Consider the following 60948-nt stretch of genomic DNA (forward strand, 5'->3'; position numbering starts at 1 on the left):
TATTATTATTTTACAAAACTGTTGTTATTCATTGGTTTTGATTTATCTAAAAATAATAGTTTTGTACAATATTTAATAAATAGTAAAATAATTAAAAAATATATATAAAATTTGATCTCTAAGTACATTTAAATATAGAGATTTTGTTGAACGGTTTAAATTAACTATTTGAACTTTAAAAGTCATAAAACTAACTAGATGTTGTAACTTACAAATATTGTAAGTGATCAAATAGTGTTAGTTACAATAAAAATGTGTCTTTTTTTTTACGATCTCTCTGTTCAGAGACAGTGACACGTTGCTAGAGAACGACAATTGCTAGTCCCGGATATAATAAATTAAAAAAAAAGTATCTATTTCTACTCTTCTCATAATTAAATTACAAACACTTAAAATTCAAAATAATTATAAAGTAAAAAATAGTAAAAAGAATTCCCAAAAAGAAATATAAAATTTCATCTCCAAGCACATTATAATATAATGGAGAATATGTTAAGTTGTTTGGATTAATTGTTTGGACTTTAAAAAAAAAAATGAGATACAATAATACATAAAAAACACGAACTCTTCTCATCTTTTAATTATCTCTTAGAAGTAATAGACAGGGGTGTCAATGGGTACGATACGGGTAGAGTCAGGGGCGGAACCAGGATGCAAATTTGGGGGGTGCCGCGGCAGTCTCCATTTCTCTCTCTCCCACGACAGCTTTAGAAAATACCTTTTAATGATATTGGGCCATGGGCTATTGGGCTTTCTAACAAGCAAATTATTTTTCTTAATGGAGCTAAACGGGTACTTAACATTTAATTGTGAACTTGGGGGGTGCCACGGGTCCTAATTCTTCCATATATCTACTGTAACTTCTGATTTTATAGGGGGTGCCTGCCCCCCCCCCCCCCCCCCCCCCCCCCCCCCCCAGTTCCGCCACTGGGTAGAGTGGAAGAATTTTTATATCCATAGCCGCTGAGAATTGACTTTACCCATACTCTGCCCGTACCCATTAAGAATTGGTCTTACCCTATCTTACTCATACCCGTTAAAATTAGTGTGTAACAAAACGGTAGCGGATGAATAACGAATAATACTAATAATCTATTATATCAAATAAAATAAAAAATGTCAGCCTCAAGTGTTTTACAAATTCTATTTCACTAAATAGAAAAATTACTTACGATATTTGAAGGAGGAAGTCAAATTTTGAAGAGACTTGAAGGAGAAAGCTACAAGCCTACAACTACTAATACTCAAGACTGGTTCAAGAGGAAGGAGGAAGATGATTGAATTAAAAAGCCAGGTTGACAATACAGAGAAAATGAGAGTCACATTGTACTATAGATTATTTTTATTTTCACAATTGAGGAACAAGACGACAACAACAAAGAAGGAAGAAAATTTTATTATCAGATTCGGCATGAATACAAAGATGGAAAAGGAAAGAATTGAATATATGTTTATATATCTATATATAATTATCTGTTATCCAACCGGTACAAAACAACCTTTATCCATACTAATATTTATTTAGTTAACGAAAAAAAATCTTTATCTATATCCATATCTAATAAGCTAAAGAAAAAAAAAATTACCCATATTCACTTTATTGAATATGATACAGGTAGGATAAACGATTAAAAAGGGTGCCATTGACAACCCTAATAATAGACTTCAAATTTTGGATGGATGATGCGAGTGATTTGTGTTCCACAATAGAAAAGATTGAATCATTATTTGAAAAGTCTAAAAATTCTAAGATTCTCATAGTTGGTTTGATCGATTAGAGATGTCAACACTTTAATTTTTTTTGCAAGAATTTCGATTTTTAGTATACTTAGATTTTAGCAATTAATTCTGAAAATTAATTTTAAAAATTATAGAGTTAAAAATATCATTTGAGTAGTATTTTAGGACTATCAAAATGAGTTAACAAACAATTGATACTTTGATAGCATATATACATCAGAGTAAAGCTAGGGTGTGATGTGCTCACCAAGAGAGTTTGGTGAGCACAACTTCAAAAGTATATCGTATCGACTTCAAATGTCAAATCCAAACCGTTGAAATCCTTATACTTCATGAGTGATGCATGTACATATAAAATTTTGAAAGTTTCGAGTTTATTTGCTACACGGTCAAGCGGTCAAAGAAAGAAACTTTTTATAACTTAATTTATAAGTTGTTTTATATATTCAATTTTTATCATTTCTTTGACCGCTTGACCGTGTAGCAAATAAACTCAAAACTTTTAAAATTATATATGTACATGCATCACTCATGAAGTACAAGGATTTCAACGGTTTGGATTTGGCATTTGAAGTCGATCCGATATACTTTTGGAGTTGTGCTCACCAAACCCTCTTAGTGAGCACATCACACCCTAGCTTTACTCTATACATCAACATAAAAGCAAAATCAAAATCACAGTAAAAGATGATGAGGGTTCAAATGCCTTCATTTTTTGTGTCTCCGCCATATTTCTATATTTAAAACGTTAATAACTCAAAATATAAATCATAAACGTCAAAATAAAATCGTTAGATGTAATCTATGTTATTTTCTTTATGTGCTCATAAAAAAATCATCACATTTTTATTTTGTTTATTTGTGAATCAATAAGTTGAAAAATCAACGTCTAGAAATTATCCATATTAGTACGTTTTTACAAGCTCTTGATGACAACCAAAACAAAATTGAAATGTCGTATTTTTTTACACGTGGATAGATAAAATGATGTAGATCATATCTAACGATTTTATTTTGACTTTTAATTTTTAAATTTTGAGTTATTAAAGTATTTTAAAAATGAAGGCATAATGAAAATACGAAAAATGGATGCATTTGAACCCTCCTCGTAAGTCATAAAAGATACAGTAAGATTTAAGAATTAATTTTTAATTTAGTGATTAAAGTAATGTTGTTTGTATTAGAGGTCATAATTTTGACCTAATTGTCATATGTTACTTGGAAAAAAGAGATGTATATGTATATACTTTTTGTCCGAAACAATTGCTCTAGGTCTAATTGGGTTGACCATTGACTTTTTTCTCCATGAATAATTGCAATTTGTCATTTTCTTTTATATGAATATGAACAATAATACTTTGTCTAATTTCGTCCTTCCTATTTTTCATGGATACTTGATTCAATCAATCTTCAAACAACTACACTTATTTCAATCCATGAATTATTTGTTTAAACGATATGATTATTGGTACAAGTCAAATGTTAAAATACAAATATAGCACTGTTATGTGTCACATCATTAATTAGTGCAATAATTCAAATAAAGGCATCTCCAAAATAATATTCTATGCATGAATACAAATCAGATGCTATTAGCGCAAGGCATATATTAAAAGAAATTGAATTCCAAACAGCAGGAGAAACAATTGACATCCATAATTTTTTAAGAGCAGGCAAATTTCTTTCAGATTGATATTTGTTATTGCCAAAGAGCAGATGGGTTCAGATTCAAGGGCCGATCTAAGGCTTATTCAAAGGTGGCTAAGCCACCTCTGTGATTTTAAAAGTTTTAATTATACGTATAGAAATTTAATTGATTTTTTCTTAAACTCTTTATATAATCTAGCCACTCTTAAGAAATGACAAATGTTTAGTTGTAGTTTAGTGATTAAAGTTTTATTTTGTGGTTGGGAAATTTTGAATTCAAATCCCACTTATTACATCTGTGTATTTTAATTTTCAGCCATTTTTATTATAATTTTCTTGTTCTGTCCTTGTTCGGATTCTAAAGTAACTCAAATTTTGAGTTCCAATTTTACAGTGGAGTTAGGTGTGTAATCATTTCCAACATCTACAATTTTTCTTTGTAGACGGCGACTAATCTCACTTTTTGAAAACGCTAGTTGTTGAATTGTCGAAGCAAGACTGCATCTCTAGGTATTTTCTAAAGACCTGATAGATGATGGAAAAGCGAAGTTTCAGGCCATAAAAGCCTTTGGAAGCATCGAATTGAACTGGTAAGCTCTCTCTGTTCATTATAGAGACTAGACGGTGGCAATTTTTTATGTGACCCAAGTTATCCAAAAATGATTTTATCTGACGAGTCCCCAGACCTGACTCGGCTAATTATATTAATCGGATGTGCAACTTTTTAATTTCTTTACTGAAAATTGTATAATTAAAATTAACCAAGCCAGCAGATATTATTTCCATCCGTAGGTGTGGCTAGTGTTTTTAAATGCGGTTGCATATGCTTATGCAGTGATCTTCTACATATATAATATCAAGCAATCAAGTTCATGCTGTTTTGAATATATAGATTTGAAAAAAACCTAAAAATTATTGGGATCGACTAACTATCCCACAGTCAATTTCCCCCATTCATCCCCCCAGCCAATAACTACTTGTGGAGACCATTAACTAACTGTACTTCATTAATTACTTGGGGGACCACTTAATATTTGATATATTTTATAACTCACGCGTGCAAGTATGAATACCTATGCGCGTAAGTGTTAATATATAATATATCAAGTATTCATACCTAAGATACCAAGTATTTTAAAAAAAAAAACTGGACACATCATACACGCATCTTCTACATGTTTTTAGAGTTGGATTTTTTTCTCCGTTTAATCTCAGCAATATTTTCTGACGATCTGTGAGAAAATTTGCAAATCTAAAACCATGGACGTTTTTTTACGTAATTTTTTCTTTCAAATGAGATCCATGATGACATACTTTCAAGTTGTCCGTCGTGCAAGTATTCATATCTTGTCGAGCAATTACTCATACCTCTTCGTTCAAGTATTCATATCTTGTAATGCATGTGTATATAATTCATGTCTGAAGTTTTTGTGTCTGATATATTTTATCATTTTTTTTCCATATGATAGAGAATGACATCTGAAAGTATTAATTTTATTTTTATTTCCATATGGCATGTGATGATGTATGAAAGTATTAATTTCAAATATTGCAAGTATTCATACATTGTCATACAAATGTTAATAGTTTATGTATCAAGCGTTTTATCTAAAATATTTTATCAATGATTTTTTTTTTTTGGCATCAGATGACGTATGAAAGTACTAATATAAAGTATGCAAGTATTCATACCTCCTCATGTAAGTGTAAATAGTTCATGTGTCAAGTATATGTATCTAACAAATTCTATTTTTTTTTTCATATGACACTGGATGATATATGAAAGTATTAATATAAAGTATTGTAAGTATTCATATATTGTCATGCAAGCGTGAATAGTTCGTGTATCAAGTGTTTGTATCTAACATATTCTCTATTTGTTTTGCTTGTGGCACTAGATGATATTTGAAAGTATTAATATTATGTATTGTCAGTATTCATACCTCATAATGTCAGTATTCATGCTTATAACTGAAGTATAAATTGTTACGTTGAAAAATATTTTAATTTAATATTTTTTTACAAATTACTCTATTTGGTGCTTGATTGTATTAATACGTAATATGGAAAGTATTCACACCTGTGCATTTATGTACTAATATTTACATTGTAGACTATGTTGCTTTGATACAGGTACGGATATTGTATAAGATACAATACAGATACGATACAAATACGACGATATGACAATTTTTAAAAATCTAGAATATAAGTATTCATACAACATCGAGCAAATATTTATTCATTCGTAATGCAAGTATTTGTACCCACCAGTGCTAATTTCCATTCTATTCTTAACTCATATTAAATAGAAATTTTATTTGACACCGTAACGAATCAAGATAAAAAAAAACACATTGAATGAATTTTCTATGAAAGATCTTGGGACTTCTCATTCCATTTTTCCTATGCATGATCAACTACTCTGGAAGAAGCCTTAGTCAACGAAATCTCATTCATCTCCAGTAACTCCTGCCTTGTAGTCTCTGATAACGAAATTAGCAATTAGCAAACGTCGAGCTGTTCCCCCGCGTCTCTTTAGAAAATGATATGGACACGGTCCACTACGTATCAAGTTATACTCTCAAAATTAAACAATACACTATATGTAAACCATGTCTATTTAAAGTTTTTAATTCTTTGATCTCCTTCTTCTCTAAAGCGCAGCCCTTTTCCGCCCCAAATTTCTCGACTGTCCATTCAAAAATACAAAATTGAGTCGATTGAACTACCAAAACTGCATAATTTTACTCTGATGCAAGAGATTGATTATAAATTTGGGTTCGCTCAACCTAATTTGATATAATCTACTTTGGCGATGAATTTCGTGCAAAAATTGGCAGGGCGAGAAAGGCTCGGACTTGACCAATACTGTTCTGATTCGGCCAAGTCAACTCGGACTTGGTCGATTTTTCAAACCATGCGCGACAGGTTGAGGAAAATCACACATGAGAGAGAAAGAGGTTGGATTATCTAAGAAATCACAGAGGAAAAGATATAGTTCACTGGATGCCTCCAGTTGAGGAAAATTATAGGAGATAATATACGAGGAGAAAGAAATGTTCGTTGACCGGATTCACACTTTTTGTCATTATTAAAGTTGTTAGAATAGGATTAGATAAGGTGGGGGATTTTTTGGAGATGAAAGCCGAGGGAAAAAAATCTTTATACAAAATTATTTTGCGATGGAGGAGATTAAAATTCATAACCTTTATAACATAGTAAAAAACACAAACCACTGTACCAGACAAATATTTAGATATAAATTAGTTCATTTTATCTATATTTCTTTAACAAAGTATAGTAAAACTGTATATATACTTCCACATACAAATCCGCATATGCAACCGCATGCTGCATATGAAGTATGTAGTAGTCTTCCGCATGCATAAACAAAATCGTATTTTAAAATACTGGGTGTGGCTAGAAAAAAAAAGTGGCAGAATAGTTTGGCATGTAAATGGATAACTCCAGTCTCAACATAAATGGAGGTTAATTACCGATGGATGTTGACATGTGGTCTATGCTTTTTTAGTTTATTTTTGTAGATGGTCTAAAAAGAATCATATATATTTTTTTTTTTGGTTTAGAGTCGTTAGGTTAAAAGAAAGGGACCATTTCGCTTGTAAAAAAATAATTACCAAATGACGATAATAATATGGCAAGTTGGAATTACCATACTTAATTTAACCTATTAAAAGCATTTTTAATGACGCATGGATTTGGATTGTTGGTTGAGGAGGAATCGGATGACACCCTTTTTTGGTGACATCGGATAACATCGTGCATTTTCAAAGTTTTCAAAGTCCAAACAGTCGATCCAAACCGTTCAACATAATGGATATGTTAAAATGTGCTTGCATATCAAATTTTATATTTTTTGGAATTTTTTTTATTATTTATTAAGTATTTAACAAAATTGCTATATTCAGACCGTTGAATTTTTGTACCCATCTTAATAAATAGTAAAAATATTCAGAAAAATGTAAAATTTGATCTGCAAGCACATTTTAACATATCCATCAAGTTGAACGGTTTGGATCGACTATTTGGACTTTGAAAATATACGGTGTCATCCGATGTCATCACAAAAGGATGCCATCCGATCCCTCCTCTTGTTAGTTATACTTATTTTACTGGATGGTCTCTATCAAATTTATGCTGACGAATATAACAAGATTATCCAAATTAGAAGCGTTATTGACAGTACGGCTAAGATATAGGTATTTCTAAAATTTAAAAGTCAAAAGTCAAAAGTCAAAATAAAACTATTAGATATGATCTACATCATTTTATCTATGCAAGTGTAAAAGATTATGACATTCCAACTTTATTTTGATTGTCATCAAGAGCTTGTAAAAAAATGTACTAACGTGATTAATTTAGAGACGTTGATTTTTCAACTTATTGATTCACATAAAAACAAAATTGAAATGTGATAATTTTTTATGAGCACAGAGAGAAAATAACATAGATAACATCCAACAGTTTTATTTTGATATAAAAATTTTATATTTTAAGTTATTCAAGTTTTTAAAAATAAAGGCACGATGGAGACACAAAAAATGGAGGCATTTGAATCCTCCTCTTCATATCTCTTCATATCTATATGGTGAAAATTAATGGAGATTAATTGACCCTAATATGCTGAAATCTGAAGCGCATTTTGTAGAGAATTTATTATTTATAAATCATTATTAAATAATAAAGTAAAACAAAAGGTGTGTTGGATTTTTCGAAGGATGGATCCCAAAAAAAAAAATCGGATACAAATTTGTCAAACAGAGAGTGTGAGGGTTTGGTGCCTGAAATGCCTCAATGGGCTTGGTTTATACATTTTTCTGATACAATTTTGTGACACCTACGTCTGCAATGCCTTAATGGGCCGAATCTTTTGTTATTCTAAGCCCATGTTCCGCAGAATTACTTGATCAACATTAGCGCTTACATTTTTCTGATACAATTCATGCCTTAATGGGCCTTAATGGGCCGCTCAATTCACATCAACATTAGCGCTTACTTGATCAATACAAATCTTAAAGCTTTATGCATGAATTTTTAGGCAGATCAAATAACTCTAATTGAACATGCCCACAAGTCTTTAGAATTGAGAAGGGATTTAATATTCATTTTTTTTTTTTCCTTCAGTATTACCACAACTTTTTTGTATAAATAAGTTCAAAATCAAGATTTCAACAAACGTGATCGTTGATCGTTGATCTATTTTAAAAGTAATGCATTCAATATTATAAAACATTTAGTTTGTTTTATAGAAGTTCAAGAAGTTAATAAATAAAAAAGTGTATTTTAATCACAATGTACAGCCGATTTTTTACTTCTTGATCTTGAACGAAACATGAAATCAAAATGTTCTGACATTTGACCTAATTGCATTACTTTCTAACTTAATTGCAGCTATTTATCGGTAAAAAAATAAAAATCATAATATATATAACAACCATAAAGCATGAATAACATTAAATCTCCCTTCTATAAATCTGCCATGCATCCTAAACCATTTCATATAAATTTGCACCAATTATTTCAAAATTTAAACTAGTAACTCTCCTGTCATACTAAAAAACTAAAAATAAAATAAAAGTATTAGTTACTCATAGATTGGAAAAATGACACTGTGGAACCGGCTCCGTTATGAAACGGCACGGTACGGCACAACACGTGTGTCGGTTACATGTCGTGACTCGCGTGTTACGTGATGTAACCATTCGCGTGCCGTGACTATCTTTAGAAAATTTGACACGGCACGAAACTGCACATGAAAGATTTAGTCACGGCACGACACGTAATCACGCGAGTCATGTGTAATTAAGACCGTTGGATCTTGATCAAATGGTGAATCTTGAATAAACTAATCTAAATTATGATTAAATGGTCACACGAGTCACGCGAGTCACATTTGGTCACGGCACGTTTAGGCACGGCGTGACTCACGTAGCGTGACTATTTGTGTGCCGTAACCACCCCTTGACATTTTAATCACGGAACAACACAGCACGTGAACAATTCACAGAATAACACGGCACAAGATCAAAATTACGACACGACACGGAACCTGTTTTCCACTCTAGTTACTCATTATCTTCTCGGTTTTCGCCGCTAATTTGACAGAAGTGTAAATCTCACAAAGAATTTATAATTTTGTTGATTAAATCTTCTTTATATTTGCTATGCGCGTTGTAAGACGATCATTGGTGGATCATAACAAGAGAGGTCAAAAGTCAATAGTTGTGCTGTTCTGTGCCCCCAGTTTCATACAACTTTCAAGCCACCTATAGCTTGATGCACTCGGAAGTTTATTTCTCATTATATATGCCATGAATCATGATACCTAAACTAAAGCACCGATCCCCATTTCCCAGTGTCATACTGTTATTAACCCCACGTGGATCAGGACCAGTTCTTAAGGTACAAAATTGATTTATGTAATTTTCATAAATTGCTGAGAACTATGCTATAAAATAAATTAAAAACCACAAGAACCAAACTATTTATTCGATCTCTTAGAGAGTTATAATCGAGCTCTCCTAAATTCGTAGAAATTAACATGACTAGACCATGTAAAAATAAAAATATAAAAACTAAAACTGTGAATTAGACCAAAGAAATTAAAAACGATCTCAGCATTGGTTCGGTCTCTTTGGTTATAGGCTAAACTAAAGGAACTGAGCCATTAATTCAGTTCCTTAAATTTTAAAATTGTGTAATTTATTATAAAATAAAGATTAATAAGCATAAAGAATAATAAACAAGATAGAGATAAAAAGATGACAATATCTTTATTTATACATTTTTCATATGTGTACAATACAATATTACAAAGTCTCTATTTGTATGCTACAAATTGTAAATGAAAAACCATTTAACTAAATGGAGAAATAAATTCCAACAGTAATAACCATCAATTACAATAGTAGTGCATAGAGTAGTGGGGAAATAAATTGAGGATTAATATTGGAAGTTCCAACATGAATGACATCCACATATTTATAATATATTTATAACACTCCCCTTAGATGTCCATTACATAAGAATATACCTTATTAAAACCTTACTAGGAAAAACCCTATGGGATAAGAACCTAGTGAAGGAAAAATAGTACAATATTCTTCTAAATACGCAACTACAACCTTACCAGGAAAACCCAGTGGGAAAAACCATGGTTAAGGAAAATATAGTGCATATTAACTCCTCATGACAGCATCAATCAAGATCTTTAAGTCAGCAAACTCCAGTATTATGAACTAGCTTTTTTAATTATATGCCAATATCTTCTCGTGGGAGAAGAACTATATCTTGCTAATAAATTTACTATAAATGATATATCATGTATTGTATGCCCATCAAGATAAGTGCTCATATTGCACTAAGATATGGTACTTTAGGACCAAATAGTTCTTCATCATTTTCTCGAGGTCTAAATGATCTTTATTCACATCTAATGATCTTACAACTATCAGAGTGCTTAATGAATGTTATTTATCCATATAAAATTATTTCGGCACTCTTGCAATATAATTTTCTTGATGCATAAAAATATCGTTTTAAATGTTCAATTTGGAATCCAATGCAAAATTTTGTTCTTCCAAGATATTTCATCTCAAATTATTCCTTTAAATAATTTATTCTTTTGAAAGCTCTTCAAGGGTTCCAATGATACTTAGATCGTCAACATAAACTGCAATTATAACAAAATTATTTCTATATCTTTTCATGAAAATACATGGACAGGTCGTATCATTCTTATATCCATGTTTCAATAAATATTCACTTAAACGATTATAACATATGCATCTATATTGCTTTAATCGATATAAAGATTTATTTAATTTAACTGAATAATGTTCTTAAGAACCTAAATTACATGCTTCAGGCATCTTAAATCTTTCAGAGATTTTCATATAAATATCATTATCAAGCAAGTTATTTAAATAGGCTGTAACAATATTCATTAGGTGCAAATTAAGTCTTTCATGGACTGCCACACTAATTATATATCAAAAAGTTGTTGCATCCACCACAGGTGAGTATATCTCAAAATTTCACCTTTCTCATTTTATATTCTCATAAATATTCATTTATATCCTACTGGTTTTATACCTTGAGGTATAAGGCCTACAGGTCCAAAAACTTTTTATTTTTCAAGAGAGTTTAACTCTACCTCAATTGCACCTTTCTACTTTGGCCAATCATTTCTTTGTCAACATTCTTTAATAGACTTCTAGTCATGATTCTCAATATTTATTATGTTTAGCGCTATATTATATACAAAAATATTATTAATATCAATTTCATCTCTGTTCCATCTTATTTCGTTCATGATATAATTTATCGAGATCTCTTTTTGCTGGAACTCCAATATTATTTATAAATTTGATTCTCTTCTGGAGCTTTATCTTAAATTATTATATTCTCGATTTGACCATTTTCATTCTTTACTCCTTTTTTTCGAGGATCTTTTTTTTTTATCTTTGGAACCAATTGATCTTTCACGCTTCATGCGTGTTCTAATTAGTCTGTCCAATAGAGACATCGATTTTAATTGGAGTATTAGCAGCTGGTACATGTGATTTGGTCACTTTCTTTGAGTCTATAATTGCGTCTAGCAATTTATTAGCTAATATTTGCAAATGAATTATCTTTTGAATATTTAGTTCACATTCTTTAGTATGAGGATCAAAATAAGACAATGATAATTCATACTAATATTTTTTTTCAGCTGATAGTTTTCTTCCCCTAAGGTTGGAAATATTTATTCATCAAAACCACAACTGGCAAAATTAGCCATGAATAAGTCTCCCATCAATGGTTCTAGATACTTTATTATATATGGAGATTCGAATCAATATAAATTCCCAACTTTCTTTGATATCATATTTTAATGCATTGTGGTGGAGCAATTAGAACATATACCGCACATTCAAAAATTCTAATATGGAAAATATTAGGTATGTGACCAAAAATCAATTATAATGAGGAAGTTTTATAATATCTAGTTGGCATGATGCGAATTAGTGTTGTTGCTTGTAAAATATCATGTGTTCTTTTTATATATGAACATCTACAGGGTGTTCAACATTAATTCTGATATTGTCTAGACGTATTTTCATAATTGGATAATCATAAAATTATGCTCTTTAATCAAATCAATTAAGCAAGTAATCTCGCAAACGCCAGGTTGCGATTTGATAATAAACATACATGTGATCATCTTGTTGATGCATCAATTAAAATCATAACATATTCAAATGGTTCAGATGTTGGATATAATGTTTTACAAATCTCTCCTCCTTATTAAGGAGCTTAATGTCTAGATTCTGCAAGGGTCCTGATTTACTATTTTTTTTTTCAGAATGATGCTCAACCATTGAATTTCCAGATCGCACATAGATGAATTTTCCAAATTATGAGCTTCAATACTTAAGTATGTATTGGTCGCACCGCATATGATCCCAGTGCCCATAGACCGCATGCCGCACCCGTGGACCGCCTGTGCACCGCGCACCCTTTTTGTTTTTTTCTGCTGAAGGCTTGATTCGAACCCAGTTGGATTCTGTTGGTGCCAAAATTCTTACCACTACACTAGAGTTCACATGTGTTATCTTGTAGATAAATATAGTATTTAACTATTTTTCTCTACAAATTTGATTTAAATTATCTCTCTTAATGTTTTCTACTACATAATTTGCTCCCGTTACTGTGCACGGGCACGATTACTAGTACCATATTGTATACGTTTTAGAAATAAAATCAACACATAGAAATTCATCGGATTAAAGAATCTTCTGGTTCTTTGATGAGTGTTCACATTAATTTTTTTTTCGCATCATTATTGATCCGGAATGGCCCAACCGGTCATGTCAAACTATAAATATATTCTTGTTTGTAAACTTCCGGTTTACAATAACATGTGCTTTAATTGTACTAATATATTTATAGTACAAGTCGGAGGAAAAATATATGCAAACTATTTTAAATATGCATTGTTTTCTATATATTCAATATTTTTTTCAATAGTTGTCTCAACATGATATCCATTTCGGCGGATATCCTTAAAGCTTAACAAATTCTTTTGAGACTTACAATAATATAATACATCATAAATTGGTATTCCTCCATATTACAACAATGTAGCTCTTCCGGAGCCTTCAATAAATTTTGTACTAAACAAAATAGTACTAACATTTGCTTCTTACATTACTAAATAATATTTATTTTAATTTTAGACTAATAGATAAAGCATAAAAAAATAAAAACATTAAAATATTTAAAAGGTATACTATGCTGCAAACAATTTTTGATTGCAACTCTGATAATATACCATGTAATGAGCATTTAATATAATGATTTAGCTAATGGTTAAAAATCATGAATTTTGGGTAACTGTTGATCCTATGACAATTTAATATCATTATTTTAACCAATTCTAAAACGGATTTGAGTCTTATATTGGCTTTTGTTTCAAATTTTGAAAAAATAATAATAAACAAAAATACATTTCGAAAGTTATTTGTCAAATACACATATTAAAATAATAAAATTGTTGATTCCATCACTACCGATAAGATTCATATTTTATTAACCAACATAATATAAACATTCATTGAAACATGAAAAATAGACTAGTGCCAAAGACTCAAATTAAAAATATAATATAACAATATCTTTTTTTATTTTTATTTTTATTTTTATTTTTATTTTTATTTTTATTTTTTAGTGATACTTGATATAAATTAACATGATGTTTAGATGTACGACAGGTACATCGGCGTACGACGGGTACGCGACCAATGAGCTTTACCACCATAATAGCATGAATTCTCTTGTTCGCTATTCTATCACTTTTCTCATTGTTTTTTTTTCATTACTTTTTCCACTTCTGATGGAATGATGCGTCTTTTCTTTCTTACCACGTCATATTAAGAGTTTGTCCATCATATTACTTTTCACTTCTTGTGCAATTATTATTTTTATATAATGCTACATTCACTTCAGGGAATGGAGTAGAATCAATTGTAATATATTATCTTCTTAAAAAAGATTAAATTATTGAAAAACAAATAATATGAACATCATGTTATATTTATGTATCATATGATTTTTCTTTAAATCTTCTTCAAGAAGATCTTCTTAATATTTCTTAAAATCTTCTTCAGAAAGATTAAAACATTAAAAATAAAAAAATTAACATAATATAACATGACAAAAAAAAATTCCGATACAATAGCTTCGGGTCAAACAAAATTCTTTCAAGTTTATGACATAATGTCTTCAATTCGGAACTATGACAGAAACAAGCGTAAATGGCTTCGATCCAATTACTAAAATAAGTAAATCATTCAATCAAGATTAATATTGTAAGATATTCTTAATTTAATTTGTCACTTATAATCAATGCGAATAGTGATAGTGTACATAATTGAAATGTAACGTATCCCACTAAAATAAGTAAATATTTCATCTTATGGCTTCAGGCCATATATTCAACCATCTAAATTTCATAAATAAATTATGCCACAAATTTATATTCAGCTTATGGCTTTAGGCCATATATTCAATATAATTAGATGGCTTCGGGCCATTTCATTAACATAATGTAATGTAAAAGATAATATATAAACTTGGAATATTTTTTGAATCTTCTTCAGAAAGATTACATCAATAATTTTTTTTTTCACCTAATATAAATCTTATTGAAATCTTCTTCAAGAAGATTAAATAAAAATATGAGCATTATATAAAATTTGTGCATCATATACATCTTCTTCCAGAAGATAAAAAAAATTACATTTTATATAAAATTATATGAACCATATTAAACATATTAAAATAATTGTATATAAATTGATAACTTATTCCATATAGCAATTACTTATTGGAAGTAATATTTATTTAAATATAATTGAAATAAAAGATATCAAAGTTACCTTAAATCTTCAACTAGTAGAGCTCTCGTGCTGATAACGTATTATAAAATAAAGATGAACAAGTATAAAGAAGAATAAACAATATAGAGATAAAAAGATGACAATATCTTTATTTATACATTTTTCATATGTGTACAATACAATATTACAAAGCGTCTATTTATAGGCTACAAATTGTAAATGAAAAACCATTTAAGTAAATGGAGAAATAAATTCTAATAATAGTGCATGGAGTAGTGGGAAAATAAATTGAGGATTAATATTGGAAGTTACAACATGAATGAATGATATCCACATATTTATAATATATTTATATTTATAACATGAATGAATGACATCCACACATTTATAAGATATTTATAACATAATTATTGACGTGCAAATTTGGTTTTGTCTCTTAGCATTGGTCCAGTACCTTCAGAAATTGTTTATAGGAATTATTGATGTGTAATTGGTAATTGGTCCAGTACCTTCGGACATTGTGTAATTATTGATGTGCAAATTATGCAAATTTGGTTTTGTCTCTTACCATTGGTCTGTTACCTTTTGGACATTTGTCTATAGGAACCAAACTATTAATACAATCCCTTTCATTTTTAAAATTGCAATTGATGGTGTGCAAAATGTGCAAATTAAATAGGAGTAGAACTAGGGTGCTCAAGTCTAAAATCCGTTAAATCGGTTTCAAATGACAAATTCGAACCGTTGAAATCCGCCTACTTTATGAGTGATGCGTCTACATGCGAAAATTTTAAACATTCGAATTAATTTAGCATAAAATCAATCGGTGAAAATTAGAAGGTTTTTTTAACGTTTTTTGACCGCTTGACTTTATACTAAATTAATTCGAATATTTAAAAATTTTACATGTAGACGCATCACTTGTAAGATAGACGGATTTCAACGATTCAGATTCATCTTTAAAGCCAATTTGACATATTTCACCAAAGAACTTGGTCAACTTAAGAACATCCTAGTTCTACTTCAATTAAATAATTTGATCTCTTGGTCTCTTCTCCAAGGACCGAATCCCTCTCTCTCTCTCTATACAAAATCTTCTTCAATAATTTATTTTTTTATAATTCTAAAATATATATTTTTTTCTTAATTTACGCTCCGGATACCTAGTTCAATTATTCAACTCAAATCATGATATGAAACTGTATGTTTATACCCGTAAACCCTTTACCCGATATGTAAATATTAATTCTATATGCTATGATACCTAACTAAAGCACAGATCCCCAATACCCAGTGTCATACTGTTTATTAACTCCACGTGGATAGGGACCAGCGCTTAATTTCAGGAGTGGATCTACTGTAGCACGGGGGGGCCTGGATTTCGTATTTTAGTAGTGATCTATTGGTATTGATCGACTTTGTTCCTCTCTGAAAATTTTTTTGCCTCTCTCTGAATGTTTGATTTGTAATTCAGGTTAAATTTAGTGTTAAAATCAAAATAAATTTCTTAAATTATGATTGGTAGTATTAATTATAAGTTATAGGATCAGAAATTATAAGTCAGGGTATTGGAAAATATAAGTCAAAACATTGTTTTTTTATCGAGTACCCAATTAGTTAATGAGTTTAAATTCGATAAGCTATTTAAACCTGATTCGATAGTTTTTTTGCCCCCATACAAAAATTCTGAATCCACCCCTGCTTAATTTACGCTCTAGATATATGTCTATTTTAATTATTCAGCCTTGTAATTCATGCAAACTTACATTGAACAGTTCAAATCTAATCAGACCCCATCTAATTTGTATTCAGAGTTTTACACCAATTACTTTTGATGAAGCGACGTTCATCTTTTTCTTTTTCTTTTCTTTTTATCTTTTTAAAAACACTTGCAAAGTTTGCTTTTGATGAAGCAACATATATTCATCTTTTCCCCTCTTTTTTCCCCCTTTTTGATAACATCTAGGATATTGACTGGATTTAATGTCGACAAAGTTTGAAAATGTCATGGTTTCCGGATCATGCATAGTATGGCGGTCATTTTTATTAATATCCTTAAAAAAAATTAATTTTAAAAATAACCTTGCATTGGTTTTTTTTTTTTTTAAATGCCCCGACCGCTAGGCTCACGGGTGGCCCAGAAATACCACCAGACCGCCCCCTCATGGGCAGGTCACAGCACTAGCGGACCGCCCGTGGGACGGGCGGTTCTCTTTTTTTTTTTATAGAGATTTTAGTATTTTGATTTAAATAATTTTGTGAAGAAAAAGTTTTCTTATTTAGAGTGTATGTCAAAAAATAAGACATTTTTTATATTTATGAAGTGATGTCGTAACTCTTTATAACTTTGATTTTTTTTTTTTTTGTGAACTTTGATTTTATTTGTCAGTTGGATATCACAAGTCTAAATATAACACTAATTAAGGACTTAGCCTTTATTCAAAAAATTTCAAGTTCTGACAGCTTGTTGATCTTCTTCTCTTTTTCTGATTTTAATAATATATGTATAATATATACATATACATATATACATATACTTATACACATATACATATACTTATACATATATACATATACATATACATATACATATACATATACATATACTTATACATATATACATATATACATACATCTCTTCATACATATACACATACACACATACACATATACACATACACACATATACATATACATATATACATATAGACATACATATATACATATAGACATACATATATACATATAGACATACATATATACATATACACATACATATATACATATACACATACATATACACATATACACATATACAAAAAAAAATTTAGAAACTAATTTTTTTATAATATATGTATATATGTATAAATATATACATACACATATATAGAGTTAGGCTGGGGTGCTATGGATAGCATAGTGGCCTCTATGCTACGTGATACCTCGCATATTTAGCCTATATTTGACTTGATTTCGTACCAAATTCACGTTCTAAATTGTCAAAATCATGTGCATTTCATTGATATATCCTTAGAATTTGGTACTGTTGAGAGTTTGTTTGTTTTCTGCAGGATTGGAGCAAAATACACGAAGAAACGGCGTTTTTGGACTCCCTGGTACGACCCTTACCAGGCTTGGTACGGCCCTTACCAGACTTGGTACGGCCTACCCTTACCAGGCTTGGTACGGCCCTTACCAGATTTGGTACGGCCCTTACCAGATTTGGTACGGCCCTTACCAGACTTGGTACGGCCCTTACCAGATTTGGTACGGCCCTTACCAGACTTAGCCAATCCAGCCTTCCTCCCATCTTGTACGGCCTGGCCGTACCACTTTGGTACGGGCCGTACATAGATGCCGCCTGACAGAATTCAAATCTTGGCAGAAGCTATTTAAAGCGAGGGATCTCTCCATTTTCGGGAATTCCACTTCATTCCAGATTGAGAGCTCAGTGAAAGAGAGAAAGAGAGCAAAGGAGCAAGAAGAGAAGATCAAGGAAGAGGAAGAGGCGAGAATCGACGGATCTACACCTTCTCCATTCCCGATCTTCAATCTAGTTCTTTCATGACTTTCTCTATCTCTTTTCTTGTATATCTGGACAGATCCATGACTTGTGAGTAGTAGACTTTTGTTTCTAGGGTTTGTAGACGGATTTTCTTGATTTGTGTTGCTTTTCTTGATTTGGATCTTGTATGAACTCTTGTGATTGATTTGATTGTGAATTTGCTTGTCTTGATTGCTTTGTGTTGTTGTGATTGCATGTGGTGTGCCTATAGTGGTAGATCAACCCTAACAAGGTCATGTGACCATTGCCTTCTCTCAACCAAACCAATCCCTTTAGGTAGATTTGATCGAATTGAAGCCGAAAGGTTGAATTCTCCTCTAATCGACAGATTAGAGGTTACCTTAGATCTCCAATCAATCAACTAGAGGATCTGGACCAAAACACGAGAGTTGAGGTTTAGAAACCCTAGAAGGTGAAGAATTGAATCCAAAACTTAGATCTTGAACCAACAAACGAGAGTTGAGGTTTAGGAACCTTAGGTATGGTCAATTGAACCTTTATCAAGAGTTTAATACGAGGTACCAGCAAGAAATGCATCAACTCGAACTTGTAAGCTCTGTTCTGGTAAACCAGTACGGCCCTTACAAGAGTGGTGCGGCCTACCCGTACCAAGCCCCATACGGCTTGGTCATACCAGGTTGGTGCGGCCTGGCCGTACCAACTTGGTAAGGGCCGTACCACTAGAGGCAAATCAGAGATGAAGTCTGAAACCCTTGAAACACCTTTTATCCCAAATCAAAACACAGTTTATACCTTTTCTTGCACATTTACTATTCTATATCATTGTGTGATTGCTTGAGTTGATTCCTTAGGAAAATTAAACACCAAAACCCCTTTTTCTCACTTCTAGTCTTTAGTCGAGATAAGTAAAATTCTAGATAAAGAAACCGTCCCTGTGGATCGATACCCGATTATACTCCTCGATAGGGTTGTGCACTTGCAACCCTAATCGGAAGGTGTAACCGAGGTTTAAAAGGTACGCTCCCAAGCGTACCGAAACTTGCGTTGCGCTTTTACGCCGATCAAGTTTTTGGCGCCGTTGCCGGGGACGGCTACCATTTTCTGGATTTTTGCTTATCTTAGCTAATCTAGATTTTAATTTGTATCTTTTTCTTTTATTTTTCTCTTACCACAGGAACACAGCTCTTCCTGCACAACCACCTCTCGACGCGCCCCGCATCACGACCGACGCGACTCGCGTGGAAGAGACAGAGAAGCTCAAGACGCTATGGCAACATACCAACAGTGGTCCGGCCACGACAATTCTCGAGGAGGAGGAGGCGGTCGATACAGGGTTGATCAGATCGCAGCTCTATCTGCTAGAGCTGCCGAGCTGGAGGAAGCTTTAATCAAAATGAGCATGAAGGCAGTCGGTAACCATCAACCACAGCCATGTGTCATATGTGGGGATAGGAGGCACTCTTACGAGTATTGCCCACTGGCGGAATGGGATGAGGAACCCGAACAGGTCAACTATCTCAGCAACTACAGTCGCAACTTCTACAACAATGCACCATTCGACAACACAAATAACTGCTCATTCCAATCCGATCCACCCGAGCCGTACATTGATCCCGCTGTGAGTGACTTCATGCACCAGCAAAGGAAGATGAATCAGATGATGCTCGAGCAGATGCAAGCGATCAATGCCCAATTAGCTTCTCGAAGCAAGATTATAAATACGCTAATGGATCAATTGGCTAAGGGACAACTCCGCAAGGGATACGAGAGTTCAGTTAAAGATGACCCTGATGAGTTGCAGGTTGAAACAACCGAGTTAAAACCAGTGTATGGAGCAGAGGTGACAACTGTTGACCTGGGGGAACCTGGACGCGAGCCGCATGAATCTCACGCGAGTCGCATGCCACAACCTGAAGACTTGGAGACCAGAGGAAGCGGGTCGGATGAAACCCACGTGGGGTCTGCACGCGAGCCGATTGCACCAGACGCGGGCCGCGTCAAAATCCAAACAGAGAGTCCGACCCCTGAACTCAAGCCTCTTCCAGTAAACTTCAGGTACGAGTTCCTCGAGCCAGATAAAGCCTGTCCTGTGATTGTAAATGCAGATCTCAATCCTGATCGGACTGCCACACTCTTGGGGAAATTGAAAGCTCACATAAGCGCGATCGGGTGCTCGATCAAAGACTTGAAAGATACGGGGTGGATTTTTCTTTTGCAAGTGTTTGAGAACACGACGCTCCACTCAGATTTGCCCCCGTATTGCACTGCTAGACACTTTGAGGATTTACAAACTCAGCGAAATGTGATCGCGAACTTGATCGAAAAGCTGATGGGCACAAACCCAGCCACATGCATGCACAGGACCTTACATGCGGATGATCACAGACACACGGACCATGCAGACCAGCATACGGGCCGTGCACAACCAACCTGGTCGATGCATTATGTTCCTTGGTGTGTTAGAAAGAAAAAACCACCCGACCCTTATGAGGAAAGAATGGTGTATCCCTTCGACACATTCGACGCGGCGCTCCACCAAAAACCACCCGATCCACCTCCCACCAACCAGTGAGGCGCCCCCGCCTCACCCCTCACTCCATGTCTGGTTAGTTTCCATATTTTCTTCTATTTACTTTTTCTTGTGTGAATTCAAGCATTGAGGACAATGCTTCATTCAAGCTTGGGGGAGTGAATAGAAGAAAACTGTATCTGCATTTAGGTCATGTTTATTTTTCCAAAATTTGCATTTTTAGGTGATAAATTTGTGTGATTACTTGAGTTGAGGACTTGTTTGAAAAATTTTGGTTGTGATTTGGATGACTTTGAAAAATTAGAACTAACCTCATAATTGATCAAAGAACTGATTAGGAAGGGATGTTTTGAGAACTTGAAAGGATGAAAACTTGAATTGTATCAAAAATCAATTTTTGAAACTGAACTGTGCCTTTTAAATAGGGAAATGGGGATTTGGATATTCATTGGTATGAATGAATACCAATGGATGTGTGTATTCATGGTATATGTGCAAAAGCAAAAGAATAAAAAAAAGAATAATAAAAAAAAAAAAAAAAAAAAAAAAAAATGGAGAAAATAAGAGTACTGGCAATAAGTCCTATTGGGCGCCTTTGAGCTCGTCTCCCAAATAAAAAAAAGAAAAAGAAAGGATGGAGAAAATAAGAGTACTGGCAATAAGTCCTATTGGGCGCCTTTGAGCTCGTCTCCCAAATTTAGAAAAGAAAAATAACTTTTGCATATATCAACACACGAAGTCCGCGACTTGCTAACCTAAGCTTGTTCCAAGCTTGGGGGAGAAAAAGGGAAAATCTCCACAAATGAGAGCTTGATTTTAGTAAAAGAATGATAGATTGATCAATTCGAGTATTCAGCTTTGCAAGTATTAAAACATTCTAGAACTTGAAGTTTGATTAGTCAATTTGTGGGGTGAATCAAAATTGATCAAGGAAAGTCCAAATCATACCATAAAGATTCTCGAGGTTCTTGATTTAAGCAATTCATGTAAATTTTCACATTTAGGAACTTAACTTGCATTTAGAGTTCAACCCGGTAACAAAGAACAGATCTTTGCTTGAGGACAAGCAAGAGTTCAGCTTGGGGGAATTTGATACCTCGCATATTTAGCCTATATTTGACTTGATTTCGTACCAAATTCACGTTCTAAATTGTCAAAATCATGTGCATTTCATTGATATATCCTTAGAATTTGGTACTGTTGAGAGTTTGTTTGTTTTCTGCAGGATTGGAGCAAAATACACGAAGAAACGGCGTTTTTGGACTCCCTGGTACGACCCTTACCAGGCTTGGTACGGCCCTTACCAGACTTGGTACGGCCTACCCTTACCAGGCTTGGTACGGCCCTTACCAGATTTGGTACGGCCCTTACCAGACTTGGTACGGCCCTTACCAGATTTGGTACGGCCCTTACCAGACTTAGCCAATCCAGCCTTCCTCCCATCTTGTACGGCCTGGCCGTACCACTTTGGTACGGGCCGTACATAGATGCCGCCTGACAGAATTCAAATCTTGGCAGAGGCTATTTAAAGCGAGGGATCTCTCCATTTTCGGGAATTCCACTTCATTCCAGATTGAGAGCTCAGTGAAAGAGAGAAAGAGAGCAAAGGAGCAAGAAGAGAAGATCAAGGAAGAGGAAGAGGCGAGAATCGACGGATCTACACCTTCTCCATTCCCGATCTTCAATCTAGTTCTTTCATGACTTTCTCTATCTCTTTTCTTGTATATCTGGACAGATCCATGACTTGTGAGTAGTAGACTTTTGTTTCTAGGGTTTGTAGACGGATTTTCTTGATTTGTGTTGCTTTTCTTGATTTGGATCTTGTATGAACTCTTGTGATTGATTTGATTGTGAATTTGCTTGTCTTGATTGCTTTGTGTTGTTGTGATTGCATGTGGTGTGCCTATAGTGGTAGATCAACCCTAACAAGGTCATGTGACCATTGCCTTCTCTCAACCAAACCAATCCCTTTAGGTAGATTTGATCGAATTGAAGCCGAAAGGTTGAATTCTCCTCTAATCGACAGATTAGAGGTTACCTTAGATCTCCAATCAATCAACTAGAGGATCTGGACCAAAACACGAGAGTTGAGGTTTAGAAACCCTAGAAGGTGAAGAATTGAATCCAAAACTTAGATCTTGAACCAACAAACGAGAGTTGAGGTTTAGGAACCTTAGGTATGGTCAATTGAACCTTTATCAAGAGTTTAATACGAGGTACCAGCAAGAAATGCATCAACTCGAACTTGTAAGCTCTGTTCTGGTAAACCAGTACGGCCCTTACAAGAGTGGTGCGGCCTACCCGTACCAAGCCCCATACGGCTTGGTCATACCAGGTTGGTGCGGCCTGGCCGTACCAACTTGGTAAGGGCCGTACCACTAGAGGCAAATCAGAGATGAAGTCTGAAACCCTTGAAACACCTTTTATCCCAAATCAAAACACAGTTTATACCTTTTCTTGCACATTTACTATTCTATATCATTGTGTGATTGCTTGAGTTGATTCCTTAGGAAAATTAAACACCAAAACCCATTTTTCTCACTTCTAGTCTTTAGTCGAGATAAGTAAAATTCTAGATAAAGAAACCGTCCCTGTGGATCGATACCCGATTATACTCCTCGATAGGGTTGTGCACTTGCAACCCTAATCGGAAGGTGTAACCGAGGTTTAAAAGGTACGCTCCCAAGCGTACCGAAACTTGCGTTGCGCTTTCACGCGAACACTACGGCTCAATATTTGAGTTTTCAAAATCCAAACAGTCGATCCGAATCGTTCATCTTATTCTCCATATTAATATCTGCTTGGAGACCAAATTTTATATTTTTCTGAATTTTTTTACTATTTATTAAGTATTTTACAAAATTGTTGATCCAACGGTGGCTGCACAAAACAGTAAAACTGTTGGATTAGCGATTTTCAAAGTGGCTTAATAAATAGTAAAAAAATTCAGAAAATTATAAAATTTGGTCTCCAAGCAGATATTAATATGGAGAATAAGATGAACGGTTCGGATCGACCGTTTGGATTTTGAAAACTCGAATATTGAGCCGTAGCATAGAGGCCACTATGCTATCCATAGCACCCCAGCCTAACTCCACATATATAATATACATATATATACATGTACAGTAAGGCTATGCTATTTCGTGAATTAAATGAGGCATTTTAATTCGCACTCATATCTCTAGTTTCGAAGTCCAAATAGCCGATCCAAACTGTTAGATGTTTAATCTATATTAAAATGTGCTTGGAGACCAAATTTTACATTTTTTTGGATTTTTTTACTATTTATTAATATGGTTTGAAAATCGCTGTTTTTAATGCCTATTATCGAACGAAAACTTAAACTGGATTTTTGAGGCACTAAACGATGTTTTTTTTAAATTCTGATGCTTCCGATGCCTGATGTATCACCCTGAAAAAATTGGATCCGTCTCGTCCTCCCCTTTCCGAAAAGTGCTCACACGCGTAAATCCGACTTTCATAGCCAAAGTTATGACTGCTTAAAGTTTTTTCAAAAATTAAACTTTGAAAATTCATAACTAACTGTAGAAAAATCCAAATAAGTTAAAATTTATATCAATTCTGTGTATTTTTTAATGCTCTACATGCTGGTGCAATAACTTTTACAATTTAGTCCCTGTATCAATCCATACTTGCTGATTTACCAGCAAAGGTCGAATTTGATGTTTTTAGTACATTGCACTATACCGGTGGCCTTTGCCTAGTGCTTAGCTGCTGAGTTTGGACTTGGTACCATACCAGAGGTCAGTCTAGGATGGTTTGTGCATGGACAGAGATCTAATTTGAGGTTTGAACATATTTTAGTAGCTCTAAACTATTGTTTTAGTGCCATAAATAAAAAGAAGAAGATCAACAAGCTGTCAGAGCTTGCAAATTTTGTAACCAAGGCCAAGTCTTTAATTAGTGTTATCTTTAGATTTGTGATATCCAACTAACAAATCAAATTAAAGTTATAAAAAGTTACGACATTTCTGAGGGGCGGTCCGCTAGTGCTGTAACCCGTCCGTGAGGGGGGCGGTCTGGTGGCATTTCTGAGCCGTCCGTGGGCCTGACGGTCGGGGCATTTTAAAAAAAAAAATCCAATGCAGGGTTATTTTTAAAATTAAGTTTTTTCTTTAGGGTATTAATAAAAATGGCCGCATGTATGGTGCTTGAGGAACAATAGTAGTATAGTACAATGGCTCCTATGTAGTGCAATATCAGAACAATCAATTAATATACCAAGCAAGTTGCCAGATTGTTATTCCTGTAGCTTACCGGGGATCACGTGCAAGAAAGATACTTAATAGGAGTTACATAGACGGAACTGAACTCAGTTTGACACTAAAGCCAATAGAGAACGGACAACGTGATCAGTAATTGCTAGTTTAAGTTGAGTTTAGAATTAAAAGTAATAATTGATAATTAAGTAGTACTTTGACATATTTTATTCCACAACTAGTTGACCTTAAAATTAAGTGGTTCTGTAATATTTATTTTTTCATTTTCATTTTAAAATTGAGTTAATGTGTCACTTTGCTTTGATTTAATGTATGACGAGAATAATTTTCATGAAGAAGATATAATAGACAATGAAAGTGATGCAAAATATAGACAATACAATTATCTTATGAATCTTTATTTACGGCAATTACCGCCGACCATCAAAAAAACAAAAATATGGGACAGACAACAGCAAGGTGGGTAGGATTAATTTTACGCTCTTTAAAGAAGAGGTGTTTGACAACAAAAAGTTAAGAAAATGCATGCTTAACTTTCTTAAAGAGGCTCAAGTCCTTAAGTCATCTAAAATAGTTTCTTAAAAATATTGACAAACTAAAAAATGTGGACAAAAAGAGTCTTAAGAAAGTGGTTTTAAGCTTTACAAAAGAGTAAGTATTTGATAAGTTTAAGACTTCTTAGTCTCTTAATAAAGCTCTAAAGAACTCAAAAAAGGGTGTGCCGAACACTACCTATAGTTTGCCGATAAGTCAAGTATGTGTTTGGTTTTTTTCATTACTTATCACATACGGTGTACAGTGTACGGGTGACAAAGTTTTTTATTTTTATCATTAATTTGATAGATATTGGTATGAAAATGCTTTTATTGGATCTTATCATACCACGAAGGTGATTATTTCGTCTATTTTGCATCCAAATTACTATTTTTTAAGTTTGCATCTATTATATTATCTTTATCTTCTTAATTAGTAAATTTTGACGAAAATTTTTTTTGTTCAGCACAAATCAAGCTAAAGTGGCACAATTTTTGATCTTGGAATAAAAATTAATAAGTGCACCCAAAATTAAGAAAATAAAACCGAATTTGTGATCAACAAATAGTCAAATTATTAATAATGTGTCACTTTACAACTTGTCACTAACCACACGTACCCAGTTGTATTTCAAACCGGTCCCCTCAAAATCTCAAGTTCAATCATCAATAAAGATATATACAGTTGTTTAGATATATATATATATATATATATATATATATATATATATATTTACTGAGATCAGTCAACATTAACTGGCGCCAGTTATATTTTATTGCAAGCTTAATTAAGGTTTAATCTCGATTCTAGTGAATAACACCGGCTTATCTTCTGGATTCCTCTTATTATATATATTTATCTACTTGATGAAGGCACACTTCTATTATTGGCATGCATAAATACATGACAAAGCAATTAAGAAGAGCATTGGAGTCTCTAGCTAGCGAAGGAGCTTCTATCTTTAGTAAGGATGTCACTTTCTCTTTCTTTTGTAAATCTTTAGTTTCTTATCAAATGGTCCGTACATGTTTCACTTTTCATGCAACTATATGAGGATATATGATACTTTGCTCAAAAAGGAATTCAAAGAAACAAAGAAACAAATAAAGCATGATGATGGGTATATTTCTTTTGAGAAAATTAAGGGATATCCACTATACTTTGTTGGCAATACAAACATGCCCCTTGGTAGTATGATTTGCCTAAAACTAAAAGACAATCTCACCAATGGATACATTGATGTAGCTATATGATATAATTGATAAACTAACCATCTTCATTTCATGAAAATGCTTTATAAACTCAGGTGCAATAAAACCAAGTCATTAGCTAGATAGATATAAACATTCTCTGCTACCATCAAATTCTACAAGGAGATCAATGGTACCTTTCAAAACTCACTAATCCATGCATGCGCTTTAAATTGGAAAATAAAATTTGCACAAAGTACTTTTCTTTAAAGTAGAAACTTTGCTTAAAGTAAACCATTCAATAAATTGTTCTATTTTATTACATTTTTTTAGAGCAATCAGAGAATGAATGGAATTGACTCTGCGAAAGAGAAGAACAATTTGCAACTTGCGAAATGCTTTCCTCCTCTGGAGACACCTAGAAGCCCTCTAGAAGCAATGCAATATCTCTCTAGAACTTGGAGTCCTTCTTCCTTAACCTACGTTGATCAACTGCTCGCTGCCAACGTAAGCATTGCTTCTCTAGATATATAAGATCATATATTAGTTTAATTAATATTATTGTGTATGCTTTAATATTTGTGCCTGAACCATGCAACAACAAAAAAAATTGTCATGTACACGCTTGAACTTCTCAGATATTATGTTTGGCACTTGTGATTAATTAGGGATAAATATATGACAGAGCTGGTTTTGGTTTGTTCAAAGCACCAACCATATACTTTTTCATTTTGTCACTATTGGTTGTGCGTTGTGTGAAGCCAAGCTAGCTCTGTCAATATATTTATCTGTTAATTTGGGCTGAATGGGGTTCAGCATTAAAATGCAGATGTTTTCTTAAAGGAAATTTTTTGCTTCTTTTTTAAAAATAATTAGCTTTCTTATTCTTCTTTTCGCCTCTTATTCCCCTTAATTTTTTTATTATGATAAAATTTCGAGTAGTTATCTTGTTTATCAACCCAACCGACCCCCCCCCCCCCCCCCCCCCCCACACACACACACACACACACAAAATAAAAAAATAGAAAAATGTATGATGTAAACTGTCAGTACAAGCAGCTCGAGATTGAGCTGGACTTAAAATCACATTTAGAAGTATACCAGAATAAAACAAGGTTTTGTCTTTGTAGAGCTTAACGAGCTTTGAACCCCAGAAACAAGATACAAATGTCGAACATGAGGAACAAGATTACAAGCTTCAGATGTGCGGTGATAATAAGCAAAAAATGGAGCAATTATGGGTATATATTTTTGTCTTTCATTTCATTTTATGCAATTTTAGCAAGTACAATTGTTTCAACACTAAAGCCCAATGAACTTTGCATGGTACCATGCAGTTATTGATTGACCCAAATGACAAAACCTTGACAATCACTTATTCCCCATTTAAGAAAGTCATTTGCAATTAAACTTAACGATAAATCACAAATTTGACTCAATTAGCATCAAAAGGTGCAATCAAGTCTTAATGCAACTTATTACTGCCTTGTCCATCCCTCAGCAGTGCTAACAGAAATTTAACCATGTTCTACTATGATCTGGTATAATAGTCCTTGCTGGTACTGAAATTATGTATTTCAGTTCAATCAATTAACTGCTACTTTTGTACTAAATTTTCTTGCAATCAACAGATGGTTCCCAGTGGGAAGGTTCACAATTCAGTTTCTCACAAGCACAAGAAGTTGCACTCTAGTTGGGTAAGCAAATGGAACTTTCACAATTTACCAGTGTATTAAAATGCAGTCTCTGTGGCCGCACATTCAGTTTCAAACTGCATAGAAAATATCTATGCAGTCCAATATGCGGCTCCGCATATTACTACCGCATATTCAGTCACTTATTATTACTGCATATTTGGCTGCATATTACTACATATTACCGCATACTTGTTTGTATGGTACCGCATATTACCACATACTTATTTATATATATATATAAATTCCAATTTTAAAATCCACATATGCGGTAGCCTTCCGCATACCGCATGAAAACCGCATTTAAAACATTGTAATTTACTGATCAATATGAGTTTCTCTTTATTTTTTTTCTTTTCTTTTTTCCATTACTAACAATTTGCTTTTCAGAAAGGGTTTTCAAGTGTAGAAGTTCTAAGCAACCTAGCATGCGGACACAGAAGGAATAAAAAGGAGACAATGCGGATGCAATCCGCTCAGGTCAACGCGGCCTTGTCTGTGGCCAAACTTGCAGCAGCCATTGCTGGAGTTGTGTCAAACTCTCACATGGAACCCCTGAAGCAAGGAGACTTGTGCATTGCGCGTCTTGGAGAAGAGATGGGTGGAAAAATGGGCATGGTAGTTTCGTCAGCTACGGCACTAGTTGCTGCTGTTTGTGCTGAGGCAGCAGAGTCAATGGGAGCAAGCAAAAAGCAAGTGGCATTGGCTATGGATATGGGTGCAGAAACACGGGATCCGGCTCACTTGGTTACACTTACAGCAAATGCAGCTACCTGTAAGTAAAACTACAGCTAGGGGTGATAATTTTCTGATCTCTATCTCTCTCTCTCTGTTTTTTCTTTTTTTTGTATTTCTAGTTAAATGGGGATTGAATTATTTGAATTAAAATCTAGGCTTAAGAGGTGTATCAACACTAAAGCTGAGGGGACTAGCCAACAACTTTGCATTAGAGGGGAGCAAAATCTTGGAAAGAGGTGCCCTCCTCCCTGTTCGCATGCCTTTAGGTATTTTATATACGCTTTGTGGATTTTTATTACATGAACCTACGAATAATTTTGTTAACATATATACATTCCAATATTTGGGTTTATGCATGTAGGTAGGATTCAGCCAAGATGGGTTTATATATATGTGAATGGTGACAAGATTATACTCAAGTTGGGAAAGAGATGCCTTTATGGTGCATTCAAAGCTTACAAGGAATGTAAGTGCCAGACCAAAACTTATAAGTAAATTTGAATTTTGTATCTCTCGGATAATCAAGGAACTATGAGAGTCTACTGAGACGAGGAACAACCCCTCGATAATTAGTTAATAAATAAAATTTAAGCAATCAAAGAAAAATAACTCCGAATATTGCAGAACTAGATGGATTCTATCATTCCTTGTTGTCTCTTGATGTCCTTTTGATGTAATTTTATTTCTATACTGTATCCAGCAGCCCCTGCTGGTATTTAAAAAAAAAAACTCCAAGGCACAGCACTTTTTTAAAATTGCATTCTTTTAACCATTGCAGATTTAATTTTGGACACAATTGAGGAAGTCACAAAAGGGAACTCACCTAGAAAAGAGAATAGCTGCACTGTTATTACACTGAGTACATCAGACGGCACAATTCAGCTTTTATTTGAAGAAGGAAAGCACTACACAATCTGGAAGAATGCCATATTTAACCTGATGTCAAAAGTGAACAAAATTAGGAATATTTATTAGAGAATTGTATTTATATTGTGCAAATTGAGAATGTAGACTACCTTATTATATAAGAGCAGTAAATCTCGCAAATTGTTGCTGTGGTCCAGATTGTAAAACTATAAACTAAGAAATATGAATTTTATGAAAAAAGCATGTCTCATAATCAGTCAAAATTACGACAAAATCTACAAAAACATTACAAAATCAACCGAGTCTAGACAAAAATAATGCCATTTTCCTTTATTGTATTGAGCAAAGTCCATAAACGCCCTTCAACCCTCTCATTCTTCTTTGGCTCGAATGTTATAGCAAAAACATCAGCATCCTTTGACCTCTCTGCAATCAATTGGCCAACTGTTCTACATGCATCCTCATCAATCAGAGAAGGCAGAGTATTTCTAAGATCCTTGGAATTCGTGCTCGCCACTGATATGACTTTGCTCGTGCCACGATGCACGACTTTTGCATGGACAAAGCGTTTGGAGAAGAACACATTGAGCATGAACGGGCGCATGTACATATCTGCTCGTTGCTTCCAGGATTTTCGGTTGGGTTTCTTTGTCTTGTCACCTTTTGATCGCCGTGTCCAAGCAGCATGAACCACAAAGGCCTGGTATTGGTAAAATTTAGCTACTCAGCAAAAAACCATTGCCTCTAAAAAGAATTAATTAGAGTTATAAGTTCATCGCTTTAATTAAAAAATATGAGACTTGATAATTGATATGGTCCCCTATCCTTGATTACCATTACTCAATTTGAGTAAGTTGTTGTTACGTAAACAATTCTATCAGTGAGCATATATGGGTACCAGTGATTTATTGCAATCCAGAATTTAGTTTTAATTTATTTGCAGATGGCTTCCTTCTGGATTTACCAGTATTGGTCTTTGCTAATAGAATGCCAATGCCAACAATTTTGACCAAAGTAACCCCAGTTAACTCTCAATTGGGCAGAACAGCCTCAAACCCAAATTTTTCAATTATAAAATTATGCTTCAACTGAGACTTAATTTATCCTCAATAGCCCTAAATTGAGCAACTAATAGAATCAAGTAATGAGAAGTTCAATGCGTGCGAGGTTTGAAAACCAGTACCTCTCGGTTGCGACACGTAGGGGTTGGAGAGGAGACCAGGAGTTGCGTAGTGATTGAAATTGGTCGAGGAGAGAGAGAAGGGGCCACACAAGAGAGGAAGGGAGAGGGATGGTTGAGCGCAAGCTTAGCGAGAGCTTTATAGGAACAAGAAACACGCGAGGGAAATGGAGCCGAAGGTGGGGAAAACAAAGCCATGGATAAGTGATCCGTCGGAGGCACCGAGCTCAGTGCGTCACTGGTGCTATGGTTCACGGACGACCGCTGTCTTGCATAAATATCAAAGATAACCATACCGAATTTTTTATTAATAGAAAAAAAAATTAAAATATCGAAATACGGGATAGATTCTGCGTTTTATCAGGAAATAAGTAGAACTGGTTGAAATAACCCGTTCCGTTGGACGGGTCTAATTATCCCGTCCAGATTACATCCCCTAACTACCAACCTTAATAAACTTAGCGGTAGAAAAAACAAAAAAAACACGGGACGGTGTAATAAGACCCGTCCGTGGTAATTAAAAAAAAAAAAGCTGGACATTGTACTCAAACCCGTCCGGGGTACTTAAAAAAAAAAAAACCCGGACGGGTTAGCTTATACCGTCCCCCACCCCTTCTCTTCTCCCTGTCCCTTTCGCTCTTCCCTTCTCTTTCGCTCTCTCCTTCTTCTCACGATCTTCACACGGCAAAACAGCCAGGATTGAACGAAGCAACCCGTTCAGATCCTTAAATTCCGCAATTCTCTCCTCCGTTCGACTCCTCTCCTGTCAGACCCGTCCCTCCCATCTCTCAATCCAGGTTTTTTTTTATATATGAAATTAAAATTAATTAGTGTAGAAATAAGTTAATTGATAATAATTTCTAATTGAATTTGTTATCAAACTATTGATTATATTGAATTTCATTAATTTGTTAATTGTATTTTAAAAGAATTGATAAATTAGGGTTTAGGATTTAGAAAAATTAATTTATTTTTAGACTCATTTGATGTGGTATAATTAGTTTTGTTTAGTTAATTTATTTAAATTTGTCCATAGAATAAAATTGAGAGTATTGATAGCATTATTTTAATTATTGTTGAGATTAACTATCTAATCTCAATTATCAGTTGCAATTTATTAGATATGAATAATTCATAGTATTATTTTGACAATATTTTAGCCTAAAGTTCTTCAAACAAAATAAAGTAGATAGTTTATTCTTTTTGGATTTTTGGTAATGCAAGTAATTTAGGTAATGTATGTACTTATTTTCTTAATCTATTATGAAAATGAATTGAATTAATTAGATTTCATTTTATTAGTTTGGTAAGTGTATTTTGCAATAAGTGATAAATTAGATAATTTATTCATCTCGTATTTTATTTATTTTTTAATTTATTTATTCTTGTGAGTTTTAGAGTTCATAGGTAATTTCTTAATTTAGTAATTTATTTAATAATGTGAGTGGTTAGTAAATTTAGATTGTTATTAAATTTTTTAAAATATTATGCATGCAGAATGTCAAGCAATCGTGATCCAGGTGGCCCTTCACATGCTGCATTTGCACATGATGATTTTGGTTTTGAATCGGCATGGTCAGCAAATAATTTTAGCAATTTATTATGGATGTCGCATGACCAACATAAGGTCTCACGAATCCATGATAATGTAAGTTACTCCATGAATCATATAATTTTTTTTTTTATAAAATGATATAACTATTTGAATTACAATATTTTATTTTAATCAAATTGTATAATATTGACAGGATTACATAAATGTAGGAGTGGACCCTCGAGATCTCTGGACTGGGATTGCGTACCATGACCTTTGTAAACCATTCTTGCTTAGACTCGGTTTGTATCAGGATTCTCGAATGGATCATATAAAAATTGACCCAGCACTCCTCGCTGGTCTCGTGGAGCGATGGAGACCAGAGACCCACAGTTTTCATCTTCCCGTGGGAGAGATGACAATTACGCTGCAGGATGTTTCTTGTCTCTGGGCGCTGCTGATCATGAGGTTACCGGTGACAGGTCCTTCAGACTGTACTTGGTTTATCTTAGTGGATCAACTTCTTGGAAATGGGACCGCAAGTGCGGTGCTTAAAAAGAAAAATAGATCGGGGCCAAACGACACAGAAGAGGTTCGAACGACTTCTGGGTATGCTATAAGTTTGAAGGAGTTGCGTATTCGATTTGCTGCAATGCCAAACACGAAAACGGGTGAGCCTATAGAGGAGCAGGTATGCCAGTACACAAGGGCGTATGTACTCAATTTGTTCGGGTCTATGTTTTTTGCTTATTCGTCGGGACATTCAGTTCTGGCAATGTATTTACAATTTCTACAAGATCTTGATTCCCCATAACAGTACAACTGGGGTGGGGCTGTTCTAGCTTATCTCTACAAGACTAGCCCTTTAACACTTTTAATGGTTAAGGCAACATTTTTCCTAATATCTTCTCGTATAACATCGGCGACCATTTCTGTAGTTAATTGTGCATGATCAATATGAGAAGCATCGGCATGGCATGTATGTGGTCCTGAAATTGTTCTAATTTTCCACTTAGATGAAAATAATCCAGACTTAGCATGCAAACGCCACGTACACCTGGTGTCCTTGCAATTGACTACCATGCTAGTTCTATTGCTCCCCGTAATTTTTACTTCAATATTATTTCTGATGTGATAATCATTTATTTTCAATCGTAGAGCCTCTTTTGAAGAGAACTCATTACCTACAGCGAGTGTATCATGGACATGTTTCGGCTTACTAAAGAAGTTGACATCTGCGGGTTGAAATGCTGAGGTGTCATTGAAGCTTGCCACGGGGTGACTTACACCGCGGTCAGATGTGGGAAAACATTGATGTGAATTATTACAATACAAGTAATAAATCCTAATTTACGCTCAATTCGGTTGCAAGTGTACAACCTTGTCGAGTAGTACTTAGGGATCGTCTCCACAGGAACAAGTTAGAATATTAAACCTAACCTAACAATTTAATTTAGTAAAAAGAAAATAATAAGGTTTTTGTTTGTTTAAAGGGTTGGTTTGATTGTGATTAAACTAAATTCTTTAAAGCAAAATTAGGTTTTTAACAAGAATGAGAAATTAGGGTTTCTTAGGGTTCCTATCCACTAGTTTTACGACTAATTGGTTTGTAAATTTTGTTATTATATTTATGAAGGCACAGTTGGGTGTTGTAGGTACAAAGTGATATCTCTATATTAATACCATCTTTCAATTAGAATAAACGTCACCTCTCGGTACTTGGCTACTCTAATCTAAAGTCATTAAGTTCTTACTGTCTCAATTGATCTAGAAAACTATCTTTCACCTCTCGGTACTTGGCACAATTTTCTAAACTATTAGGTGAAGCCCGTATAAGACAAGCGTCACCTCTCGGTACTTAGCCTATCAAATACCCTATTCCTTATGATCTGGACCTAATATTCAATTTCTCAATTGCAAATACCAAATCCTAGGGTTTCATGTGATTTCGATTAAGTCTTCACAATCAATTAAAATAAAGAATAGATCATAACAAAGAACAAGAATATATAAAATAAAACCAACTAAATCATAATAAAAGTTTCAAGTACAACCCTAATCAACCCTAGAAAAGCCCTTAGCCAGCCATGGCTAAAGCACAAATGAAATCAAAAGAATAAAAGAGTTCCAAAGGAAAGAAAATAATAAAACCGATTGATCAATGATATCTTCTTCCTTCTTCTCTCTTCTTGCTTTTCCTTGCTTCTCCTTGTTCAAAACTAGAAATTCTGCCTAAAAACTGTCCTCAATCTGTTCTACAGGTCCCCCTTTTATAACCCCTCCAAAACCTAGAAATAACCAACCAAAAATAGCAAATTCGGGCCCTGAACCGACCTAATTGCGGGCCGCAATACATTCATTACGGGCAGCAATGCATGGAGACAGTTAATCAGACTGCGCAAAAGAATTCTGGAGGTCATTGCGGACCGCAATCATACCCATTACGGGCCGCAATGGATGTGCTGAAATGCTCTGACTTGCTTGGTTCTGGCTTGCTTGGTTGCGGGCCGCAAAGGATCCATTCCGGGCCGCAATACATGGTGGCAGAAGCTCCAATCTTCGTGCTAACTCACCCGTTTTGCTTCGTTAAGCTCCAAACACTTGATTACCTGTAGAACAAACATAACTAGGGCAGTAACTTGAACTTTTGGACATTTCTAACCTAATTAAACCTAATCTAATCAAAACTTGGCTTAATTTACATAACAAACCCTAGGTTTCAATAGATACAATTTTGGCTTATCAAACATTCAGCCTGAACGCATGGTGTTTGGTGTGATTGTGTCGAGGTATCATCCCGAACATCCTCTTCTGAATCAGCTTCATTATCCCAGTCGGCGTCATCCTCACATGAGTCAGCGTCTTCTTCGTCATCACTTTGTGGCACATCATCAAAATCAGTATTAGGATCAGCTGCCTCCGGTGGATCAATCCATGGGCTATTTTGATTATTGTATTATGTCTGAACATACGGTGACAACTCGTTCACATTGGGATAAGGATCCAGATAAAGGTCTTGCCTAGGTGTTTGTTGTGTTGGATAGGGTTCGAAGAAACTGGGACCCGCATAGTTAGCACTATATTGGGTCTGTCGAGGGTCTTGCCTCGGTGTTTGTTGTGTCTGATAGGGTTCGAAGAAACTGGGACCCGCATAGTTATTGTTGAACTTAGGGGCACCTCTAATTCCTCAAAAACTGAAATTAAATTGCAATTGAAAGTAAAGAGATGAGTTTAGAGAAATTTGACACGCGGGGTGATAACGGAGTTCGGCAAAACAAAGGCCTACGTCTCCGGGGCTTCGCAACCTTGTGAGGTGCGCCTTCCTATTACCCAATACGAAAGGATTACAACTTGTGAACCGTTGAGCCCTTACACACCAAGCGGGAAGTCAAACGGCCAACTCAAAGAGATGAGAACAAGGTTTCGATTGTCTAGGAACACAAGAGAAACACTCAATAAATCACTCTAACCTAATCTATAACAAGATTAGTGAAGTAGGTTTGAGGTTGCTTGAGGGATTTTGAAGTTTTAAGCTCTCACAACAATGGAGTAGGCTAAGCTCTCACAAAATCACTTTTGAATTAATTAGGGTCGGTTGAGTTGTTTTTAAAGTGATCCCTTCAGTCTATTTATAGTGGCAGCTCAAAAATGAGCTATTTGACATAAAACGTTACCAACGTTTTATTCAAATGCGATTTAGGGTTTTAATTCTCTGACAGCTTAGTAAAACGTTACATAACGTTTTATAACCGTTACAACGTTTCAAAAAACGTTATAACGATTTATAAACGTTAAAACGTTTATAGTTTGTACTGAACAGCAGTTCTTCAGTTGTTCTGTATCTGTTAAACGTTACAACGTTTGTGAACCGTTATAACGTTTGTAAAACGTCACAACGGTTGTATAACGTTATAACTTGATTCTTTTGAAGCTTCTGATCATTATAAAACGTTACCAACATTTTGAAAACGTTCATAACGTTTTATCTCAATTTAATCAACCTCATACATACTTTACCAAGCTTTTGATTTTACAATTAGTATTCTTGATAAAAGTCTTCGTGATTTCTTCAATCCAAGCATATTATACAGCAGTTCTTACTCTTCTTGGACCTACATATTCTCAAAATAGAAGAAATCGTAAAATTCAATAATTGTATGTTTTTGCAAATTAGTCAAATAGACGTAAAAGATTATTGTACGAACAACAGTTATCACTATATTGGGTCTGTTGAGGTTCTGGATGTGTTTCCGGTACCATACTATCAATGAATAACTGCGGTTGTATTTCACCGATGATTGGAACCAACTCAATGTGTAAATCGAGAAAAGTATATTGGGTTTGGGCACGCATACTTTGGATATAAATACCTCTCCAACTCTGATCGCACACGATTTCAATTTTCTCATAATTACGTCGGGCTGTTGTACCAATATTAACCTTTGCATGTGCTTTTAGGTTATACTCATTCTCAGAATATCCAAGTTGGCGATAAATTTCACCTTTCACATCATACCAACCGTATTCATCAGTCACACTCAATAAATCCTCAGCATCAACATAATTAATTAATTTTATAAATTAACCTACACAATAATGAATAAATCACATACTATTATTACAATAATAAAAACTAATATTAATTAAATTATTATACAATAGTTACCAAATGCCACAGCATAAAATATAATTAAGAAGTTACCTGTTTGAAATTTGACTTTGCTATCGACAACAATTATTTCTGTCTCTGTCTGAATCTTCAGATGAGCTTCTGTCTCTGTCTGAGCCTTAGCTTCTCTCTCTGAGCATTGTAACGGTTGGTCTGAGTGTTCTCTCTGTGATTTAACGCTGTGGGATGATATAACATTGTGGGACGAGTTAGGTTATACCGTCCGATCTTTTTTTTTTCGCCGAAGCTCGGACGGCTTAGGTTGTACTGTCCCATTTTTTTTTTCCCTGGATGGGTTAGCTTATACCGTCCGGATTTTTTTTTTCCTTTCCTCTCCGCTAAATTTGGTTAGCGCTCGTTAAGTATAATTAATCCGGACGGGATAATTAGACCCGTCCCGTTGGACGGGTTATTTCAACCCGTTCTACTTATTTCTCGATAAAACAAAGATTCTATCCCGTATTTCGATATTTTAATTATTTTTTTTCTATTAATAAAAAATTCGGGATAACCATAACCCCTTCAAAACGGAAATAAATCTGCTTTCCGATCCCAACCGTTAGAACTTTTCCATTCGCAATCTCAACAAAAAAAGTTGTTCATACACGACTCTCAACTAAAATGAACGGTTGGGATCTGAATAACAACAGGTTCCTGTTATTCCGTAACAGCAGATTTATTTACCAATTCAAATGGCCGTTCGGTAATAGGAATTTCAAAGAAAATTATGTTTTAAAAAGAAATTGAGGGCTGACTGACAACTTCTGTTCTAGTATCAATTCAAACAGCTTTGTTATTGTGTGCAAAACGCCAAAAACTACTGTTAAACACGACACATATTTGTATTATACTATGAATCTATGATTATGAGATATTAATTAAAATACATTGACAGTTAAAGAGGCTTAAGGAGTAGAGTGCATTTTGGTCATAATACAACTCTAAGAAGTCTTCTTAGCTTAATAGCTTAGAGCGTGTTCAGATGACTGATTTTTTTTTGTAAAAATTTGTAAGAATTTTGATGAGATAAAATTTATATTCCGAAGCATGTTCGGTAGTCTTTTGATAATGAAAAAATATTCACGGATATTCCCGAATTTTTTTATAAATATCTAAAAAAATAATTAAATTAAAAAAATTAACTAAAGTTGCACCGGATTTCGAAATCTACCCAAATTGCAAAACAAAATTGTGGTAATTCAGTCTAAAACCGCAAAGTTTTTTTGCTTTTTTTCCAAAACTAGCAGTTTTAAAAAAAAGGCAAAGAAAAACTGCAAAAAAATTTTGCGATTCCAATTTTTTTTTTCATTTTTCAGATTTGTTTTATTTAAATATAAATATTTATAATTTATTTATTTTTGTATTGAAATATTATAAATATTTAATATATTTATTTGAAAATAGATGGAAATATAATTTGATTTATTAGAAAGACTGCTACAAATAATCCGGATCAATATTTTTCATGCCGAATTTTTTGCGGCTATAAGAAAAATTAATATATTTCTTTATGAGTTATTGAAAAAAAAAAATGCTTCGATTCTGAGTTATTGATCCCAGTTTAAAAGTCATTTCTAGATAATATAAAAATATTGTGATCCTTCTCATACATTTAATTTATAAAAAGTTGTATCTATTTTTGAAAAAAAAATTAAGTTATTCAATGATTGTTATTAAAAATAATTCTCAAAATAGATAATGCATATGTTGGCAATCTGGAACAGCCAGTTTCCAGTTGATCAAGGTTAGGGTCTAGCAACGCGCCTTGACTATCCAATTATACAGACAATATGTATCCGAACAATATCGTAGATCCAATATAGACAATGCATAATACTACCTGTGTTGTTTCTAATATCTCATGATTATCCATTGATGAACGCGAGACATGATGTTTGTCATTCCTGTTGTATCATCTATTATGTTTCTTGATACATGAGCACTATATTATAATACATTATTGCAGCTAGTCAATCATGTTGTGCACATATAATACAATCTCTGTCAAGGGGCCCAGGGATATCATAACTTACTATGCATACACAAGGATGTGAATAAGGGATATTAGTCCTGTTGACATATGCGTATTACCCAACGTAAGTAGTGTATATAGAAAAGATGTATAAATGGTCCCTTTTTACAGAGAGCGTTGGACACCAATCATTAATGCACATTCCTTAAGCAAGCATTCCATAGTCTCAGACATAAGGCAACAACACCGTGAATCATCAATGACAAAACACATAATTCATAGTGATGTTCACGTGTGGTTAAATCCGACGACATATAAACACTTATATGCAGTGTTTTAAAAATTGGTCTATTCGACCGAATATTCATATTCAGTTGGAATCCGAATAGAAAATGAGTATTCGGTCCAATATACGGTTTTGAATATTCGACCAAATTGAGATCAATATATAAATATTTCAGTATTTCATTTAATATGAGATGAGGATCAATATTTTAACATTTCATCACCAGTTTAACATGTACAGTCAATCATAGATACTTTTTTTTGTATGCAAATTAATATGAATTTATATTTTAAAATCCATATATATAAATCCGAATAAAATCCGTATATGCGGTATGTGGTGGCTTTTCAAATAGCTTAGATCACAACATTCAATCGTCTAGTACATTAGTAATTTATATTATTTATCCGAATTATATTCATATCCGTATCCGTATCTATCTCCGAGACTATCTGTATTTGTATCCCCAAAAAATTATAACGGATAAGAATACGATTTGACTACTATCTAATTTGTATCGGACCGTTTATACTGCTAATTAGTTTCATATTTTTGGCAATTAGTGTTATTGATTCTTTTTAATAATATTTTTTATTGAAAAATGATAGACCTAAATTATATACACATTCGATCTAATTTTTATCACGAAATAATATCAAATATCTTGTATTTTGAATATAAAGTGAATAGAATACACATAGGATCAATTTACTGTGTTTGTTTGGTTTTAATTTGCAGAAAATGAAGAAAAACGAAGAAAAATGCTCAGTGCGGATGCATGGTTTACGATACGGCCGCACTAAGTACTTAGATGAATTTTTGGACGCGCACTAATTTTAAAAAAGTATAATAAGCTATTCATCAAAATCCGTGCGGACGCACGGATTTCGATGCAGCCGAAATCTGGACGCACAGAAAAAACTGAGCCCAGTGCGGGTGGCCGGGCCGCACTGTAGCAGTCAGCCGAAAATGGAGCCTGAACTTAAAACGGCCATAACTTTTGACTCGTAACTTTGATTTAGGCTTATGACCACTTTTTGGAAAGCTAGCGAGAAGATCTACAACATGAGAAACTAAAAAAAAAAAAAATGAAATTTGGTCCAGTGCGGACGCACTCAGTACTTAGACGAATTTTCAGCATCTCAGCACTTCACAGAAAAAAAATCTGAGCCTAGTGCGGACGCACTCACCTCCAGTGCGGCCCGGAGCAGCCGCACTCACCTCCAGTGCGGCCCGGAGCAGCCGCACTGGAGCCGCAGAAAGTCATATTTACACATTTTCAACACGGTTTCTATTTTTGACGCTTCATGGACGCGTTTTACAGCTAAATATGGACAAGACAACCTGAAAAATAATCCAAATATAGCACCTCTCACCTCACAACTAAGCTTCTTAATTGGGCATAATCCTTGGCTATAAATGGAGGAGTTGATTTCCCATTCAAGCATCATCCATTCTCATCTCTCTCTCCCTTAGTGCATGTCCATTTCCATCAAATATAGCGATAAATCTGCTGTAATTTCTAGAGTTCCTGAAGCTTTTCTAGGAAGGAGAAGAAGGTCTAAGCAAGATTTCGGGAAGTTTGAGGTTCTTGATTCAATAAAGGGTGTAATCATTTCTTTATTTTATTTCTTCTTATCTTTGCCAATCTTTGTAATGGATATCTCAATGAGGGAGTAGATCTCTCTCTAGGGGTTTAGGTCAATGCATGAACTTGTTTAATTCTATTTTATTCGGTTATTTGTTTTTGTTATGATTGTTTTTATAGGATTTGATGTTAATTTCTGTGATTTATCATTTGTGTTAATTACATAATTAGTACTTGAATTGTAGTTATCCCGTTTTGGATTCGAAAGAACCAAAATTGACTAGGATCAATAGGATAGTTCCAAATTATGAATGCAAATACCCTAGGTTTGGATTAGGATCTAACCAATTTGTAATCTAAGCCGAAACTGTAGAAATTAAGGTTAAGAACTTGGTGAAGGACCTAACCGTGAAGCCAAACCCTAATTAGGACATCTCAAATCGAATCGGGTATTGGTATGATGGACTTAATTGTGAAATACCAATATTTGAGGAGAGGAGAGACTAGCAAGAGCTTATGATCTAGGTAGTTAGGGTGAAAGACCTAATTGTGAAGTCTGAATTACTTAGACACGTCATTAATTCACGAAAGTAACTCTTAATGATATATTAGATTAGAAACCTCATCAAATCATACATGAACTTAAACAAATACCGAATAGATGGAATTAGCAAGGGATTGTAGACCGAATACCCCTAGATCTCCTTTACTTGAAAGCAAACCAATCTTTCTTTCCTTTATTTACTTTTATTGTTTAAAACTCTCTTTTCGGGTATTGAACCCAAATTTAGAATTGTTAGAACAAAACCCCCCCATTTACTTTATTGTACCTTACTTTATTTACTTTTTCTGAAATTAATTGACAAAGTACAAAACCTAGCTTTTAATCATACTCTATGTGGATCGATACCTGATAATATACTACGCGATAGGATTGTATACTTGTAATCTAAACCAAAAGTGTATTTAGGAATAAAAGGTACATCTAGTTGTACTGAAACTTTGTACTATACCTTTTTGGTGTGACAAAAAACAACTACAACTTGTTCAAATTTGAATCATTTGATGAAAAAGTAATTAACTTTGAGATTGACTAAAGTTTCATACATGCACATATATATAAAGATCATAATGTTTTTACAATTTTAATATTTTAGTTTCCACAACTATTATAATTTATAAGTATCAAATGATTTTCGACATGAATATATTCAAAATTTTCTTTCGAAAAAAAAGGGCAGAAGAGCATGTATAAAATATAATTTAAATAGCCTCAAAATTAGGGATGAAAACGGAGCCGGATTATCCGACAGATATCCGCTCCGAATCTAATTAGAATCCATATCCGAATTTAAACGGAGCGGATAGTTCCGAATACAGATCCAAATAATTTATTAATTCGCACAAATTACCCGGATTCAAATATGGATAATATTATGATTGGCTAAACGGATCGGATATCCACACTATCCAAAACCAACCAAATTTTTTTAAAATTTTAAAAAAAATCCAAATTAAATCGGATCCTAATAAATTTATTAATAAAAATTTGAATCTGATTCGCTTTAAAACGAAATTCAAATCATATGTTTCATCGGGACTTGTGTCCAGTTTTCTTTGTTGTTCCTAGCTTCTTATATAGACTCCAATCTGCTTTTTTTTGTTTTAAAGAGATGGAACTAAAGAAAAGTATAAACCGAATGGAGCTCACGCAGTCTTTCTTTCAAAAGGTTCATGCCATTTTTAATTAATTGTTCAAGTGGCTTCACGTGGCTTCCAGGAGCTTCACCTTTTTTTCTTTTGCAAATCAATTATTCACGTGGCTTCCAGGAGCTTCACCTTTTTTTCTTTTGCAAATCAATTATATGGGCTTGAATTTTGGGCTTTTTATTTTATATCTATATTTATTCATAGAAATGGGTCTAATGACTTATATGGATATATAATAAAAAATATTATTCTAATTAAACTGTAATTTTATAATAGACAGCTGTATTCGAATTCGTATCTAATTAAACAACCTATTTAAAACTAAACAATTAATTATCCGACCACTATTTGTTTTATACCAGTATTCGAATTCGTATCCGTAGACTATCTGTTCCGTATCCATATCCGTATCCGTTTAAGATATATTTGGTTTTAAATTTTGATATCTGTTTACTATTCGTATCCGTTCATTATCCGACGAATGCGAATATGGTATTAGTAGTATTATCTGCTCCGTTTTCACCCCTACCCAGAATTGTTAACCCAAAAAGGTTATAACCCAAGAATTCATATCAGCTAAGGGAATAATCTTTATATTTTGATATGTATGATGTATCTTCCGATTAGAATCTTCATGAATATCAAAAGAAAAATGTGCGTTTCACCTCTGATCGGATCAATCGAAATTATGATCGTACAATTTAAATCTAAACAAAAATATTTTGTTACCTATAGACTCGTAAACGAATTCGTATCCTCTGAGATATCTCAAACTTTGCGTGACTTTATAGAAAATTCCAACCGCTTAAATACATTCTACACGAATCTCAAAGCACAAGTAATACTACTGACCCCTACATCACCCCCAATAGACACCGGACACGTCGGTCGCGCAAAAGTTGAGATATCTCAGAGGATACGCACTCCTCGTAAACCAGAGGTTCCCCAAGGAGAGGGCGTGTTCCCTCAGACATATGACGGGTATAATGAAAAACGGACGGTCTTGATTCTAACCGGATCAAATTCAATTTTGTATCTTGTCTGTTTTGAAATTCGTATCTAAGTTTAAAGAACGGTCGAGATCTTTTTATTGCACCTCAGCTGTTGCACTGGATGCGAAAGATCTCCGAGCAGAGAAAGAAGTCCATCTCTATATTACCAACTAATAAAATGGTGGATATGTACACGGAATAATACAGAGAAATTGCCACAGAGGAGCTTAAGTACTCATCTGACCGTCCGATTAACAGATCCTCAATCCTGACCGTCCATTTGGGCGGGAATTTAAAATGCAGCAACCTCTCACTGCCGCTCACCTTGGCGGTTCGTCTTCCCAAAAGCCTAAATCCAAATCCCAAAACTTGATTGCCATTAATGGCGCCCAGAAAGCGTACTGCTTCGTCAAGAAAGACTAGCCAACGCAATGAGCCTTCCGAGCCAGCCAAGTTCGGGATCCAGCATTTATTCGAGCGCCACCTCTCCCAGACATCCGGCTCCACTCAAAACCCTAAACCCAACTCTACCTCTGATTCTCATTCTAACAAAAAATCTAAGTCAGAGCCGTCCAGTGCTGATCAAGTACCTCCTTCAGTCGAGTTGAAGGTAGACAATGGTTTCTCTGAGATATCGCCGGAGGCCTCTAAAAAAGGTCCTATCAAAAGATTCAAGTTTTCTCCTGGCATGGTTCGTTTATCACTGCCCTTAAAACGATTTTTTTTTTTGGTAAATGATATACCAATATTGAATAGAAAGGAAGATTCTAATTTCACAGTCCTGGCGAACTTTCTTGATTAAACTTGAAATTTTGTTTTGAACATTTTTTTTAACTAGTCCAGCAAGTTAACATAGAGCTTCTTGACCAGACTAACAATTCATGTACTTGTTCTCTATCTAGATTATATGCTGTATTTGGTTGGATTAAACTGTACCCAATCAACGGTATATAAATACACATTAAGAGTTAGTTTCTTTCATCTGTATTCAGAGAGATGGAAAGGGTTAGGAAGAAGGGATCTGGAACACCCATGTTACTTTCACGGAGCAGTTCTATAAATTTGATGAACTATTATTCTCCCCCAAATTGGGTACTCTCCCCCTAAGTCTGATTTATGTTTGAGTTTGTTAATGACCACCAATTATGCCTCAAAACAAAATTCTCTATTTTGTGTCATTTAATATTTCCCAATTGTTTCAGATAATAAAACAAAGCCAGGACGATGGTGGGGATGTAATCACATGGAAGGTGTCTCCTGTGAATGAACGGTTGCAATCGCTGGCCTCAAAGAACCTTCCCAGAATCACAAGGGTCTTTGCAGAAGCTTCTGGAATAAGTGGCTCTATACTGCAGCCATGCTCAGAGACAGTAAGTCATTCCAGATCAGAAAAGCAATTCACAGTATATTGGTTCCTTTTTTTTTGTTTATTTTGAAATCTACCTGGAGTGTGATGCGCCTTTGATAACTGCTGCCTGCCCTTTTGTTATTATAATAATTATTGGAAATAATATTTGCTTTATCTTAAGTCGCAAGCAGCACCAGCTGTTCAACAAAGTGATAAGGAAAACATTGCCAATTAGCCCCTGAAAAGAAGATATTTGTCTTTTTTTCTTTAATCTTTCATGGTTTTTTATTTTTCTTTTTGATTAAGTCCGTTCTCACATCAATGATATAACAAATTAACAATAGGATACTAGAAAAACAAATGAGCAAAATTGTGAAACTTCAACATATTAATTGTTTGAAGCTACTTGCAAACAAAGTGAAAAGATGTTGCTTGTTATATTGATATTTGCATGTATGGTAAAACGTGGGGTTTAATTTGCAAAAGTTGATAGTTTTTCGCTTATCGCTACTATCTATAATAGGAATCTCCATGTTCTTTTACCATGGGAAAGATGAAATCTTGGCTGTCTCCAAAGCCCGATCAACAGAATGGTGATGGTTTAAAGGAGTCGCAGAGCCCATTTCAAACTCCGCCTTCTTTCCCATATAGTTCTATTGCTGTTAGTAACTTATTTTTTAGTTTTGCTTCATTTACAATAGTCTTTTTTCAGTGAAGCTATGGTAATGAAAAAGGAGGAGGGTCGTGATAGGCGTGGAGAAGCAGCGGTTAAAAAACAGCCTTTTTTATGGAAATGAAATCCAAAATTACGGCTTTGTGACTTCGGTTGGGTTTCATTTCTAGCCTACCCCAACTTGCTTGGGACTAAAGGCTTGGTGGTTGTTGTTGTTGAGTGAAGCTATGGTAATATGCATATTACACATCAAGTCGTGCTATGGACTCGTATATTAATTTTTACTGTTTTTTTAGACAGGTAGAAAATCACTTGATCTAAACATTCTGGACCATCCAAAAGTAGTGATTAACTACATAAAAAAAAATAAGTAAAAAAATTATAAAAAAAAAATGTAAAATTTGGTCTCCAGACACATTTTCATACGAAGATCATGTTTAACAGTTCGGATCGACTGTTTGGACTTTGAAAATAGAGATATGGATCCATACCACGGGTTGATCCGTAATATTACATAGCCTCACTCTTCTTTTTTCTTTATTTTGTTTTCTGTAATTACATGTAAACACTTAATTTTCTCTTTTCAATGGTTTTACCCAGTTGAATCCTAACATTAACGGAGGAGCTGATCAGTCTGGTCTGGGGGAGCATCAAAAGGTTTAAATCTAATTATTCTAAATAATAAAGAAAAATTGACGCAAAAATGTTTCTATGTGGTATCATTAAATGGATGCAAGAAAACTCAATTGCATTTTGTACATTGTAAATCATTTCAGGATCTCATGATGCTTCTAGATCAAGTAAAGGATGCTATTATTGAAGAAGAGGAAGCATCTGACACTCTGACATGTCCTCTAAATTCTGATTTTGTCCCAGACAAGACAAGCAATGAATCTTCAAATTCACTAAATGGCTTCTCAAAACAAAAGCCAATTGATAGTTTACCTTGTGAAACTTACCTCGTGTTGGAGGTTACTTTGTCACTTCAGTTTTCAATAATCTTTGTTCTCTTTCCTTCTTTTTGCTTCTAGAATTCCCTTGAACTTAATTTTTTTTTTTTTTTGCTTTTTTGTACAGGTATCAGAGAAGCACACTGGAGAAGAATCTTCATGTGGACGTCATCCATTCAAGGTTCCTTTTTGCATTATATTTATTTTCCCAAGTTAGAAAGGTGGTCAAAAATTAATTGCTGAGGTTATGCTCTGCCCTAAACATTTTTCCCTTTAAATTAGGAAGTTAGATAGTAGTGTGAATAATCCTGTAATTGAACAAACAGGTTAGATTCAGACAGGACAAAAATTGGTTATCTAGTAATTGATTGAGGTCATTTTGCTCAACTTCTTTTTTGTTCTCTGTTGTGTAGATATTGCGGCTGTTGAATGAACAGACTGGGACTGAGCGAGCCTTGCATTTATATGATGAATGGTTAGCTTTTCCATAGCAGTGCAAATTTTTTGGTAAAAACATCTCAAATTTAACCCTGTAATAAAATGAGGCAACACTTGCAAAGTTGGCCAGTAAGCTTCAACTTTGGATCATGCATGCTGATACTGATATCTACCAAAACGGTACTTTGTAAAATTTACAGTACACTTGCCCATCTTTTACACTTTCACCCAAAATTATCCCATTTTCGCTTTAATAAGCAACAGTTAGGTAATTAACAGCCAATGAACTTTAGTCCCCAACTTGATCCAATCCTCCTGATTTAATTGTCCACTCTGCAACCACACTTCTAAAATGTGTACCCAGTTTACACCTAATGTAGCAATAGCCACCATGAATTGTGTAAGTAGACTTAAATTAAGTGAACTGAAGTAAAATGAACTTCAAACCCAATACGGATGGTGGTGGTTCTCAGCTCTTTATGAATAGAGCAGGTTCAATTCTTGCAAGTTGTATCCATAAGAGAAGAGGATGGCGGGTTGTCGGGTCCTTATTTCATAAAGAAAAAAAGAAAAGAAAGCGAACCAAAGAAAAACATTGGAAACTTACTTGTCAAACTCACATCATCTAATTTGGGATTTAGAGTGAGGCTATGGTACTTAGCGTGGATTGGTCCATACTATGGATCAATATTTTTGTTTTCAAAATCCAAATAGTCGATCTGAACCGTTCAACATGATTTTCATATGAAAATGTACTTGTGGACTAAATTTTATATTTTTTAGAATTTTTTTACTACTTTTTAGATAGATAGAGAAGTAGTTATTTTCTACCTATCTAAAAAATAGTAAAAAAATTCTAAAAAATATAAAATTAAGTCCACAAGTACATTTTCATATGAAAATCATGTTGAACGGTTCAGATTGACTATTTGGTTTTTGAAAATGAAAATATTGGTCAATAGTATGGACCAATCCGCGTTATGCATAGTACCATAGCCTCACTCTGGGATTTATATATCCTGTGGTACTCAAAATCAAAATGATAAACCGGCATCACATATATTTTTATCTAATTCAAATACGCTTGACAATTGCTGATGCGATCTTTAACAACAGTAACTTTGAACTTGTGAGTTATGCAGGTTCTATAGCCCAGTAGCTCCTGGCAACACTGTAAATGTAATCGGAGAGTTCAATGACAAAGGCAAATGCGTCGTAAACCGTACTAAAAATCTCGTTATAGTGCACCCTGATGTCCTCATATCTGGAACCAGGGTCAGCTTTTGTTTCTTCTACCATTAAGTATTGCATTACAGTATCCTATATATATTTCCTGGCCATATGTTATTATGGCTGGTACATATCAATACCTACCATGCACAGTTGTTTTATGTGGCACCGAAAGCTGCTATTAGTGAGCTTAGGTGCAAAAAAGAAAGGAAGCCAGAAACATTCCAATATCCATACTACAAAAATCCTTAAAATTTGGTTAGGATTTTATTTTCGAGATAAGATTGTGACCCATTTTATCAATAAAGTACCGAACACAGATCAAACCCCAATTAAGGTAACTGCAGTGCTTGCTATGATTAGGCGTCTCATACTCAATATTTATTTTGAAGGCCATTATTTTCTTTTTCATATTGCTATGGCTCATTGAGTTTGTGCTGTAAAAATTGTAGGTTGCTTCTAGCTTCACTTGCTCAAGAAGAACGATTTTTGATGATAGATTGAAGATCTCAGAAAATTCCATCGCTGCGTTAATTGGAACCTTGCTTCATCAAATCTTTCAGGTTATATTTTGTAAGATATGATTTCGATGGGCTAACACCTGTGCTGAGTGCAGCAAATAATTTCAAATTTGACATATTTATCTAATTTACATTATAGTCTCTTTTTGCTACTGGTCCATTCCTTTATACATGTTTTTTTGCATTCCTTTTGCTTGTTTACTACAATGTTGCTTATCTACAGTATAGGTGTTCCCATGATTCTGCTAGCATGCATCAAAAGTTTTGGGTATAATTAAGTTTTTGAATCTTTTTTTGTCCCTAAAAATCTTTAAAATGCAAATCTTTGTACCCCTGGTTCAGAAAGTTTCCCAAATAGGCAGATGAGGAAGAAAAAGAACGAAGAATAATCAAAGACTAACTGGGATTTGTATTTTGTAGGAGGGACTTAACAAGAGATTGCCTTCAAGGCATTATTTGGAAGAACATGCTAATCAAGTCCTCCTGAAAAATTTGGAGAGTCTATACGCATGCGGAGGTACTATTTCTCATCTCAAGTCAAGGCCTATTTACACAAACACATAAAAGAAAAGAGAAAACCACCTAATATCATACACAATACATTAACTCACCTTCTCTTGCAAAAGTGAGATTTTATTGGCATTACATTAAAGCATGTTATAGAGAGTTTAGTTGTATAGCGAACCAACAATTATTTATTCAGAAGTTTCTGATTGTTTCTTATTATTAATCTTGAACACATTCAATCTTGATGCAGCAAATGAGAAAGATGTCTTATCATCGCTATTAGAAGTGATACCACGGATGTTAACATGGTTCACATCCTTCATGAAGGTAGGTTAATATTATCCTTCCTATTTGTTTATAGAAGAGAATGTATTTCTTACTGTACAAATGTATGAATAATTGGAATTCTTCAGGAGTCAGACAACTCGACTGTTGATTTTGGTCAATTTGAAAAACAGAAGGTTGTTAGAGTTAATGAGGTATGTATTCAAGGAAATACTTCCGTTACCAAAGAAATGTTAGATCTGTCTTTGTTGTGGTTCTTTTAATTCTTTTAATGTGTTTTTCTTGCTTAATGTCTTTGTGAAACCTCTCAGACTATAGATATTGAAGAAATGGCTTGGGCCCCAAGATATGGCCTAAAAGGGATGATTGATGCATCATTGAATGTTAGGATTCAGTCACACAGTGGTGCTTCCCATGAAAGAATACTCCCTTTGGAATTTAAGACCGGAAAAGCAACCACTGGTCGCGTGAGATCTGCTTCCTTGTTATTTTATTTTACTTTAACCTTCGTTGTTATCTGACTAGCTTCTTTGCAGCCATTTATTTGAATAATAAACCTTTGAATGTTGAGTTTTGATTTCTAAATTCTTATTATGATTTGCTCCTTTGATCAATGGATATTAAAGGTATCACAACCCTGGATTTCTGGTCCATGCTGTTGTTTGCTATCTGCATGTACCTTTATTTTGACAACTAGCACTGATTTTATACACACTCATGGATGCATATTAATTAAAGCTATATCCAAGTACTCTGTGGTTAGATTTTAAACATTTTCTGAATTGTTGTATGCAGAGTGCTGCTGAGCATACTGCTCAGGTGATATTGTACACTCTCCTTATGTCTGAGAGGTAGGCCTTAGGTGTCAGTTTTCATTCTCTGTTATTTTTTTATTCCAGATTTCCAGTGTGGGTCAAACTTCACTAATGATTTGTTATTCCTTTCTATCACTTAGGTACTTAAAGAATAATATTGACATGGGCCTTCTCTATTATCTACACACAAACCAGACAGTAGTAAGTTCATAAATAAACGGGCTCAGCTTATCTGGGTGTCATACAAATTAATCTGAACTTCTTTACTTTGGGTCTCTGTTTATAGGGTATAAAGGTTCAGAGATCGGATTTGGTGGGGCTGGTGATGCGAAGAAATGAGCTTGCTTCTGAAATATTGAAAGCTTCAACAACACAGAGCTTTCCTCCAATGCTACAGGTATTTGTACTTATTACTTCAACCACTGAGTTTGTATTTAAACAATTGCACTTCACCTGTACAGTAAATTATTAAGCCAGTTTAGGTTGTCCTGTTGTTATTGGGTCAATTGGCTGCATCTTGGTGTTATATCAAGCAAACTCTATATATCTCAAATATGCTATGAGAAATCAGCACAAAAATAAATTTAAAAGTTGCATCCTGGTATAGAGTTACATTTTGGTGGTACATCAAATTTAGTTAGTTATCAACAGGTATTGACTGGTATTTTAGCCATTGCATATGGTATTGGGCTGGACTGGGATATCACTAGATGTCTGTCACTACCAGAATTGTTTTTATCCAATTATTATCTTTTTTTCCCCTCATGTTATATTACAGAGTCCAACAATTTGCACCGGGTGCCGCCATCTAAATGCCTGCACAATATACCATAAGGTACAATTTTGTTGTCATTTTTCTTCATTTTCCTTCAGGTCTGTGAGGTCTTTGATGCCAGCTGGTTGGGCTGTACATGAATTGGTTTGCTACCACAGTATATTGTTCTTTTATGGGAGTTTATATACTTTTTATTATACTCACCTTTGGTTTCTTTATTCATTATTATTTCCTTACTGGTTCTATTTAGTTTAAAGGTGGCAATGTTAACCCACCTATCTAGATTGATTTTTGGGTCAGCTGTGATGATTTCTTGGCTACCTGCCAGGTTAGACTGGGATCTTGTTTTGAACATGATCGGTCTGTTGAGCTCTTTTTGAATACTCTTGACATACTCGAGATACCCATGTTTCAACACCCTGAAGTACCAAAATGATATGAGGAACTTAAATCCCACCATAGGGTACAATATTTTGCAATTTGCTTGTCAGCCAGTTGGCTTGGTCGCACTTCTTGAGCTGAGGGATCTCTTGACCTGCATGACCTACATGCATGTCGAGCTTGGGTCAAATATTTTATTCTACTTCTAGACTAAAGCTGACTAAAGCCATATCAACCTCCCTAATTGTATTGGCTTATTTCAACCTGTTATCAATATACACCAGGCAAATGGGGGCAATACTGCATCTAGTGGACTTGGGAATGTATTTGATGACCTTGTTAACCACCTGACTCCAGCTCACTGTGATTTTCTCAAGCACTGGGACCATCTGATTGATCTAGAGGCTCAAACGACTCAGGTTTGTAACTTTTCTGGAACACTTTAATTGACAGAGTATTCTGCAAATAACTTGAGAAGTTACTTTTTATTGTACTTTTGTATAAAACTGCCACTAACATGAGACTAACACCAGATAAGTTTAGGATTTGGTGGTGTGAGTCACATTCTAACTTTACCAAGAGAAGTTATGAAATTGCTGCTGACCCTTTCATACTAAGTCCATTGAGCTGCTTCATTACCTGTGCAAATCTTCCGTCCTACATGCAATATGCTTGGGTTGCTTTTAGTTATGCTTGAGCTTCAAAATGTTGTCTGGGTGTAATATCAAATAATTAACATTTGACATTTTAGACCTTTCCCATGACAGCAGAGCTGTCATTTGTGATATGCTGTCATTTGTGAATATCAGATTGTTTGGCTTTAATTATTTATATCAGAAATGTGGGACAGTGTTTTCAAACATGGTGATAAAAATGGGGAGTGCTTTCAATAAGCCCTCATAAATGAATGCTCCCACCCCCACTTCCAGTTGCATTTTAGACGGATCACGGATACTTTTTCTACTGTGTTATCTTTACAGCCTTTTAATTTAACAAGTAATTTTTTTCATTTGGTTCATTTTCATTTTAGGTCACTAAAAAGGAGATATGGCGGCCAAGCTTAAGACGGGAGAAGAGTGCTGGTAGCATTTCTTTTGTCCTTGATACAAGAAATGACTTTGTGGTTGAATCCTCTGGTAAAAGTGATAGGTACATTTATCAATTTGTTGGCCAGAAGCTGGAATTTGACAACAATGATTCTTCTATGGATAACCTTGATTTCTCCTTCAAACATGGTGATTGTGTGGTATAATTTCTGACTCTTACATCTAAATATTAAATCAAATATCTTGCACTATTGTGCAAAGGATATCATGTTACCTAGGTAGTGAAAGAACCAAATTTGCACTAGGATAAATCACTAAAATTGTCCCTGACAACTTCTTCATATTGTATCATTTATAGTTTTTCTGTTCAATTTTTTCTATTAGAAAATTGTCTAGATGGAAATTGAAAAATTATTATGCATGAGAGGTTCTACCCAAATTACTAAACTCTAATTCACTTCCATAGAAGCCTTCTCAATTATAAAAGATATTGTGTGTACCAAGTAGACATAGTGCTACTATGTTTTTGTGCGGTTCAATCTTAAACTAATCACATGTGATATTTTCTATCATGTTTTCTTGGAAACCTAAAATAAGAACTAAAATAGTATTGACAAATAAGCACTTAGGACTGAAATAGCAACTTTTGAATAGGAGCTGTTAGAAATGGTAACTACCACTTGTACGGTTTACTTTTGAGACAAATGATGTTGATATGAACTTGTAACTTTGTATGTCAGTCGACATTGTTTAATATGGAGTACCTTACTGAGGGATTTTATGAACTTTTCTATCAATTTTAGGTACTTAGCACTGAATCAGGGCGTATTGCTGTTGCAACTGGAGTGATAAGAGACATAAGCAGGCTTCATGTATCAGTAACGCTTTTTAATTTTGACAGCAGCTGCTGTTCTTTGATCCGCTCTTGTCCAGTCTAGACCAAGCAATAAGAGATCTTTTTTGTAGATTGCATTTAATATTTTCAGCATTTGGAAATTGCAAACAATAATGCCTGTGTTACTCGAGCTTTTGAAAGAAAACTTGCAGCAGTATTGGGTGTTATTTTTGGAAGTTCACAATAAGCGTGCTATTTTCTTTTTACATTCTTAATTGATTTATCTCTTTCCTTGATGGAAGCTTTATTGCATTCAATGTCATTTAGGTATCTTTATCAAGGCGTCTGAGGCTACCAGGAAGTGATCATTCGTCAGAGAGAGAACTGCTCAGGCAAGAAATGTGGCGAATTGACAAGGATGAATTTTCCTCTTCTTATGGTATTATGAGGTAATTTTCTATCATGGAAAAATTACTTTCTAAATGGGTAAGTTCATCTAACAGAATATCAGTCTGTGCTGGTGTATTTCAGAAAACTGAACCTTTTAGTTTCTTGCTTCTATTGCCTTTTGCTCAGATAGTAACTTTTTTTCCCTCCTACATTCTAAAGATTCAACCTTGTGCAACTTTTTTTCCAAAATTCGAGGAGTCTTCATCTGCGGAAGCTAATAGTAGATCTTCAGGTGTTCAACTTCTTCTACTAAGTTTTTTATCTTTTTCATTCAATCACCTATTATAGTCATTATATTCTTTAATCTTAGGCAGATTTATAGTTGCATTGATATGTGCAGGCTCCCAGGTTTGAGAGTGGTGGTCTGCTTAGTCAGGACCAAGCTATATCATATGTTCGGTCAGAGAAGAGTCTAAACGATGATCAGAGGAGATCAATTCATAGAGTAACGTCTTGGCTTGAAGTTTATTGTTTTTTATATTTTAGTTGTTGGATGGCCTACATATTACAAATTCTGCTTGTCTATACATTTAATCTTACTCTAAATGTAATTTCTCGACTCTAACACGATTATATAAAACTTTATTTGCATGCTTAAATGCAGATACTGGCAGCTAGAGATTATGCTCTTATTCTAGGGATGCCTGGTACTGGAAAAACACACACCATGGCACATGCTGTGAAGGCATTACTAATTAGAGGGGCTTCTGTGTTACTTACATCATATACCAATTCTGCTGTTGATAATTTACTTCTAAAGTTAAAGTCTGAGGTGCTTTGTTGTGCTTTTCATGATGTCATTTGTCATTCATATGCCATTATGGCTTTGCAAATATTTCTTCATTTGTCTCTTCTTTTGTGTGCAGAATATTGATTTTATACGAATTGGAAGGATGGAAGCAGTGCATCACGAAATTCGGGAACATTGCTTTTCAGGTCAAATTCACCTTTGTATTTATGTTTAGTTGAATTTCCTTTTTTTGAGAACGGATGTTAATGAGTAGTCATTATAGTACATGTTGAAGTTGTACTTACAGTACGACAGTATTGGGAGTGAGGAGGAGATAGACTAAAATGTATGGCTGTGTATTAAAGAAGTGGTTTGTTAATTAAAGAGGAACTTACAAATCTGAGAAAATAACTGTCATGGGCTTGTATCAGTTTAGGAGAGCAACTAACTTGCGTACTATGAAAAGTACTCTTCCATTATTTGTTTTACTATTTGCAGTAGCAAATTTCTTAGTTCTGAAAATCCCAGCCCCCCTGTGGCTAATATGAAGTGATAGTGACTAGTTGTGAAGTGACAGATTACTGATGCAAAATATTTACTTATCCTCTTATTCTTACTAAAAAAATACCCAAAAAATTAGAATAACATTTTGTGACCATCCATCTCAGGGTGTTGAATTGCAAGAATAAAGTACGTGTGCACCTTTTCTTTTGTAGGAATGAATGCACAATCACTAAGTGAAATAAAACAGAGAATGGAGAGTGTACAAGTTGTGGGTGTCACGTGCTTGGCAATTAATCACCCTTTGCTGACAAATAAAAAGTTTGATGTTTGCATCATGGATGAAGCTGGCCAAATCACTCTTCCTGTATGGTCCTTGAATCTTCTTTCTTTTTTATATATTATTTCTATGTTTCAGAATATTTAAATAATGGTGGTGCGCACTTTTTCAGCATTTGTTATATATCGGATTCTAGGGATGCCATACTTTGTCAAATTATTAATTTTACATTATCATCATCAATGATTCTTTTTTGCAGGTTTCTCTCGGACCACTCATGGTTGCATCAAAGTTCGTGCTTGTTGGTGACCATTATCAACTTCCTCCTCTTGTCCAGGTTGGTTTAACATGCTATGAATGATAATAAACAAACTTCAAAGTGAAGAGTTTTGTATTTTTACCTTTGGACACTGTATTACGAGTTATGATTATTACAGAGTACAGAAGCCCGAGAAAATGGAATGGGAATTAGTTTGTTTTGGAGGCTCTCTGAGGCACACCCAAATGCAATTTCTGCATTGCAATGCCAGGTAACCAAGCATATAATTCAATGTGGTCATTGGAGAGTATCCTTTCATTACAGAAAAGTTGTATTTTGCTAAACAAAATTGGAACTAAGCAGAATAGTCCAGGACAACTAATTGTGCTATACATACAAGCTAATGCTAAGATTTAACTGAAATTAAAATTCTGTGACATATTATTGTTAATTATAGCATAAAAAATGCTCTTATCTGTAGTATGTTAACAACTTTTGTACTCAAATGGATTTTGAATAAAATCTGCTATGTTAATAGGTTCCTGAGTGAAAAAAAGTGCCCATCTACATCCAAGTAAATATTTAGAATCTGCAACCCTAAAATATTTAGAATCTGTAAAAAATCATTTCCAGCACAAAGCAAAGCCTACACTGACAACAAGTAAGACTACAAGTAAAATAAACTCAGAAAACAACATTGTCTTAGCTCACGTCCTTGGCTTAAAGTTGACCCTTATCTCAACCTTTCTCAGCCAAGTAATTGAGACAAGATAGAAGTGAGCTCTAGCCTTAGTTATTTATTTTCAACATACTTATTACCCTACTAAGCATCACCAAAAGTACACCAACAACCAGTAACTGTGCTACGTGCATATGGTACCAACAGAGAAAGTTTTATTACAATAGGGCCCTGCAATTATGCACATTTCTCACCAGCTCTCAAATTACCAGATTGTTACCGTGCCTCGCTAACTTAAATAGTAACATGTCCTAAATGAACTTACTGCTCCCATTTAACAATACCAGCTGCGTAATGGATTCCACACCTGTTTTAACGTACTAGTCTGTTAAATGACCCTCTGCATACTGTTTCTTTTAATGCCCTAGCGACCATTTCTGTTTAAACAGATGTGCTGGTCATGCATTATTCTGGTGAAACCTTTTCTTTTTCTTTTATCAGTTGTCTTTATCTGGGTTTTTATGGTTTACATAGGGTACTGTGTTTGGGTTCTTCATCCTAAAATTGTTATTATTCCTGTGATGTGATCACAAATCACATATAGCTATCCAAAATTTTGACCAACTAGTTTGTTTTTTTTTATTTTTATTTTCATCCGTTAATGAAACTTAACTATGAAGGAATAAATGGTATTGCAGTATCGGATGTGCTCGGAAATAATGGAGCTATCAAATACTCTAATTTATGGCAACAGATTACGTTGTGGCTCCTCTCAAGTTGCACTTGCCAAGCTTGATTTTTCTATTAAAAAATCCACACAACCATGGCTAAATCAGGTACATCAGATAATCTAGTCTCAGAAGAAACATCTTAACATTATATTTCAGAGAAATAAAGGAAGTCTGGTTAGGATAAGTTTGTAATTGAATATGCTTAACCTGGTATAAAATATATACTAGCGGATTCAAAAAATAATAATACAAGGTATCCTTTTAACTTGATTGACTAGCCTCTTAAGGCAGAACATATTGCCTTCCCTGCTTTCTTCATAGTAATTTCTTCTAATTCTTGCTGTAGTATGTTTAATTAATCACCTTATACTAATTTTTTCTTGTTGCTAATATAATTAGATTCTGGATCCTGACAAACCTGCCACTTTTGTCAACACTGGTGAGTTTTATCTTGCTTATTTATTGTTATCTTCATTTTCTCTGGAATTTTACTGATTAGTGTCCAATCCTTCAGACAAGTTACCAGCACTTGAAGAAAGAGAAAATAAGGCAGTGAACAATCCAGCTGAAGCACATATTGTTTCACAGGTTGTTAAGCATATTTCATTACATGCATATCTTCTCTCTAAAAATGCTTGTTAGCGATTAGGATTCTCTTGTTAAATGCACATGAGATAATTTGATTATTATTCTTATGTAGGCAGTTGCAGATTTAATAAAGAGGGGCATAAATGAGGACGAAATTGGTGTAATTACACCATACAACTCACAGGCGAGTCTCATCAGGCAACTTCTTGTTCCTTCAGTTGAAGTACATACCATTGATAGATACCAGGTTAGAATTTCTTGTCCAGTGTAGCTTTGTTCATTGCACGTGAATATTTACTGCATTTCTTGTTGCAATAAATGGGCTTTTAATGCCTAAATAAATTAACCTTGTGCTATAATTGAGTTACCAATACACATTGAAAAGCTGTGTAATAGCAGTTGTTTTGTAAGGCCACATATTCAGTTACATTATTCTCTGGAAAATTGGCCAAGAAAGTGCATTAAAAGGCGCTACAAATTAATTGCTTTTAAATGGCTATCAAAGAATCCAAATGATTAAAAGATGTTGTGGGGCGCGCGTGGGATTAATGGTATTGATACAAGCTATATGTATTTGTCCAAAAACCTGATAATAGAAATAGTCTGTTAATTTTGATTATGGATTACTCACAGGAGCGGAACTAAAAAATTTAAATAGAGGGGCTAATTTATAAAATGTAATATGTGAAAAAGAAAAAAATAGTGTGGTTAGTGGGGAATTGAACCCATGACCTTATACATATCAACTATAACTCAAACCACTAGAACTACTAATACACATTTGTTATTTTAAGAGGAGGGCTAGACTATATAAAAAATTTAAGAACTCAAAAGTTTAATTAAATTTTAATATACATAATTAAGAATTTTAAAATCATAGGGTGGCTTAGCACCCCTGACATATATGAAGATAGATCCGCCCTGATTACTCGGGGAGTCCTTGCAACATTTCCTGTGAGGGACTTAAAACTGAATTCGTATCCTCTGCATTAACTCAAAGGGAATCTTTTGAGTTAATGAATCTTATCCATCCGATTTGCTTCAAGATTCGTTCATACTAGATCCACACTAATATTAAAGGCCCCCTACATCATAAACAGGGGTCGGATTAACTCCGTTTAAAATCATACGGTTGAGATTCATTAACTCAAAAGATTACTTTTTGAGTTAATGCAGACGCATTCCTTAAAACTATATATGACTTCTGCCATGATTGGATGGCAACACCAATACATGTACTTATATATATTTATTTATCTATTTTTTTTTTTTTTAATTTGGAGTAGGGAAGGGATAAGGATTGTGTGGTGGTATCTTTTGTAAGATCAACTAGTGATTCAAGGGCAAGTTCTTCCTTGCTTGGAGATTGGCGCCGCATCAATGTTGTTCTCACTCGTGCTAAGGTGCTTTTTATATAAATAAAATATTAGACTTTTTTTTTACTTGAACTGATCATAGTCACACTATTGTAGCTTTTCTTATGTTGGTTTTCATGCTTTTTTTCTTTTCTTTTTTTGCAGAAGAAGCTAATTATGATCGGGTCAAGCAAAACTCTCTCGAGTGTGCCGTTGCTGAGGCTTCTAATTGAGAAGGTCGACTCACTTGGTTGTGTTGTACAAGTAACCAAAAAAGACATTAATTTCCTCAAAATGCCGAAAAAATGCTCCCACACAAATGTTCATTAATTATTACTCATTTATATCTATCATTTTTTTCTCTTTTAATCTGTTCCTATCATATCGAGGATTGTTAATCCCAGTAAATGCATATGTATAATATATTTTTGGTGTAAATAAATGAGATCATAGTCCTCTGGCCAATTTCTTTGGTATTCTTCTTTTATGGTGTATTATGTTGGTTTTTCGTTATTATATTTATTTGAGATTAAAATAATGGTTCATTGTATCTGAGTTATGATACCAGTACATGTGGAAAAATATTGGTCCTTGTATGCACAACCAGACCAAAATCTGATTAACTTGATATCATTTCTTAATTAAGTTGTCATTTTGAATCTGTCAATGTGTCATTTAAAAAAGTTTTCAAAACCAACACAACCAATTAACCATTAAAGTGTGCTGGCATATTACTAATTGCATAATATCACCTCAGATCAAACCCTACAGTAAAATATTAGCAATAACTGGGACAAGAATCCGTACGAAAGATTTCTTTCAAATAAAAATTGTGGAAGGGATTCCTCTGAGATGCATCCGCCTATTGTCATTTATGAACAATATTTTCCTTGTTATCATCAATTTGTTAATAGATCTTATGTAAGTGCATGTTTAGTTATGGAGTAACCTTTAAGCAATCAAAAGAACAAGCTCCTTTTAAAATTTAAAATTAAAATTATATCAATGCCTTGTTATATTTTCT

The 60948-nt window shown here is 34.2% G+C and overlaps 3 protein-coding genes and 1 long non-coding RNA gene across 4 annotated transcripts; 3 read left to right on the forward strand and 1 right to left on the reverse strand.

Moving 5' to 3' along the window:
- Positions 1 to 27398: 27398 nt before the first annotated feature.
- LOC144558398 (uncharacterized) lies at positions 27399 to 28577 on the forward strand. The gene is made up of 3 exons (XR_013512891.1): positions 27399 to 27510; positions 27651 to 27824; positions 28448 to 28577. It is a non-coding gene; the product is annotated as an uncharacterized LOC144558398 (long non-coding RNA).
- Positions 28578 to 28701: 124 nt separating this feature from the next.
- LOC144558396 (uncharacterized) lies at positions 28702 to 31085 on the forward strand. The gene is made up of 5 exons (XM_078307243.1): positions 28702 to 29014; positions 29402 to 29786; positions 29905 to 30015; positions 30111 to 30215; positions 30528 to 31085. Exons 1-5 carry the CDS (start codon positions 28949 to 28951, stop codon positions 30722 to 30724), a joined length of 864 nt encoding a protein of 287 aa, XP_078163369.1. The 5' UTR covers positions 28702 to 28948; the 3' UTR covers positions 30725 to 31085.
- Positions 30812 to 32074, reverse strand: LOC144558397 (Ribosomal L18p/L5e family protein). Its single transcript, XM_078307244.1, has 2 exons — positions 31800 to 32074; positions 30812 to 31316 (listed from the first exon to the last, which is right to left on the reverse strand). The coding sequence occupies exons 1-2, from the start codon at positions 31992 to 31994 to the stop codon at positions 30921 to 30923; spliced, it is 591 nt and encodes a 196-aa protein (XP_078163370.1). The 5' UTR covers positions 31995 to 32074; the 3' UTR covers positions 30812 to 30920.
- Positions 32075 to 44847: 12773 nt separating this feature from the next.
- LOC144558134 (DNA replication ATP-dependent helicase/nuclease JHS1-like) lies at positions 44848 to 60389 on the forward strand. The gene is made up of 34 exons (XM_078306873.1): positions 44848 to 45238; positions 45750 to 45917; positions 46419 to 46556; positions 47169 to 47225; positions 47345 to 47539; positions 47646 to 47699; positions 47932 to 47993; positions 49099 to 49231; positions 49639 to 49749; positions 50128 to 50224; positions 50465 to 50541; positions 50628 to 50693; positions 50811 to 50966; positions 51295 to 51350; positions 51455 to 51515; positions 51601 to 51711; positions 52093 to 52149; positions 52755 to 52889; positions 53501 to 53716; positions 54320 to 54394; positions 54679 to 54800; positions 54961 to 55033; positions 55142 to 55246; positions 55406 to 55573; positions 55668 to 55737; positions 56248 to 56399; positions 56572 to 56649; positions 56750 to 56842; positions 57949 to 58086; positions 58381 to 58420; positions 58496 to 58569; positions 58682 to 58816; positions 59856 to 59972; positions 60090 to 60389. The coding sequence occupies exons 1-34, from the start codon at positions 44930 to 44932 to the stop codon at positions 60252 to 60254; spliced, it is 3864 nt and encodes a 1287-aa protein (XP_078162999.1). The 5' UTR covers positions 44848 to 44929; the 3' UTR covers positions 60255 to 60389.
- The last annotated feature ends 559 nt before the right edge of the window (positions 60390 to 60948 follow it).

This window comes from Carex rostrata, chromosome 8 (assembly GCF_964058835.1).
Source record: "Carex rostrata chromosome 8, lpCarRost1.2, whole genome shotgun sequence".
NCBI classification, from domain to species: domain Eukaryota; kingdom Viridiplantae; phylum Streptophyta; class Magnoliopsida; order Poales; family Cyperaceae; genus Carex; species Carex rostrata.

Bases quoted from the DNA above. Each gene is read 5' to 3' on its own strand.
- LOC144558396 (XM_078307243.1), top strand. From the start codon at position 28,949: ATGGTTCCCAGTGGGAAGGTTCACAATTCAGTTTCTCACAAGCACAAG. The intron at 29,015-29,401 runs GTAAGCAAATGG...TTTGCTTTTCAG, and splicing joins AGAAGTTGCACTCTAGTTGG to AAAGGGTTTTCAAGTGTAGA. The intron at 29,787-29,904 runs GTAAGTAAAACT...ATTAAAATCTAG, and splicing joins TACAGCAAATGCAGCTACCT to GCTTAAGAGGTGTATCAACA.
- LOC144558397 (XM_078307244.1), bottom strand. From the start codon at position 31,994: ATGGCTTTGTTTTCCCCACCTTCGGCTCCATTTCCCTCGCGTGTTTCT. The intron at 31,317-31,799 runs GTACTGGTTTTC...TACCAATACCAG, and splicing joins CTACGTGTCGCAACCGAGAG to GCCTTTGTGGTTCATGCTGC.
- LOC144558134 (XM_078306873.1), top strand. From the start codon at position 44,930: ATGGCGCCCAGAAAGCGTACTGCTTCGTCAAGAAAGACTAGCCAACGC. The intron at 51,516-51,600 runs GTAAGTTCATAA...CTCTGTTTATAG, and splicing joins TACACACAAACCAGACAGTA to GGTATAAAGGTTCAGAGATC. The intron at 56,650-56,749 runs GTTGGTTTAACA...TGATTATTACAG, and splicing joins AACTTCCTCCTCTTGTCCAG to AGTACAGAAGCCCGAGAAAA.